The 72,089-nt window shown below is 40.0% G+C and overlaps 1 long non-coding RNA gene across 2 annotated transcripts; it reads left to right on the forward strand.

The window, feature by feature from the left end:
• The first annotated feature begins 14,825 nt into the window (after positions 1 to 14,825).
• On the forward strand, positions 14,826 to 46,926 carry LOC136012535 (uncharacterized). 2 transcript variants are annotated; one of them, XR_010611796.1, is made up of 6 exons: positions 14,826 to 14,969; positions 15,488 to 15,633; positions 39,342 to 39,514; positions 40,252 to 40,399; positions 41,166 to 41,238; positions 42,444 to 42,527. It is a non-coding gene; the product is annotated as an uncharacterized LOC136012535 (long non-coding RNA). The 2 variants fall into 2 exon arrangements; XR_010611797.1 differs by lacking the exons at positions 41,166 to 41,238; positions 42,444 to 42,527 and adding an exon at positions 45,458 to 46,926.
• The last annotated feature ends 25,163 nt before the right edge of the window (positions 46,927 to 72,089 follow it).

Below are 72,089 nucleotides of genomic sequence, written 5' to 3' on the forward strand. Positions count from 1 at the left end.
GGATACAAACATGACAGCTCAATCTCAGTGTTCAACTTTCTGTTCTATTTTTTAATAACTTTTGAACAGTTCCACAGCAACCACTGAGCATCAATAAAGCATCTTTCCCATTTGCTTCTTTTCCTACTCATACTAATGAGGGATAAGTATAAAAACACTGATAGTAATGAAAGCATCCCTTTTCAAGAACACTGAATTCCAAATTCCCTTTTTGTGTGTGTGTGTGTTAGGATCAAGCGAGAGGAGATCTGACAAATATTTTTGTTCTAATCTGGTCTCTAACAGCAATGCAATGCCTGATGGCCAAGAATTTCCAGTTTGGGATTTGAGGATTAGAGATGCTATTGAACAATTCGTAGGAAAAAAAGAAAAAGAGAGGGGGCATTGGGAGAGAGAAAGTAAAACATGAGAGTAGCACGGCTGTGAGAAACAGATGGTAGATGCCTTTTTCTTTAAGGGAAGTAAAGTTAGAAAGATGCTCTTGCTCCCTCTTTGCTTGGCATCATTAAATGCACTAGTCATTTTGTTAAGGAGATAATTTAAGCAAAAGGTAATAGCTGCAGTGCTGTTTGTCGTTAACTTGTACCTGCCAATAAACAAGGAAATCCATCTGTTATGTAGTCACTTTCCTCATGGACCCTCAAAGACATGTTCCACATGTCAGTGTTCACAGGGAAAATAAGGAAGGAGACTGCCAGGCCACCCAGGTGCTTTAGGTAGATTTGTGTGAAGAAACCTAGAGCATGTCCAAGACAGCAGTCCCTTGCACAGCAGTACTTCTCAATTTTTCCCTTTTGTATTATTACTTCACTAGCAAAACTTCTCTTCTGTTGTTTTTGTTCTCACCCTCTCCTGATACTTCTTGGTATCCTTGTGGAAATTCCATTTCTGCTCAGTCCTCAGCTCTTCCACCTCTTGTTTTTCCACTGTTTATTTTTCTTTTCACTGTTGTATTTCCTACTGGCACCAGTGATGCAAATTAGTGGCTGTGTGGAGCAGGACAATTTGGATGCTTATGGGCATGGGAACATTTGTCTTCAAGCAGAAGGGCAGGCTCCTTAATTTGGTACATTGTTGAGACTTTAGCTATTTTTCAAACCCTTCATTGTTGAGACTTCAGTTATTTTTCAAATCCTTTTTTTTTTTCCATTTTTATATTGCATTTGATCTTCAACAGATTCAGCAGATGTTGCAAAGCAAATAAACCATATGCAGTGGTTGTTAGACATTACTCATGGTGTAATCCCTTTATCCAAATGTAAAAGTTAAACATATGAAACCATATCCTCAGATAACTGGAGGACTTCAGTACATACTCAGAAAGCCACCACGACTAATCCCCTTCATTATGTGGTGCAGCCCATCCTCCCTTAAGGAAGGTAGGCAGACAGAGGGAAGATGGATTCATGACAATGCTTTTAAATAAATGTAAACTAGCCACAAAGGGTCAAATTCACTGCTGATGTAACACTGCTGACTTCAGTGGATTTACACTAGGGGTTAATGTAGATCTTTAACATATATTTTCAGGAGGGAGGGAGATGGTTTTCATAGAGATTCAGCACAAGATCTGCTGGCATATAAACAAACCAAACAAAGAGTTGTTCCCTTCTCAAACATCTGTTAGCATCAATGTCCAAGTGCTGTGTATCTGCCACAGGTTGTTATAATATAGCTGCATTACATTAACAAAAAATACAATCACCATTTGGTTTCTTCTTTAAACAAGAACTTAGGAAAATGACTTTCAGGTGGAGGGAGTGGTGATTTGGCAAGGTTCTCTTGGCAGGGCTGTGGATTACACATGAGGGAAAGTTGTTTGGTGCTGGAGCAGACAAATTGCTTAACAATTAATAAAAACAGTGCCTTGTGTTGCTGCACGACAAGGTGCTGTGTGGGAATTATCCTCTCCCCAGCTGCTCTACTCCAATAAAACATAGTCAGTTCTGTAGGTTTTCAAATTACATGCAGTAAAGTGGAGCAGTGCTTTGAGAAGGGGTGACACCTTGCTGGTTTGCACAACTAAAACTGTAGTTCCATGCGTTACAGAATTCGACCGGTTTATCTAGACTGTGCAGCCCTGCTTTTAAAAGCCTTGCAGTCTTTGGAGCCCGACAACAGCAAGCAGTGTAGTATTCTGTTTTCTTCCATTTTATCAGAGACCTTCTAAGCATTTTCTCACAAGTATTAGCCCAGTAGAACACAGGATGTAGAAAACTATTGTGAGATCAGCTGCATTTGTTTGGGACTTGCATGGGCTAATTTTCATCAGAATAGGAGCAGATTTAGGATCTTAATCCTTATTTTGCAAGGCAACTGAAACACTACAAACCAAGGTGCGATGTAAAATGATAAAAGGGTCTCGAGTAATTTCATAAAATCACAAAGGTATATTTGAAAATGTCCTTATTCTGATGGTGGATATAGGAGGCGGTCTGAATTCTGGAGCTTGCTGCTGCTTTAAGATGAGCTGTTTGTCAGCCAAACTGTAGATCTATCCAACGGGGGAAAGTTTGCTTTGTTTTCTGTAAAGCAGTGTATGGGTTTATTCAGCTGACAGTCCTGCAACCAAATCTCCTTCTGTGAGAATGCCACATCGTCTGCTCCAGGGCTGTTTACTCTTCGTGTTACTTGCTACATCGCGCCTCTGTAATGTCCTTTCCTTTCTGAAGTACAACCAACCCGTTTTGCTCTCTCACCAAGAATGCTTTCTACGTCTCATTGAGTTCTGCATCTTTTCCTTCCTGAAAGCACTTTTTCTAGTGAGTTTTGACAGCAGAGATTGTTTCCCTTGGAGGGAGGGGGTAGAATTTCTTGGAGGTGCTGTCAGCAGATGTCAACTTTCCTGAGAAATAAAAATCCAGGCTCCTGGATGTATTTTACTTTCTTATGTAGTCTGTGTGATTCTCATGGAATTGACAATGTTTGGTCATTGATAATTAGAAACAAGCTACTGTGAGGATTTCCTCTGTTTGGGAGATACAATTGAATATATGTAGTATACAGCCAGCATGTTCTGTGAATTGATCCCCAGTGTTTCACATTTAAGATCATGTTGTTCCCCTGTTAATAGCTACTTTCAACTTTAGGTTTGGTGCAAGATAATACTGTGTTGCTCAGGGTGCTAAAGCTATTCAAACTAAAGCTCTAGAAACATAGTGGAAATCTTTGAGATTGGGCATGATGTACAGCAGAAGCCGGTGTGACATTTGTTTCAGGCAAGGATTTTGTGTTCCTCTGTAGCACTTGAAATCAATACGAGTGGAATAAATTCTTCTATTGTTTCATTAGTATAAAATATTTCTGATTCTACCTTCCCCATATACTCAAGAGTTGTCTTATTCAAAAGGATTTTGTTGGGTTTGGTAAATTAATTGTTTTCATTCATTATATTAAAAGCTGCTTTATCTATACCTATATCAGCAAAGACTGAATACCTGTATTTGGAGGTTACAGAACCTCCTAACTGCAGCATTTTGGCTCACTCTATAGAAAAATGATGCGGTAGATCTTATCTAGTGAATCTTACAGAAGTGATTGCTGAGAAAGTTGGAGAGGAAAAGAAATGATAAAAATCACTTTTACGATGTGGATCAATGCAAAAACTGGTATGTCTCCATTTAGTTAACACATTTGTATCTGGAAGTGGTGGCTTGTGTCATGTTGCAGTGGTTCACTGCATTGATTTCAGACAAGTTTTTATGTTGGCAGTATGGATCCATAGGAAGCCATGAGACAGTGCAGCCCCAGAGTTCCCTGGCTCCGGCTATGCAAGAGCGTGCCTCAGTTTTATGAAGGTCTGGGACTCACCAACCGATGCCACCTCCTGTATGAAGACAGGCTGAGGAAGTTGGGGCTTTTCAGCCTGGAGAAGAGAAGGCTGCGTGGAGACCTCATAGCAGCCTTACAGTACCTGAAGGGGGCCTATAGGGATGCTGGGGTGGGACTCTTCGTCAGGGACTGTAGTGACAGGACAAGGGGTAACGGATTCAAACTTAAACAGGGGAAGTTTAGATTGGATCTAAGGAGGAAATCCTTTCCTGTTAGGGTGGTGAGGCACTGGAATGGGTTGCCCAGGGAGGTTGTGAGTGCTCCATCCCTGGCAGTGTTCAAGGCCAGGTTGGATGAAGCCTTGTGTGGGATGGTTTAGTGTGAGGTGTCCCTGTCCATGGCAGGGAGGCTGGAACTAGATGATCTTGAGGTCCTTTCCAACCCTAACTATTCTATGATTCTATGATTCTATGCCATCCCCACTCTTCCAGGCTGTGTCCCTGGATTGAGGGTCTGTGCTGGTGTCTTGCCAGCGTGTTCAGGCTGTTTGCAATCACAGCCTTCAAACAGGACCCCAGAGAAGGTTTTGCTGTTCAACGGAACAGTTGTTAAGCGGTTGAGGGCTTGTCTGTAGCCAGTTGCTGTCCTTGACCGCAGCAAGGATGTCAACACAGTTTGCTTTATTTTACGTGAACTTGTTTTTGCCTTTCTAAGAAGGGCTTGATTTTTCTAATGAGCCTAAGGTAACCCAGATTATTTAGAGATAAAAAGAAATAAAGAGGTTAGGCAAATTACAGCAAATTGTGTTGATTTTCACAAAATATTGATACTTCAACTGCAGACCTAAGCAGGTGGGAAGGTAAGATTCTTCATTAGGACTTAGGATGTTTTCTGGGCCTTTGAATCCAGGTGCTTACGGTCATCATATTTTTGTGAGAGAAAGCATCAAGCTTGAGTGGATGATGCAACCAGAAGCAGGAGAGGAGAAGCCTCTTCCTGAGTTTACTGGGTGCAAAAGCATTTCAGCTCTGAGAGACTCCAGGCAGCTGTGAATCAGAGTTCCAGAGGCAGCTTCTGCCCTGCAAGGGTTGCTGGGGTGAGTGTTTCCTCATCCACAACCTCCTCTTGTCCTAGAATTTAGAGAGTTATCTTGTTTTATGTTGATGGCCATCCCAAGAGTCTTCTTCCTCTAGGAGTTAGCTTATGGCTGCTTGTTTTGTCACCAGGAAAGAAGCTAAACGTAAGAGGTAGCTGAGTATCAAGGTGCAATTGAAGACTTTTAACTATCAAAAAGCAATTGTCTCTAGGCATTTCTATTTTAATGTTGGAAGCACTGCCTTGCTAATCTGAGGTATTGTAAATGAGTCTGGCTGCTTTCTGCTTCTACCTTTACACTGTGACAGTGTTGTGGTTTTGCTGTTCCGAAGTGTTGTGTTAATTAAGATTGCTTAAAGAAGGATTTTGTACATTTGATGGCTCTATTTGGTAGCACAGAAGGCTTTTGATATCCTAATCAGCAAAATGTAATCCTTACTCTTCTTATGCCACTTCTTTCTGCAGGCTTCTCTTGATTTAAGAATAATTTCTAACAAGCTTCTCTTGATTTAAGAAACTCTGAACTGAAAAACTTATTCAACAAGGATGGAGTTTTCCATTTCTTTCTCCCAGGGGTATTCTCAAAAGGTGCTTCCTGTGCAGTCAATACATATTCTTTTTGGACTCTGTATCCTCAGACGTATTTTAATGGTGATGTATTAGCTCTGACTTCTCGAGGGGACCTGAGTTTCCTTTGCCTGGGAGCTTTTATTACAGGTGCCTTTGAAAGGGTGATGGCTGGAGATAGAAATCAAAAATAAAGGTGGAAAAGAATTACTACTTGTCAGATACCCTTATCTTTCCTGCCACTCTACGGGGGTCTGTGAAATGGCCTAGATTACAGATCGATAATGGAGTGCTTGCACTCTGCTAAGACCAAAACCCCATAAACCTTAAAACACAATGTTGGTACTTGATTGGTTGCTTGCTGAGAGCTGAGCTTTACTGCTCTGCTCCTCCAGCTGAGATCTGGGGAATATTTATCTTTATAGGTGATACCAGTACTGTTATTGGTAATTATATAGATGGTGAGGTAGCTGGTCTGTTAGTCTTGCCAAACTTCTTCAAAGACCTCTGTTAAAATGCTCTAAAAGACTGTGCAAATGCATTACCTTCCCAATGTATTTTTCTAGTGATGCTAATTACTGGAGATGCTAAAGGGTTGCCACATGGGAATGTGTAAACAGCGTCTTCCAAGGGAATACTAGCACCTCAGAAAGCGTCCTTCTCTAGTAATGCTTGACTTGCCATTTCGAAGATGGACAGAGGACACTTTGTTTCATTATTGAGATTAGCATGGCATTTGGACAACAGTGATTATCTGTATTTTTAATTCTGCTTTTACTGAATTGAGTGGCCATCAGTGCGGTGGGCATTTCAGGTTCTGATACATAGCGGAACATACAGGTTCAGAGGAGTTCACATATAATACTTCTGCTAAAGGTGGCATGTTAGTCTCCTTACTGTTCTGCCTTTGAGCTGTTTTAGATAATCTTGCAAAGAGCTTTATATACAAAGTTACTCAGGGTGGAAAATACACATTGGTCGAATTATACGAGTATGTTGGATGCTTACACTTGCATTTCTTTACTGGCCCATTTCTAAACAGAAAGAGATGATTATTACCTATTAGATGATTATTACCTATTACACAAGTTAGGTAAATGTTAACTGATCTGTACCGAAAACGTAGCCTCTTCTGCTTACTGTGCAATGGTGTTAAGAGCTTTCCAATTATTATCCTTGACAATTACTGCAGGAAAATCTAAGGCAGTCAAGCGCTAGCTCTGTGCACACTGTGCTAGATGCTTTTAAGCTGTCAGTCTTGACGCTGAGAGGGATGTACTGGTCGCACCTTTAATTTACATTGTGGCTGGAAAATCATAATGGAAAGTACAGGTGGTTAGACTTCAGATAAAACCAGAAGATTTAGGAAATCTGGCTCCCAAATTCCGTGCCAGGGTACAGCAGGATTGGGCTGCCCCATGAGAGGGCACAAGCAAGAAACTGGAGTGACCTAGAACAACCTGTGCCCTCCCTAGGCAGGATGAGTGCTGGGAAGGGCAGAGCAGGGTGTTGGTGCTGAGGTCCAGCAGCAGCTCCCAGCACAGTGAGGGGTTGAACCGTGGCCAAGCTCCCTCAGGGAGCTGGAGATGAAGCTGCAATGCAGCGTAGTCTGAGCAGAAATGGGCTTAGGGATGGGGGTCCTGGTGCAGCTTGTTTAGGTATATATAAACCTATTTAGAGCTTACAGGTGCCCCAGAGGCCCAGAATGCTATATCACAAAGAAAATATGTCCTGAGCACCCCCTTCTGCAATATTTATTCTTTTTATCATAGCTATTCATGGTACTGTGGCTGCTGTAATTTCTGTGCTTTTATTAAGCATGACTGAACATTATTATGTGAAGACTTACTTTTTTCTTATCTCATTTTAGTGCTCGCTTGTTCTTTCATTTGATTATCCCTGCAGGAATATTAACGCTGAATTTGTACCTTGATACTTTATCACTGCAAGGTGTATGTGAAACTCTCACAAGATAGCTGATGATCTCTTTTGCATTGCTAAGTGGTGACAGCAGGACTTCAGGATCATAGGAGAACCAGCAAGAGTCTGCTATAATATTTATAATGCTCTTTTGAAAGGTCTGTGAAGCTTGGGAGAGTCATGGGAGAAACACTTGTGGGGCAAACCGTGAATCTTCATAGGATTATAGGGCATCTGAGTTTGAAAGAGCACTTGCGAAGCCTCCTGTCTAACCTGCTTAGAGTAGGGCCAGCAGTGGGATCAGACCAGGTTACTCAGAGCTCCATCCAGTTGGGTCTTAAAACCCTTCAAGGCTGGAGACTGCAGTGGGTGGTAACTGCTCCACTATCTCACTGTCCTCATGGAGAAAGGGTTTTTCCTCATACCCAGCCTGAACTACTCTTGTTTCAGTTTCTGCTTGTTGTCTGCCATCATTCCAAACTGCACAACTGTGAAGAGCCTGGCCCTGCCTCTTGATGACCTCCCCATAGACAATAGGGACAGCTATTCAGACCCATCAAAGCCACCCGTTCTCCAGCATGAACAAGCCCCAGGCCCATAGCCTTTATTCCCAGGACATGTGCTCCAGACCATCATTATCCTGGTGCCCCTCTTCTGAAGTTGCTCCAGTTTATCAAAGTCTTCCTTATCCGGGGTGGGGATTGGTTGCAGTATCCTAGATACAACCTCCTGAGTGCTGAATTGAGGAGATCGCTTGACCTCCTGCCTGTGCTTTTGTTCATACATGTCAGGGTGCTGTTACCCCTTTCACATTTCACACCTTTCCTTTCAAGTTGCAAATGCCTTTGAATGAGCGTTAGGGTCTTCTTGAGGACATTTCCACTCACAAGAGATTAAAAACTATCTGAGGGTTTTGTTAACTTTCACTAATTACTCCTGGCATTATAGTGTCTGGAGCATCCCAGACCATTTGCAGCACAGCTCCAGATGAGGTGGATGAAGTTGAAGAAAGGATTAAAACTAAGACTAAAAGTAAAAGTTCAGGATTATGAACATAAGATTTATGAAGTCTTTCTTGAATTACGTAGAACAGAAAAGGATTTATTCTGTCAAAACAGGTGAAGAATCAGTAGATAAAGCCCTAATTTTCTGAAAATGTGTATCATTTCTGCTCTGAAGAAGATTGCTAGAATGAAGTCCTTTGATAGAGTAACTGTTTCCAGCTTTGGTGTTTTAATGAAAGTTTATTCTTGCGGGGAGGGAAAGAACAGGACACCAAAATCACTGTTTTCAAACTAAATATTAGGCAGCCACAAATCCATAAAAATGGCTAAGTCTGCATGAGTCACCTGAGCTGTCTGGTTCATTTTGGTGTAGAATCAGACTTTAAGAGGGCCTTTTTAGCATGAACACAAAATGGTTAAGGTTTATTTACGAAGAGATTAAGTGCTAATCCTTCTAAACTGATAACAGCAATGCATTTAGGGCCAAGTAATACTTTGGCATTACTGGTTTATGTACAGAGGATTTTTGAAAATGGAAATAACTGGAAACAGCTACTTCAGGTCTCCCAAGTGAAAACTAAAGCTGCAGGTGATGTTCCAAGGGTTATGAATTAGATAGTTTCAGTTCATTCATTTAAAGTCCTGATGAACTTGTAGCCTTCGGTAAGAAGACTTAAGCCGGCCAGAAAGATTGAATTACTGCTTTTCTCATGGGAGGCTCTTCTCTTTCGATGGAGACTTCAGGCACTTGGGGGTCAGTGCGGAGCAGCTTACACAATGTCCTCTTGGCAGTGCCCCAAACTATCAAGCCCTTTTCACTGTTTTTCATTGCCAGCACTTGCTTAACCTTCACCAGCCCTGAGATGAGCAAAGACAAATAAAAAAGTAAAACAAAAGGAGTCCAGATGGAAAAAGGTAACCAGATGTTTTGGTGAGGCTGGGATGATCCATTAACGAGAATTTTGTTTTGTTTCCATAAACATAAAAACTATTCTTGTGCATTGAAATATACTGGTTTTCATTATCCTTGGCCTTAGTTCTTCCGTTTCAGACGCATATATACTTCTGAAACTTCACTCTAGCTTTCTTTGCATCACAGTAGGGTGGAAAAGAAATGGCTTCCTCCCCTGATTGCAGCAATTGTTTCCGGAGCATTGTTTCCTAAAGAGAAGCAAGCTTTATGAGTTACTGATACAGTCTTTCTGAAAGGACGTAGCCACTTTACAGCGTTCCCAAATGATCAGAGCTGCTGGTCTTACAGAACTCCTGACCTGAACAGCATGTTCATAGGTTCTTAGCAAGGATTTGTGTTATAGTTTTTGTTTATTTAAACAAACCCTGAAAATTAGTTGGGAGATCCTCAACTCTTGAACATTGGTGTTTTTAACTCTGTTAATGGGAAGTTTAGCTGTGGTCGCTAGTGAGAATGAGAGCATCTCAAACTACACAAATGTGCGTATAGAAACTCCTGAAAGAAGCGTTTCTTTAGGCGTCATAACGTTCAATTTCCTTCCTGCTGATGAATGAAAATTCAGTCTCAGATCAGAAACAAAGCATGCAATTTGAACAGACTCTTACTCCTAACTGGCAAGCCTTCAAAGTAAGAAGTTAGGAATATAACAACTAAAGATCAACAGGCAGGATACGTTTGCATCCAGAATACATTTACTTGAAGAGCAAACTTAACACAAACAAAGCTTCAGTTAATTCATAGAATCAGAGAGTTGTTAGGGTTGGAAAGGACCTTAAGATCATCTAATTCCAACCCCCCTGCTGCGGGCAGGGACACCTCACACTAAACCATGTCACCCAAGGCTTTGTCCAGTTCATAATTAGCTAAAGGTAACGAGACCAGCTTGTAAAAGAAAGCAATTTGTCTTCCCCAGGGCTGCTTTCAGACTCCACTGCCATGGTTCAATATCTTTCCTGATTTTGCAGAGATTGCAAACATTTAAGGACAATGTGAGAAAAAACAGGTTCTTGAAATAAATGACTGACTGCGATCGTACCTTGACACTCTCAGCTTGGTTTCTCATCCCACACAGCGCGTGTTAAAGAACCTGTATGTGGTGTATGTGAGATGTGGTTTTTTGGACAGTCAGTTGGCAGTGCATCTTTTCTTTTGGTAGGATTAGGTACTGGAATTGGAGAAATGTCAGGTTCTTGAGAGCCAAGTGCCAAATTGCAGCGTGTGATAACAGCACCTTGCTGAAATTAAAAAGCACAGAAATAAGTGCTCAAGAGAGACAATTGTGCTGGACTGAAAAGGGGGTAATACTGCAGGTGGTCACATATGTGCGAAAAGAAAGTTGAGTTTTTATCTCTGAAATATGTCCTTTGAGCTTATTCAACACAGGAGGAGACAGAATGACTGTAAGGGCACCACCTCCTCCAAGGCAAAGCAGATTGTCCCTGACCGTATTTTAGATTATCTTCCATCCTTTCAGATCCAGATTTCATCCTCCTGTAGCTTGCACTTGCTGCTGCATCTCTGTGTTGCTATCCCACCATCATTGCTGTATTGCTCCAAGTTCCTTCAAAGACAAATGTGCAAATGGAAGAGGTCCAAGCTGCATGTCAGGGTATGGAGGGCAAATATATAGAAGTCTCCCAGGATGCTGTTTATATTCCAGCCTCTTCAGTTGATAAGCAACAGCAGTTTGTTATCACATGCATTTTGGTGCTTAGCATTATCTCTTTCTTGAAATTAGTACCTTAAAATAATAGTTGTGTAAGCAAATTGGGATTTGCTTCTTTTTGATTCACTTTGAAATCTTAAATGTAATGTTGAGTCTTTCTTGTATTAACAAAAGATTTGCCTATCTGTCTTCAGAACCTTATTTCCATGAATTTGTGACTATTTCCATATGTAGTAATGTATTCTAATAACGGCTCCACTGCCAGAGCAGCATGAAGCACTCCAAGCTCACATCACCGGGGCTTCACAGCATACTGAACGCATTCCAGTTCCTAAACATTTACAAGACCAGGAGTCTGAAAAGGTTCACGCTCACAGTAAACTGCTCTTCTCGTGATTGAAACTTGCTGTGAAATTCCAGCAGAATTGTAAGTTGCATTGAGTAAGATTGCATCGCTTTGCGCAGGTTCACTGGCAAGGGGGGCAAAGAGCAGGGTAGTTCCTGAGAAACAAAATAACTTGACTGCTTCTAAGTGACAGATGTTGGAGGAATGCGAACAGATAATATGGGCAGGCGCAAAATATTTGCTGGTTATAAACAGCTCTGGGCAGATGAATAATTAGTTGAGCATGAGTGAGAGGATATAAAGGAAAAACAAGTCTTTTACGATGCGAGTTTAACAAAAGAAAGAGAAATCATCTCTATCCAGCTTGCTCGTACTTAAAGTTAGTGTAAACCTAGTGGTTTATTGATACATCCATGTATAACGCCAGTAAATAGATAAATAAATCCATCATTTAGAGCAAGTGTGCTGATGATGTGCTCAATCTCTTACATTCAAGGATTATTCTTTGAATGCTTATAGTAGTTAATCTCAAATTGAAGAGCTCAGTTGCTTACTGAAATAACTAATTACTCAGATGAATGTGCCTACTAAGTTAGCAGTACAGAGGTCTATAAGCAGGGTGCCGGTGGAAACGTTAATGTGCAAGTTGTTCGCAATCCTTACAAATCTGATATTTGAAAGTCAAGATTGGTTCCACGAGAGAACATCTTTGTTCATTATCAAGGCTGGTAAAAATATAAACAGCAAATTCAACAGATAAAATGCTTTCCCCTTCTCTGGGGGTATTTTATTTATTTCCTTTAAAGTAACCAGATTTTCAAAACTGAGTGAAATTCTGGTCCATAACAAGCTTGCAATAGTTCATTTTAAAGTCTAATTTAAACAAAGAATTGGCTGACGAAGAATCTTAGGCTGCATGTGTTTTGAAGGCCACTAAGACACCATTATCGCAGTGTGATAAGATAAAGCACCAGATGCGTGAGGGAAAATGTTCCTTGTTCCGTCTTGGAATTAATTTAAATTTATCTTTGTCTGAAGAAGTTTTTGAATAATTATATGTTATCTTTTGAATGGAGTGAGGTTTTCCCCTCTTATGCAGATAGGAATGTTTGAGTTACACAGGTGCAATTCCCATTCTTTTTTTTTTTTTCCAATGGCAGAGTTTGGCCCCATGTATGCTTTCAAGCAGTCCAACTGCTGTATTTCCCTCCTGGTTTAAGAACGTGAATAAAGTTATATATTTTCCATTTCTTGACTGTTCTGGCATTCCTCCCTGAAAGGGAGGAAAAAACCTCACAAAGTTTCCTTTGGCCCCCAAAAAGCAGAAACATCTGTTGCAGCTGGGAGAGGTGGGCTGCCTGGGTGAATCTGCAGCTCATCACTGCAGATGCCCGCAGTGGGGTGGCCACCAGCCTGCATAGCCCTTTGCAGGAAGAGGTACCTACAGATGGGAGAGGGGACAAAGAGAGCAGTGGTACCCAGGGTAAGCTGGCCAGAGGAGTGCATCACACCCTGGCAGAGGAGGAGCACTAGTGCTCAAATGCTCTCAGAGGTTTTTAACAGGGAAAAAAGCCCCAGTCCTCACATTCAGTAAATACAGCTGCTTGGCAAGGAGGGCGAGTGGGAGCGATGGGCTGCGTGCTCCCCTCCTCTCCCCCCAGGAAGGAGCTGCAGTTGTTTCAGGTGATGCTGGGGAGAAAGCCACGTGTGCCATACCACTGTTTTCATGCCAAGTAGCTTGCTCCCTCTCAACAGAGCTGGCAAGAGGCAGTTCATCCTGGCTGATGCTATTGGAGAATGCTAGTCTCTGCTAGGGATGAGCAGGTGCAGGGCTGGCTCCAGGGAGTGCCTCAAAGAGGACCATTTGCTTTCCTTGCAGTGCAGCCCCTGAGCTCTGGTACCTGTGGCAGCCCTGGGTCTTGGGGGGAAGGATGTCAGGAGCAGCATGAGGCTACCAGGTGATAGACAGGCTTAAAAGACAGAAGCAGCATGACCTCTGAGTCTGCAATCTCCTCATGCCTATTCAGTCTTATTCGGGTATTTTTTTCTGTAAAAGTAAATAGAAAGTAGCCCGTTGAGAAATCTAAAAGGCCACAAAATTACTTTAAGGCTTGTGGGAACGTATGAGAGAGCTAATCTTCCAAAAAGCAAATAATTGCATTACTGTATTCATATTATGCTGAAAACTGCCATCAAAAGTTTGTGCTCAATCTTTCTCAAGGTTCTGACTCCCAAAGGAATTATAGCAGCTCCACAAATTACAGTGTTTCAGTGGTCCCACCAATTGTCCATGTGCATGCTTTCATCTTATGGCTGATTCAAAGCAACGCATTTCCTTTTAAACGTAAAAGGAAAAGGACTAAGCTAACCAGCATTAGATTATGTTTGCTGAGAGACTGCACACTGACACTGGGGTTTCAATTGACTTGCGGTGATTTGTTAAACTACAAGCGAATCGTACTTAATTGAGAACTTCAGTCACACACAAAGAGTACCATTTCCCTGCTACTTTGGAGCTAATGAAATGATATCCACAAAGAGAGAAGACAGTCTGAAAGCACCAGACTGTTTCAAGGTTGGTAGGTTTAGTCCCCTCCTTTGCTACAGTGTTTCGTGGCAGAAGGCATATCACTAGTTGTCTTTGTCTCTGTTTCACATCACATAAAAACGAGGATGATAAATGACAGTTTTGTATTTCCCTTGGAGTGTTTGGGGGGTAAATGCACTGAGGGCTGGAAATGCCAAGACAACTATAAACAGCAAAAATAAGCTGCCAAAGCCATGTAACTTAAAAAACAATGTAAGCTTAGTCAAGTCCCCACTAACGAATGTGAAACCCCGTGTAGATATATCACTTTGCATTTTGGGGCAAGAAAAGGACAAAACAAACCCTCCGATTTCACAGGATGACAAAACCTGGATGTTGTTCCCTGTTCTTCCACACACAGTATCATCTTATGTATTCCTCACTCACAGATGACGTGAGTATTAAGAAGGAAAAATGAGCCTTGTGTATCTAACATGTGAATTCTGCCAATACGCGATGCACTAAGCTTCATCAAAGTGTTTGAGGTCCAAGAGAGCATACTGATATGGAAGCCACATTAGACTTGATTATTAAATGACTTGAAAGATAGATGTGGGTATTAATGTAGCACACCTGCAGTTCTTCCCTGTGCACTTTGATCTAGCAGATGATAATATGTAATGGCATTGCCTCAACCCCTGGTCCACCTGCAGTTTGTTAGGATGGCAGCCAATGTGCATTACAGGTCAGTTACTGGTACCCAAGATGTCTGTCAACCAAAACAGTAAAATAAATCAATTGTCATTTCTCAGCAACCATTAACCCACTAAGTGCTGCTTGTGAGGTGCTGCACACTTGCTTCTACATCTGCTTCATAGATGTCTGTGATGCTCTTTTCCCTGTCCCCCTCCCTAGGAATTCCCATATATTTGGCTTTTCACACGCCGGTATTTGCACACGCCGGTATTTGGAAGCATCGCTAATGACAGCGGATGTGAGAATGGCTTCTCGTCGGCATGGGCTGGGTGCCTGCTGTTCAGGAGTGGTACTCCACCGGGCTGCAGCTGACAAAAGAAGGCGCTTAGCGCGGGGTGGGAAAGGTAAGAGGGCCACTTCCGAGTCCTGTCATCTGGCAGCTTGGCAGGAGGAGCAATCAGATTCATGTCAGCAAGAGAAGAATTTTAATTGACAATGAAGCCACTCAAGCTCATTAAGTTGGTCTTAATTCATAGCTTAAAGGTAGCTAGTTTCCATTAAAACCTGATATAAATATATGCACACAGTTTGACCTGCTGGGTGCCTTGGGTTTTGCTTTCCATCACAAAGCTTCCTGGGGGCTAACTGCCCTCCCAAGGGAGCAGATAAGCGGGCAGGAAAAAGATGAAATTCCCACTGCAGAGGTTTCGGTAGAGCTCTTGGTGTGGGTAAAGATTGTCCTTTCCTTCCAAGGGAAGAGACAAAGCTCTGATGCCCCAGAGCCCTTCAGCCTGGGCAGAAGCATGTGCACACCTTCAGTGAAAGAATAGTTTTGGTGAGCCCCAGGTCTCCTCCTTGTTCTCCTGTCCTCCTCCTGTTGTGACAGTGTTGTTTTGGTAATATTTTTACTTCTCTCCTACAGCCTCAGGAAACTGATGAGAAAACATTTCTGTTACCACAGTGAGAGAAACCAGAGCTTTCCTTCTAAGTATCTGTGCTGCGAGGAAAACTTTTGACTTGTCTGCATCTAGCCACCAACTTACCTGAATTAAAACAGAGGACACGGAGGTGAGCACTGTGCTACCAGGTGTTTCACAGGGTGTGCTCCTTACTGTGGCCTAGGTTTGACTGGCAACTTTGTTTTCCTTTTAACATCTTCATCCTCAGTTTCTTGCCAAGAGGCAGAGCAAACACACTATTTCCAAATGACTGTGTTACCGTTTTCTCTTTTACTGAAGGGCAGTATTGATGTTTCTTTTCCTTTGCCACTGACAGCGGTTGTTCAGGTGTGTTATTCAAATGTCAAACACAATCACTGGATCTTTCAGACAGAGTCAGGGACATGCTATATGCTTACACAGCAGGAAAATACGGTCCTTCAGTCTGCTGTTTAGTTCATGTGCTGTTTAGTTCATGTGTGGTGCACCTAAAGTATATGGTAGAAAAGAGTTGTGTGTGTTTTAGGAATATGTTTTATTGCAGCCATTATGCAGTACCCATCTTTGGACATCCCTGTCATCCCCACCTTTCTTTCTCCTTCCTCCTGTCTGCCCCCAGAGATAATCTCTGGGCAAGAAACATGTGCAACCAGGTTACAGACATCCTTAGAAGGTAAAATAGGGATGCAGCTGAAGGATAGGCTTGCTAAGGTCACTAAAGCAATTGTAACATCAAGAGACAGATTTTATGGAAAGTCATGCATACATAGCCTATATGTATGCCTACAGTGAGGAATGAATGCAAGAATGATAGTTATAAATGCTAAGTGTTGGTCACTTGTAAGATTTGGCCAGACACAGTGCTGGGATATCTAGTCTAGGTCATGCTTTGCCTAGAAAGTTTGGACCAGATGATGCTTGAAGTCCTTTCCAACCTGATATTCTATGAGTCTAAGCCCATTTTGAAGCTGTAACTAGATCCATAATGTAGGATGGTCAGATCTGAAAGTTCAGCCTTTCTAACTTTTTTCTTTTCTTTCCTCACCTTGTTAGGACATGGTCATGTTTCAAATCTAAGAATAAGAACAAAACCTCTTCTTTTTAGATGTATGCCTATGTAATGTTAATATTATGTGTAGCTACTGTTAGTAGTTCCTCTTCTGAGCGCACTTGTTGAGTTAGAAAATTAAATACTTGTTCACTGAAGGAGACTACTGTCCCCCAGCAAAACAGAGTGAAAGAAATACGCTTGCATCACTTTTTCTTGCTATGTTCAAAGAGTTCTTTACAGGGTTGTCCAAACTGACAGTTGCAAACATTTCTCAGTACGCTACTTTTTCAACCTGCTAAAGTTTGGTTTGTGCAGTTAGGTGCATGATTTTGTAGTTTGCTGCTTGTGTCAGAGATTAGTGTTCAGGGGAAAAGGAATAATAATAGTTGTTCAATTACATTAATTAATAGTCAAAAAGAGAAACAGTGTAAGGGCCACTGGATTTGTAATTTCATCGATTTTGGAACTGTGTAAGTAAATGGCAAGAGGCGGAGAGTCTAAAATATCCATAGACATGCAGGCAGGGAAGCTATAGCCAAATATGATGAGGATGTCACTGTCCTTCAGTCAGCATGTGTTAAATTAAGAATAACAGTTGATAACGTCCTTCATGAAGGACATCTTTTCATTCCCTGAAGCTATAAGATATATGACACCACCAGTGATGAATTCCTGGGGCCTCAGGAGAACAGAATGCCCTGTTCTCCAGCATTGTCAGGAGTGGTCTCCCCACCTGTGTCATTGTCAAGGCAAATTGGAGGATGCCTCTTGGTTTTCTTTAAGACTTTAAATGACAAAAAAGAATGTAAAGCTATTCCTTAGCTCCAGACATGGATCCATATTTCACACAGCAGAAGGCAATGAATGTACTCATGTAGGGCTTCATCCAGAAAGGCAGAGCTCCACAGAAAAGTGGTACCCATTTACCAAGTAAAGCTCTTCAATCAAATAAAGATCCCATCTGATTCTGACAGCCACCTGGTGATGTGTGTGCCATTGCCAAAACTAACAACGAGTCAGGAGAAAGAGCTGATCACGGCTACAGGCTAAAGCCTGCACGGGATTATGAGTTGTCCAATCATGTCCCATTTTAAAGGGGATGTTTTGCTATTTACTTCTAAATAGCCATATTCCAGACCTTACACTATAGTTACAGCTGCACTGGCATTGCCCACCTGCTTTCCTATTTAGGGCAATCATGGACATTTTCTATACATGAAACCTGTCAGATAACCTGTCAAAATAGAAGTATTCCCACAGCTTTGGTGTGAATGAAGGAGTCTGTGTCTGTCTGTGAAGACATTTGTTTTAGAAGAAGATATAGGCTACATTTTACGACGTACTTGTGCCCCAGTTTGAGGCAAATACAGTGGATGGGCTAGGAGTCCCTTAAGAGCCTCATATATCTGGGGTCCCATCAATACGAATGCCAAGAGTAGTAATAAAACAAGCCCGTAATGTTCAATGATTTTGCTCATGGAATGCATCTGGAAGTGGTGAGCCTCATCCAAATTTCTCTGCTCTAAGAAGTGAAATATAGGTTAAAAAAGGGGGGGGGGGCAGGTTTCTTTGGGTATTTCCAGCAATTAGTAAGCTATGCTAAAGGAGTGAAAACATTCAAATTGTAAGGCAGGATTTTAACCGGTTCAGAGAGATTCAGTTCAGATTCTTTGTGTTTTATTCTGTGGATTGGCTACATTCTTTTGTTTGAAATGGGTTATCTGCCTGTAAGTGATTTAATTGTAGCTTTTCATTTCAAACTTATTTTTCTTTATTTGCCTTGTATGGAAATTTTAAGTGCCTTCAGCAGAAATGCACAAAGCCTCTCTTAGATTCAGTATATGATTGTGCATACAACACATTTATTTCATGTAGGACACTAATTCAGAATGTGAATTTATTTTTAAGCGAGCATTTATGACCTGCTCTATATGAGTAACATGATTTGTCAGGAGTGTGTGAGGAATAGATATCATAAGCAGTTGTCTGACATCCCGTCTTTCAAAGACATAAAGCAAGAGCAAGTCCCATCTTGGATCTTGAAGACTACCAAATTTTGACTTCTAAAAAGGCCTAAAATGAGAATTCATCATTCAGTATATAACCAGTTTCATCTAATACTTGGTGAACCCAGTGTAACTTATTGAGTGTTTGAAGAAATGTCTGGGCTGAGGCCTGGATGTCCAAGTCTTTCCGAATAACTCACCTGTCTTCTCTCATGCTTTAACTCTGTCACCCACGCAACCATCACCCCCCTCCCTGAATCGTGTCCACAGGGTTGTGATATAATATGGAAGATTTAGGCATCTAGGTGAGAGGTCTTCTGGAAATTAAACAGTAGCTACCTCTGCTAGCCTAGGGTGAAGTGCTGGGCTGCTTTTTCCTCTCTGTAGGCACTCAGCTGGCCAGAAGCAGAAGCCTCCTCTTTCTGTTCTCTCTCCTTTTCACAGGGAAATATGGGGAAGAAAAGGTGGAGAGCAACAGTGGCAGTGCAACAGGGGTATGTGTCCAGCCTTGCTATGAGGCAGAAAGACCATCTCTGCTTTCTGTATGCATCTAACTGAATTTTTAACTTTGGCTGTGAAATGTACTGGCACTGAAAGCATCTTGTGTCTGACTCACCTCTGCAGAGGCTAACTGGCCAGTACAGGCCAGTTTGGTTTAAGAATGTCAGTGGGTCTCAGCACAGAAATCCCCCGTGGTCCTGCATTTCACTAATTCACATTTACCACTTCCAGAAACAAGAAAACTGTTACTTCAGTTTCTGAAAGCTGTTTGAAGAGTATAGTGGAGCAGTCTACACGATCTTCAACTTCCACAGGCTGACAAAGGACACTGGGGAGTACGGATGGGAGCTGTGTCACTGGATTTGGCTGTCAGCAAAAAAAACCAACAAAAGATCCAACTACTAGCAATTTTAAAAATAGTTACATTTAAGGTTGTCCTGGGTTCAGCAGCAGCAGTCATTTTTCTCCTTCTTAGTAGCTGGTGCAGCGCTGTGGTTTTGACTTTCAGCCTGCGAACAGTGCCGATAACACCAATCTTTTTAGTTGTTGTTCAGTAACGCTTACTCTGACCAAGGACTTTCTGAATCTCATGCTCTGCCAGGGAGGAGGGGACAGAACACCTGACCCAAACTAACCAAAGACATATTGCGTACCACAGCACGTCATGCCCACTATATAAACTGGGGGCTGTTATCTGGAAGGCCGAGATCACTGCTCAGGTCGGGCTGGGTATCGGTCGGCAGGTGGTAAGCGGTTGTATTCTCTTTCCTTGTTATTTCCCTTATCATTATTATCATTGGTGGTAGCAGCAGTGGTTTGTGTTATACCTTAGTTACTGGACTGCTCATATCTCAACCCATGGGAGTTAAATTCTTTTGATTCTCCTCCCCAGCCCTCCAGGAGCAGGGGGTAAAAAAAGCGGCGGGGGGGCAGTGGACTGCGTGGCTGACTTGCCAACAGGGTTTAAACCATGACAAAAGTGAAACAAAATATAAAGAAGGTGACCCTAAACAGGGATCTTCTCTTGAAAACTAAACCACATCTAGATCTCAATGAGCATTTTTGAACTGACATGACAGGACTTTGGTGGTGTTATAAAAAGCATCATTTTTCTTAGTTTCTGTGTGAATCATGTGAGCTTGTTATCACCTCTAACCCCGAGGTATAGGCGTGTGGGGTCAGGCAGCTCTTTGACCCCAAAGCAATGTGGAAACTCAACACTTCACGAAATATTCCTCCAATTTACAGAACTGTTGTAGAAGACACTGCTGCAAACAGCTACGTTTTGTGGGTTTCTTCTTAAGTACCTGTAAATATTCTCAATAATCTAGGAGGTTTAAGATGCAATGTCACTGGAGGTATTTCTGCTTAATAGTAGAAATATCTTCATGAAAGAGGGAAGAATATTGGGACGAGGGGAGAATGTTACTTGAGAAAGGAAAAACATTCTGGATTTTCCTCCATCTGTGGATTGCAAAATGTAGTGGTTGCTTTCACATCGTGCTGTTTTGGTTGCTCACGGTGTGGCTCTGTACAAAGGCTGAAATACGCACTGTGAAATAGTGAAAGTGAGATCATAACTTGAACACTCTGTGCTAGCACAATCTATGTCATAAGTATGCAGGTTTACATTTGAAGGGAAAAGGTATTCTAACCAGGAGGAAAAATGTCCTGAACAGCAAGGCATACTAGACCAGCAGTCATCGCATCGTGGCTTGAGGTAACATATCACATGTAGGTAGCTGCCATTGACCAAGTTTGCAGAAAAGGCTAAGTATGGTGATGCTCACAGGGTGTTGTGAGTAACTGTTGTAACTGCCAGGGGCACGGCTCTGTGTGATTCTTGTTGGTTGTGTCATTTCAGAATAAGTTGGATAAAATTCCCGAAAATGCACTGTCAAGAACCCTTTTGAGCAGGAGTGGGGGAAACCATTAAGCAGTAAGAATCTCAGCCAGATCCTTCTATCTCATTTTATCTGATAGTTTTAATGATTTACCATTTCCTTGACTGACTTTTATGACAACTGTGTCTTGGATACTAAAGTTCTTTTTAATTTAGTCTTTAAAATGATTTTTACACGTGCCACTATCTCCCTTGCAAATGGGATCTGAATAAGGGTGGCTTTTCCCAGTGTTCGCTTCATCAAATCAGCAGAGACAATTGAACTGGACGTTTCCTTTGATAATTTATGATCATAGGATAATCTTCTTCCCAAGCAAGCCAATAAAAGAAAGCGTTATTTGATTCATTTCAGCTCATTGGCATTTCTGAAAATCATGGAGGTGGCAAAGGGTCGTCATGTTTTTAATGTCCCAAAGCTGAGAGCTGGGCTTTCTGGCTGGCCTTCTTTATAGTCCTTCCCAGAATTCTCAAGAGGCCTCACTATTCACTTACCTAATTCTCTATTTTTTAACATTAATATTTTGGTAGCTAACCTATATTAGAATCTCTCTGTATATGCTAGGAGAGGTTAACTTTTGTATTTGCTTCTAGCCCAGTTCAGTTCAAACTGGAGCCTGTCTTCAGAGTATTGTGACTTGATCTTTTCTTATATGCTTATCTATGAAATGAGAATTATTTTCTTATTCATAGTAATGAAAGCCTACGGCTATATATAAAGTTCAGCCTGGAGAAGAGAAGGCTGCGTGGAGACCTCATAGCAGCCTTCCAGTATCTGAAGGGGGGCTATAGGGATGCTGGGGAGGGACTCTTCATCAGGGACTGTAGTAACAGGACAAGGGGTAATGGGCTCAAGCTTAAAGAAGGGAAGTTTAGGTTAGATATAAGGAAGAAGTTCTTTACTGTGGGGGTGGTGAGGCACTGGAATGGGCTGCCCAAAGAAGCGGTAAATGCTCTGTCCCTGACGGTGTTCAAGGCCAGGTTGGACAGAGCCTTGGGTGACATGGTTTAGTGTGAGATGTCCCTGCCCATGGCAGGGGGGTTGGAACTGGATGATCTTAAGGTCCTTTCCAACCCTAACCATTCTATGATTCTATGTACAATTGCAAAAGACTCATCAGTTCAGAGAGTTGCAGGCTGCAGATGAAAGAAGATTTAATACTACAAAAACTGAAACAGGGATTTGGAAAATAATTTTATTAAATATGAGATTAAAATTTCTTTTTTTGTTTCATCCAACATTGATCTTGGAAACTACAGAGACCACTGGTCTTTCTTTTAATTGATTTTGTTTTTGTGAATGTTTTGAGTGCCTGATCTAGGACAAAAAGGAAGTGCTTTTCTCCTCACAGGTGAGGAGTCAATACTTTAAAAAACAGAAATTCCTCAAGATCAGCAACCCGAATCGATTGTTTCAAGCAGCACTTACAATTTTTGTTTATAAATCCTACACCAAATAATTCAGGGAAGCAATAGATAGATAGATATAGATATAGAGATATTTAAAAATTAAAATAAAGAGAAAAAAGAGAGAATTAGGCTTTCTCCTATCACAGAAGGGGACTACTGGTCACACTAAAGGTGTGTAAAGGGTAGGTGATGTGTCCAGCAGACAGTCAGGAGCAGGAGTTCACAGCAGAGTATTTTGAATGTGAGGAGTGAACAAGCAGCAAAACATACTCTTTGAAAAATAAAAGCAATAATAGAAGAAAGACAGAGGACCTTGAACAGCAATGAGAAAGGCTTGCAGTTTTTCCTATGTACAGGAAAGCACTGAGGGCAGCTTAGGAGCAGAGGCTGGAAAGAAGCAGGTACAAAACTCAGTTTAACTGGCATAGGTGCCCTTGTCAAGACTGCTTGGTCCCATTTTGCATTTGTGACCTTCCTGGCATGAAAAGCCATTCAGAGTTTGCCTTGCTAATGCAGTATCAGTGCCGCAATGGGGTTGGACCATGTGTCCAGTTCGTATCACCGTCCATTTTGTGTGTTGACAGGTTACCATATGCCTCGAGGCTTTTCCTCCCATCTCTTCTCTTCTGCCCCAGTTGAAGAATTTTCTCTCTCTACCCCTGGGTGAGGAATTACTTTTGCTTTCCAAAACAAATCCTATCTCAGTGAATTGAAGAAAATGGATTACAAGTTTCCAAAGAGGAGATCTTTCACTTTCTTGTGTTGCATTAAATATTAAGATCTTTTCTGCCTGTAATGAATGTAGTCTTTTTGTCTTCATTCCTGCATCCCATCTGATCAGTTATTCACACGTTGAAGCCTTGGTGGTGTTTGTGTATTTGCTTTATAGCAATAGCTTACACATAACAAATATTTCTGTGTGTCTAGTGCATTAGCATAATGTTGCCTTTTAATCTGGTGCCTCAGTAGACGTCAGTCTAGTTCACTTCAAAGGGAAGAATGAAAATGAGGGCACAGAACAGAGATGGATAAGCAAAAGGATATTAGTGAAAAACTAGAGAAAAATCTACAGGTTTTAAGCCACAACAGTAGCAGATTTCGTTCCAACCTGTAAGGAGGCAAATGCAGAAACCAGTGCCCCTGCTGAGATTGTAAACCAAAGAATATGTGGGGAAGAAATTGGTTATTCCACTCAGCAGGATTATTTGGATGTTAATTTGTCCACTGAGTAATTGGAAGGTAACCATGAAGGTAAGGTATATGCTCTTCCCTGGGAAGATGTGGACTGACCAAGACCCACAGTGTCTTACAGCAGAAAATCCAAATATCCCCTAAAAAGACATCACCCATAGAAAGATAATAGATATACTAGAACTATAAGAATTTCTAGCAACAAAAGTCTTTATTAACTAGTTGAATTACGGATCTACAGTAATTTGAGTGTCCTGAAGAACGTGGTTTCTTTTTTGCAACTAAGTTTGTAAGTACAAACCCCCAAATTCTACATCAGAATTTATTTCTTTGGAAAGCAAAAGACATTTTTATTGCTTCTTCCTTTTCAAAATTTAACACTTCAGAAAGAAGTCAGGAAATTATTTTCTCTGAGTCTTAAAAAATTACCCATTTTATTACTCTGATCTCTCTGCAACCCAGCCCAAGCTAAAGTTGATCCTAAATCACATAAACTACAGTGACTGATGTTGCTACATGAAAAAAATTACATGGAAAACTGTATTATTTGTGAAATTATTATCAGCATAATGGACCTGAGATGATTTGAATACCTTGTCCGGAACTTATTCATCAATGTACATGAATGCCAAAGAAATTATTTATCATCCTTCCTCAAAAGTCAGTCAGGAACTACACTGGAAGACAAAACTTAAAGTTACTGCTGCAATGCATTTGAGAGTATGGTGCTTAAAGATATGCTTTTAGAGATGGTTTTGAAGTCTGAAATAAGGGATTTCCTGCAGTCCCAGCTGGGTGTGGGTGCAGCTTTAAGGCAACTGTCAGGATGCTTGGAGCTGGATTGTATCAGACACAGGGTTCCTGAGCATATTGCCTTTAGCAGGCAAAAGTGTGTGCGACTACACGTGGCTTTGACTCTGCAATCAAGTGACTGCTACGGGTCCCTAAGTGGCTTCAGCAAAGTAATTGGTACCAAATTATACAATAGGACATTTAGCTGACGGGGTGGGGGGGGGAAGTTGTCTCATTTTTCTTTTGTTTTTTTGGTTTTGCATCTATTTCTGAACACCTGGATTTATTTTCTTTTTTCTTTTTCCTGCACTCTTCTCTGAAGCCTTGTATTATTTTGGATCAGACCAGGATGAATGATGCTTGTTTACCATATAAGGTCACATCCTTTCCTTGCAAAACCAGTCATTTTTAAATCCAAGAGCAATTTACACAAAATTTTACGGTTTTATTGGTCTCCAATGGCAAGATATAATTTCGGAAACAGACAAATCCTCAAGAAAACATGAATTTTCTTATGCCTCTCTCTCTAGTACTAAGTAGTCAATTGGGGAAGGGGGTAGAAAAGGAGGAAGTAAGCAGTTGATATTAATTTAAGTAGATGGTTTTGCCAAAACTACCCATGAGACATCTCAACTTTTTCTTGAGAGCTGAAGCAATCTTTTTCTGTGATGTTTCAACAACTTTATCTTTTTTGCAAGGAAATGCTTTTCAAACTCTACAGTACTTCATAGCTTTGAAAACGATGCATTCCGATTCCTAAAAAATAGGAAATAGGGTGCAGAGATTGGGGGGGGGAAAAATCAATGTTTGTGTCACTTCTTTTTAAGCAAAAATTATGGGCCATTAATTAAAAAATATTCAAGATTTAAAACCATTCAACTTTATTTAAAGTTGATTTTTAAAAGTTCAACATTAAACCCAAAGAAACCAAGCATCGTACGCACCATCCTCTGCTGATGGAGAATCTTACTGGAGAGCTATGCTGGAGAGCAAGTGTTAAAACCATGTTGTCTGCCCAGACATAGTAAGTGATCTGTATTTCATTATGCCTTATGTTGTTGAAAGACACCTTTATCAAAAATAAGCAAAGAGAGTTTCTGTTTAGCATGAACTGGGGTAACCCCCCGAGCATTGGAAAAAGGAAGATCATTTGTTAAGGTAGGAAAACAAAACCAGGAATGAAATATTTTATTGTCCTCACAGAGAGGGGATCTTTGGGTTTATTCAGAGGGGTGAATTAGATGAATCCAAGAGGAAAGAGAAGAAAAGACTTCGTACTGTATGTTAGTGACTCAGTGACTGGTGCTGCAGCCCTTTTTTTTGCAGCAACAGAAGGGCGAGAGTGGACAACTTCAGCCTTTTTGAAAGGAAGATAAGGTACAGGAAAGAGGAAAAAAGTAGTCAAGCTGTTCTGAAATCATCACAGCAAAAAAAGGCCTCAGCAGTAAGATCCAGTCACTTTAAGTCATGTAAACAGCAGGGGGACTAACAGAAAATATGGGAACCTTCACTGCTCGAGGATGAAGAAATGGGAAAACAGCAAAATGCATCATGTAAGGTTGTACCAAGGGGAAAATAAACATGATTCAGGAATAGGGTCTGCTGAGATTCTTTTGACAGGATCATTTTAAAGCTCATGTTTTTAATGCAACCTGTCAGTATGGACTAACTACTATAGGAAAAGTGTCCTTTTGGTCAAAATTAGAGAATCCCCAGAGACCAGTCCCAAAATATCTTACATCATTCCAGAGGAAATGCTGACTTAAGACATGGGAGGGTAGCGGAACAGCAAACCAGTATGATATTAGCTGTTTCAATATGTGTAAGCCTCAACTTTACTGTGACAACTTGAATAAAATTGCCCAGCGAGTAGCTCTGACAGCATAAAAATGTTTGAGACAAGAATACTTCTGTCTCATGCACCCCTGTTTGGTGCTTGAGAGTAAGAAGGGTATTTGAGTCCTTGTGAAGTGATTTTTGTTTCATTTCTGCAAGTGTATTCACAGAGATCTGCGTAGCATTACTAGCTGTTTCAGGTTTGGTTTCTTGCTCACCTTCCTAAAGAAATCAACTTTCGAATGTCCTATTTTTAACCACAAATATAAATGTGCAGCCGAGCACAGCAAACTGAAGCTGAAATTGCTGTTGGAACAGAGATATTTGTTAGCACCCTCAGGGTAAAAAACAACCAACCAACCAAAACAACCCAACAACAGAACAAAACCAACCAACCAAGTAAAAGTAAAAAAACATGGAATGCAAAACCTTGATTATTAACTTTAGTCTTTGGAATGAACATTTAATAGTTTTTAGGTTTTGTAATATCTACCAAACAATCTTTCTGACCCAATTTATCATTCCAAATATCCACTATGTTAAGAATGATGGTTGAAGCAGATAGCATTTTTAAGTTTGGGTTTTTTTAACTTCTTAACGTGTCGTACTGTCCCTACACTAATATATCTGTGCTGCCTGTGTATAGATGCTGATACTGCTGAAAGAATTTATTACTATTGTAAGAGAGGCATATTTTTGACATCAGAAAATCTCACCTGAATCCACCTCAGCCTCACTATCCAAATTTAACAGATGTAACTGAAAGGTGGAGGATATTCCACCAGGTGCTCTAACAAAAGAGCTGGAGTGCGTAATCTCACTAAAATGCTCTTAAGGTTTAGTAGGTATAAACCCACAATGTATTATTTTCATATACTTTATTGTGAAACCTTGACAAACTGAGGTGGCTACACATTAAGAATATTAATTTGGTCAGTTATGTCGTTGTCTTTCTAAATTTTCTCTACATCTTGATGTTTAATGTAACTTCAAAATCTTGCTCAGATACGTGTAATTAAGGCAAAGTCTATGATGAATGCAGCTGTTATTCTTTCCTTTTCACTCCCATAATGGTTTGGCGTTCTTACTTAAACTCAGTTTCGGGGTGGGGAGCTAAGTGAAGTACTTATATATGTTCATCCTCACCTTTAATTGATAGCGAGCAGTGATCTTTGCTATGGGTCACTCAAGAAGATTTGATACTTAAGCCATCTCTTCTTTTTTCCCTTTTGATATGTTTAAATTTAATTTATTTGATGGCCAGTTTAGTGACAAGGATGCCATGCAGGATGGTTGCTTGCACAAGTCCTGGTAGATTACATCAGTTGCTCTTCCCTTATCCAGCAGCACCATGGCCCCATCATAGAAAGCCACCAAATTAGTCAGGCATGATTTGCCCTTAGCGAAGATGTGTTGGCTGTCAAAAATCACCCTGTTATTGTCCAGGTGCCTTATTGTAATTTCCAGAAGGATATGCTCCATGATCTTGCCTGGCACCGAGGTGAGACTGATTGGCTTGTAGTTCCCTGGGTCTTCCCTTTTTCCCCTTTTAAAAACGGGGGTTATATATCTCCTTTTCCAGGCAGCAGCCTAAGAAAAGCCTGAACAAAACTGTTCATGACTCTCAACTAGTTCTGTGAATAACTTGTTTAGAGTGTAAAATAATTAGAATAAACAAGCTGTTTGAAATAATGGAGCTACCTTTGGAAACACAAGCTTGAAAAACTGAACTTTCCTACCCTTTCTCTTGCCTCCTCCTTGCACCCAAATATTAAAACCAACCCCACTGCAGTAGCTTTAGCTGTGTCCAGCGTATTGGACAACTTTAATCCAAGATGTTAAAGGCTGCTTTTTCTTTCAGTATAATATACATTTGAAGAAAAAACTAAATTTCAGTTCATTTTTTGTATCAATTTCACCTTTGTTGCATGAAGTGTAATTATTCTGGTGAAATCAGCATTTACGCTCAATTTTATAGCAAGGTACAAAAAAACCTGTGCTGGGTTCTTTCAGTGATGTACTTACATATTTTCATCCTCTCTCCTTTAATTGATAGTGAGCAGTAGTCTTTGCTATGGGTCACTCAAGAAGATTTGATGCGTATGCCATCTCTTTTTCTTTTCCCCTTTTAGGTATGTTTCAATCTCATTTATTTGATTGCCGGTTACAACTGCTTCAATGATCTCACCGTCCCTTAGGTGATCTCCCTTTTTTCCCCCCTCTGAAGTAAATTTCAGTACCTGGAATGACAGGAAACAATGGACTGGAACAAGTGAATTAGCCTGAGATTATTCTACTGGTCATACATTTGATTTGTCCTACTTCAGTGAGCTGTGCAGCAGCATTTCCTGAAGTGTGAGCCTAAATTTCTGCTCTGTAAGGATTCTTCAAGATAAATTTACCTTACTCTGTTAAATATTTTAGCAAGATCGGTACCCGCACTCTTTCTCTATCATTCTGCCTAACCTACCTCCCTTTTCACTTTATTCAGCTCCTGGGTTTCCCAGGTTGCTTCATGCCAGTTTGCTCAGTAGCTGGATTTTACAGTGCCCTATGCTTCTTTGTTGCCTCTGGAATTGGTGAGATTTTATGGCCCTACTTCCTGAAACTGTGTTCATGGTTTCATTTTCCTGTGCTCACAGCTGTAGCACAGTTAACTCTTCCAGAGGTAAAGAGCAAAAGGAAGAAAGACAAGAGCTGGTACCAGTAAATATGTATTGCTGAACTAACAATGTGAACTCATGAAATAGATTAGTCTCGTCCATTGTCAGGCCTTTAATGTTATGGAAGCAGTCGATTATTAGCTTAGCTTCAGCAAGGTAGATAGTAACCATCAGAATGAAATTCTCCTAACTTCTCAAAGACTGAAAAAATGAAACCCTTAACATACTTTTATCACACTAAATATCCATGTTTACTGCCTGCCCCATAGATGAAATGGGCATTCTAATTCATAGATAGAAAGAACATAGGCGTTAATGGGGAGGGGGGGGGGGGAAGTATTTAGAGATAGCTGTAGTGCCTTCATGAGCTTCCTTGAATGCAAAGAGTTTGAATTACATTGTTCCTATTTCATCCAAAACCAATTTGCAGTAGGAGATAATTGTTTGTTGATACAATAACCAATTTGAAGCAGAATTTAGCACAGCAGTACTCTTAAATTGTAGACTTAATTCTTCCCTTTGCTCCTTTCAAACAGGGAATGAACATCAAATCATTGGTATCACATTAGGCACCTGACACTGTTTGGTTTCAGTTCTCTGGGATCACAGTTACATTGCATGCACTGCTGACATTTAAATATCAGCCAGATGTTGTTGTGATTTTATTTTCAACTCCACTAGCCAAATTGTATGAGTCACCCCTTGCTGATCAGGATCATGCAACTTGCTGGAAAAACCTTTCAGGCAAAAATTATCATCCTATTATGATCTTCTTCCTACCTCTCCCCAGTGATTCCATTTAGATGTATTCTGCTTTACAGAAGAAATCAAAGTTGCTAACTCTGTTTATTTGCAGTCACAAATTCTGCAATAAAATGCAATAAGTTTAGATATACTGAAACAAGAATTAATTTTCCAGCCTTGTAAATGCAAAAGACCTTATAATGGAGCCTATCCCCATTTATTCTGAACTTTTTCCCATAGCATTCAGCATCCCTGCTCTGAGGGTATCTTGTGATAGTGAGTGCTGCCTATCTCTTTCCTTTCATCTGTGTGTTGTTTGACACAAGGCCTATGTAATAGTTCTGCCTTGTAAATTCTAGAATAAAATTGCATTCCCAGTTAGCAGGGTCAGAAAAAAAGAGGAAAATATTTTGCAATCACTGAAATTGGAGTTGAAAACAGCTGCATTACAGCTGTGAGGCACTGGAATGGGTTGCCCAGGGAGGTTGTGAGTGCTCCATCCCTGGCGGTGTTCAAGGCCAGGTTGGATGAAGTCTTGGGTGGGATGGTTTAGTGTGAGGTGTTGGAACTGGATGATCTTAAGGTCCTTTCCAACCCAAACTATTCTATGATTCTATGATTCTATTTAAGAACGGGAAACTATTCAAACAGTATATGTCGGTCTTATTTCTTAGGTTTATATGTCCATACATATATATGTATCTCCCTAATGACAGGCTCATGCTCTATTTTATTCTTTGAGCTTATCCATTATTCAGGTTACAGAGGAAAGATGGAGACTTTTGGTCCCTTTTTCAATTTAGCTCCATGACACTGAGACAACACTTAAAAGTGTTAGAAAGTGTGTGCAAACCCATTTCTTCAATGGAAAAAAAAGGAGTAGTGCCTTCTGGGGCTCTTCTGTAGTGCTTCTTCTAGACCCACATCCTGCTTCCTTCTCCTACCTCTGTAGGATGCAGAAGCTCATTCTGGGAGTTTCTTCCCTCTTTTTTTCTCTTTCTCCTTTTTTGTTAGAAGTGATTAAAATGCTGTGGAGGGGAATGATTCTTTCCAAAGGAAAGTCCCAGTGCCCTTTTCAAAACCCCTTGCTCTACTAGGAAACCCCTAAGATGCGGTTAATTCCACTAGCCCATTTCCACTAGCCCACACTGGGCTTCCAGAGCTGCCCCCAGACCTCCTTCTGTTTCTGTGCTGAGTCCAGCTGAGCCAGTCACCCATTTACCCATTATAAAATCTGTCTTATTTCCCACCTGCCTGAGTATCCTCAGTTTTGGCACTGCAAAGCACCTGATGAAGTGCTGAACAGCAGCATGCTGACCCCAATGAGATTGATGTCAGAATGCAAAATAGCTTATGCAGTGCCACGGTTTTACCCCTGGTGTGAAATGAATTAGGATTTGGAGATCAGGTAAATGAGAAAGGGAAATCTCTTAGTTTTCTCCATTACTCATAAATGCATTCACACAACATGTAAGTCTTTGAATGAAATGGCTTTTCATCAATTTTCAGGCTGATATAAGTGCTTGAAGGTTACTATTTTTTTTTAAGTGGGATAAGTAGTCTTTTGCAAACTAGGCCATACCTCTATCAAATAAAAAAAACAAACTCCAAAACCAAAATAACAAAAACAAAACCCCCAAAAACCCCAAACAAGCCCAAATTCTACTGTGATTTCTATTTTATAAAAACTTCTAATTTCACTGTCATATGATTTCAGGAAATTTCATTCATATATTGTGTATACAGCTTAAAAATGTGTTTCAGAGTGATGAACAGTATGTATTTAGGTTTTCATATAGTAGTAAACTTGGCCTTTATGCAGAGCAGGTGAAATATTGTAACTGAGTAGGGTGACAGTAACTCCTGTCTGCATTGGACCGGTCAAAACCTCTGAACCTTTGCCTCATAGCACTGAGTTAACTGAGGTGCTTTGTTGCATTCCTCCTCTCCTGCTGCAGATGAATGAGGAATTTGTACGTATGTTTCCGGAGAAAGAAGATTTCCTCCATTTAATACCGGATTGGGGTTTTTTGCTTGTTTATTGTTGGCTTTGGGTTTTTTTAGGGTGGTTTTTTCAATTCATGATCAGCCAAAAAGAGTTAAAAACCTTCAACCTTAACGAATCGCATATATTTTTTGGTCATTACTGGGGAACTTCCTGAAGTGGCAGTGTCTAGGCAAAAAAGAAGAATAGCAGTACCTTGGTATACCTTAATCCTCAAGACCTAATAATACTTACCTTAAAGCTTTATGCTGTGTGAGAGAAGGAGGCTCTGGCCAAATGAGTCTTCTCCTGTACCTACTACCATATGGAAGTGCTTTTCAAGAAACTGTTCCTTGAGGGTTTGGAAAGCAGAGGAAATGATTTTCATGATTGTTTTAGGACTTCATAAGGATGGGGATAAATTCTTCGCCTCACCCACAAGTGACAGCTGGTGCGAGAGACCATGCCGACAGGAAATTCAAATTTTCTGCTGGATATCAACGTCATCCCTACTTAACTCTGGAAAGTGGGGTTAAAGGACGGGCTGTGGTTAAAGTCTATGGCAACTAAAAGCGTTATTGCCTGAGATGCTATGGGGAAGAACTGAGGGTTTCTAGGCACAAAGCCAGCATTTCTTCCCCCTTATTTAACAAACTGGACTCCAGAGATGTTAGTAATTTCAAGTGGCAGATTATAGTATGCACTGGTGGTGAGGATATTAGGTGGGTTTATTTTAAGTAGTTGTGGAGGGTGTTTTTTTCTTTCTAACATTTTTCAGGCCCAGATTTAAATTCCTGGAGTTTTAATCCAAAAGGGACTATTACATCAATTTGATTGAACTCCTGTTTTCCACAGGCCATTACACTTAACACAGTTAACTGTGTGTTGAGCCTAGTAACTTGTGTTGGTATAATGCATAATTTCTAGAAAGGTACAAACTTGTGGCTTGTGTCCTTCAGTGGTGTATTCTAGTCGTTGAATTGATGTACTTTCCAGTATGTTGATCTCATTATTATTTTACCTGAAACTGGCTTAGTGGCCAGCTGCTGTCTCTATTGTGTCTTTGTTAACTGGATTAAACAATCCTTAATGTTAATTTTCTTTACTCATGTCATTTTCAGTTTTTGCAGAGATGTAAAGCTGACATCTCTAAGTGCCTCGCTGTATGGTTTGGCCAACAGCTCTCAAGTAATTTTGTAGAACTCCTAATTTTTATTCTAAGACTTCAATATTTTTTAAGCCCTTAGTTTTATTTCAAAGAACCCTATCAATAATCCAGGTCATCACTTCTTGTATCAACTACAACAGCGTTGTCAATTTAAACTGGTCACATTTAAACTAGTCCATTGATAGAATAATTGAATAGATAGTTTCCCAGAACTGATCCCTAAAAATTCCCAATGAAACAAAGTGGGAATGATTCATTGCTGACCTTTGTTTTGAGATTTGAGAAGCAGACAGGCCTGAAGCCATTTAACATTTGTTTTGTCATTATGCACTATTAATTGGGAGGTCTGTAGGAAAAGGTCAAAAATCTCACAAAAGTCTTATTTTACCAGATCAGTTACTTTTATTGACCAATCTTATTCCCTTATTAAAGATAACATTACAATTACAGGACACCACTTGCCTTTCCTAGGATTGTATTACTCAAAAGCATGACTTGTTCCACAGTTAAAATCCCTGCTCAATTACTCATTGTTTTTTCTCAGATTGCTATATCTGCCTTACTATTATCTGTGTTACCTTATGAACCTTTCTTATGAGATTATAAACCCTCACTTTCCTTTCCTTTGAAATATCCCTGGGTTTGCAATTTTTGGAAGTAATAGCAAGCCAGAGATCTCTTCAAGCAAATCTTCTAGGATTTTGAGTGAAAGTTATCATTGCTCCTGGAGTTAAACTTCTTTTAATGCCTAATTCCCCTGTGGATATTGTCTAATGACATCGTTCTCCATTAGTAACGGACTGAAAAGTACTTCATCGCCTTCAAAGGATATGATTATGTCATTCTGTTCCTTCTAAATAGAGAACTGTAATATCTGTTAAATGTCTCTGCCCTAATACATATTGAAACTAAATAGATGTGCAAGATGGAGCTGATCTGCCAGTTTTGAGTTAATTCTGCACTTTACTAATTTTAGGTGCCTCGCAGTCTAGGATTCCCATTAATGAGTGGTTTTACAGGAGTCATTTGACCTGCATTGCATTTGCTCATTTTAAGCATGTATTTTTTCCATTACCTTCTATGTTTTATAAGCAAACTGGCTATTTCCCTGACACAAAATTATAGAAAATTTCTTTTTACAGTTTTTTTTTTTTTTTTTTTGCCAAAGGGTTTTCAGTATTGCTCAGGCACTGTGAAAAAGAGGTAAATTCTTAGAAGTTTTGTTTGGTCACTGAAAGAGTGAAATAATTTCTTTACTGACTTCTCTGCATTCCCTCAGCACTGTCTCCCTGCTTGCGCATGACTGCATAAGTGGAAGAGCCATATGCAGATGAACAGTGTTTCTGTCTCAGAGGAATAATTTGTTAGCTTATGAGATGAGTCTGCACTTTATATAAGTACCACATGGGGAATAATTCTAACATTGCAACGTCAAGGAGCCCCGTTTGCCTCTTATTTTTAGTCTATAGCAGAGAGCTGAGGTTGTACAATAATTATCTAAGATGATTTATTACCCACTTGTTTCAAAAGCAAAATGGCAGGGGAAATTCAGGGCATGTAGCTCTGTTTTTATTGAAGTGTCCCTGGAGCGGAATCAGTTTGGGGTCTGCCACCACTGGCACTCAATCCACGCAGAACGCCTGTGAGTGGTTGAGTGTGGTGGCACCTGCATGGCCATATCCACATCCATAGGCAGAAGTGCCAGGGAGAGCCTTGCAGTTACTGCATTTCTGAAAATGAGCTGGGCACTCTCTGTCCCCGAAACATCTGCTTTGACTGATCCTACAGCAGCTGTGACAATCTAATAGCAAACGAAGCACTTCAGAATTCAATTGTACAAAAGGGCCTTTGAGGAGATTGATAAATGACCTAAATTAAGCCACAATTTTTAAGTACCTAATTTGAGCCCTGCCCATAATGAATACTTTCCTCAAGAATTCTTGCACCTGTCACTGCTGGAAATCAACTAACATTCACCTGTCTGTTGTTTAAGGTTGTGTTCTTAACACTTTGTTTGTCAAATGGCATCTGGAGTATTGGCATGAGAAATAGGCGTGCTGGTTTTTTGGTTCCCTTTTGGCATTGCCACTTCCTTGCGTGCACCTGGCAGTAACTCAGAGAATAACTTGTGTCTGTGGGAGAAAACAACTACCGTGGTCCAGGCTTCCTTTGATAAAAATTGGTTTTCATATTAATGTCATCTAATATTACTTTGGTTCTCCATATCTCAAAATAGCAAGGGACAGTTTAACACCTTTCAAGATGAGGGAACTGGAAGATAGTAGACTTCTTAAAATAAGTTACATAGAGGTATTTTCCTGTAATTTTAGCGCTTTTAACTGATGGATTGGTCTAGCATGTTCTGTGCACAAGAAAGGAATAGGAGTCTGGGATAGTACACTGCACCATGTCATCTTACATGTACATGTGCTTTTTAGAGGAATGGGGATCTGTAGTGTATGCTTCTGTGTCCTGCATAAAAATTCTCTCCCCCCCAAAAAAAAAACCAAGTTCTTTGTGCACTATGGAAAAGCATCTATAGTGTGGTGCTTAGCGGTTTAGGAAGGTAGATAGCAGCAACGGTATAGTCTGGGAACTCTTGGATGGCTTTTGCGAGATCATTCAAAGGATTTCTATCATTGTTGTTAGTTTGGCCAAAGAGATTTTTCCAAAGGGCTAGTACAGTGGTAACGAATCATAAGACACAGATGAGAACTTCCTTAGTTTGTAACTCTGTTTATTTGCTTCACGTTTTGCATGCGCCTGATTTTGTTAGTAAACACTGTACAAGGCTACAAGCCTGGTTTATGAGGCACCTTGGTGTATGTTTGAGAGATCGTTACCCTGTAAAACAAAGGGCAGTATTTCTGCTGAAGTCTTTCTGATGAGAAAATCCTAAACGTTGTTTCTCAGAGAAAAATAATCTTGGGTTGAAATAACTTTTAGGATATTCTAACATTTTCTGTTCCACCGATAAGAGAAGTCTCAGTTTATAAACACACTTACCTGTGTGTCCGAGTCCTGTGGAAGCTAACTAGGGCATATGCTCTGAGATGAGGCTGCACTTCAGTGCCTGTCTCAGTTGTTGGGAGTTGGTGATTTCCATTTGTGAGGGTTTCAGGATAAGATTATCCCATTTACAGATAAGGACAGCAGGATTCAGTCTGCTCCTTGATGATGTTAAGTCTTGTTTATTCAGCTTACAGAGGCAGGTTATTAAACTCTTAGATTTGAGTGCTCACAGCAACACTGATGTCTGACTTGCACCATGTTTTCCACCTAAAAATCTCAAGGCATTTTCAGTAGGGCCTCTTGTGACCTATCACCCACCTACAAAAGCAAAATGAGCAGAGAGAAGGTGAAATGACTTGCCCACAGTCACCCAGAAGTAAGTGGCAAAGAAAGTATGTAGGAAGTGGGCTTATGCTTGTCCTTAACCTCACAGTTTAAGAGGTACTCACTGAGAGTAATTGCATGCAGTTTTCCTGGCTGGTTTGGCTTCTCTGTGAGGTCTTGTTCAGTGCAGTGGGGCAATTACTACATTGTGTTTGTAGGATAGTCATTTACACGTTTTTGGCAACCTGAAAATAGAATTGCCTGTTTCCCCGCTGCCATCACAACCGAGTACCTTTGGCATGATCTTTGAAGGGGGATTTTTGCTGTCACCCACCCCCTGCCTGGTGAATGCCAGGGGATTTTGGCACTCAGGGCAGGATGCTTTATCCCCTCTCTTAAGGATGCAGCTGTCTGGGCAGTGCTTTCTGCTTCATTAGGTCAGGGTAAGGTAGAGCTCAAGAGAATGGCTCTCACATCCCAGAGAAGTGTTTAGTCTCGTCTTTAACAAATAAATCCTTTTTAAGTTGTAAGTTGCAGCTTTCATGAGGCTTAGAGGAAATGAGCAAGCTAGAGCAGACTGGGAAACAGTACTGGGATTAAAACTGACCTGGCAGAGAATAAGACATCTTTAAACTACATCAGATGATCAGTCCATTCTTCTGAGTCCTGCAGAAAGGTGTCACCAAAGAGGAGGCTGCACTGGTTGCAAATATAAGCGAGAGGAGATGGGACATGACACACAGTACTTTTGTCAGGTGCTGTGCTGGGTCTAAACTAAAGCATATGTGAAAGTGTCATTTGCCCCATCGCTCTGTACTTCCCACTCTTTTCCTTGGTAAACTCTGTTGTTGTCTCTTCCACTACTTAAATCCTTTCAGGCCTTGAATAGATATGGTTTGTAGACATCAAGTTTGAAGACTGGCAGTCCTCTGGACTCTGGGGCTGTGTTATTAACTGGTAATCTACTTTTGGGGGTTGCTTCTTTCATTTTGGTTGAGTGGAGGTTAGTAAAGCACTAGTCCATAGTTTGTGCTTGAGTTGAGCTTGAAAACATGGCTACTAAAAACGTGAGCCCAAGCAAAAGTGAGCAGCCAGAAGAATAATGTTGAAAATCAGAAATATTTCTAAGTAATGTCTTCCATTACCTCATTAATATCTCCATCTTCCCCTCCTCTTTTCCTCGCATACCATTTCGGTGAAGTAAAATACTATGGTTGTGGGCAATAAAGGAAAAATATGGGGTTATGAAATGAATTTCATTTTTCAGGCTCTCTCTTTACCGAGTGACATTTAGAGGGCCCACTGGTGTGCTGCACAGAGTACACTGTTCTCCCCAGGCACCAGGGCTGCTTGCAGACTTCCAGCAGCTGAGATAACTACAACGTTGGGTCTACAAAAATGACTAAAAGGTGAAGTTTAAAATCAAGCACTGGGCTCCTTTTTATTTTCTCCTGAGGCTCTAAAGCTCATAGAAGTGTTCAGTGCCTCCTAAGACCCATCTTGAAACAGGTGAAAGAAAAGGTAAACCAAAATCTCCCTTTGTCATTTTGATTCCAGGAGGTAAAATGTCAAATGTCGTAAGCTCACAGCACTGACTTTGATTCTTGCCAGAGGTCCAACAAAATCGTGCCATTTTGAAAACCGAAGTGATTGGGAGCATAATGTGTGTTTGTGCAAAGCAAATGCCAAATTTGTATGCTGGAGTATTCATGATCCACATTTCTGGATTCATAAACAAGCCTTTGAGCCAAAAGTCCGTAAGTATCAGCCTGATGGAGAGCAGAAACACTGCTATTTACTTATCTAGCTAATGTGAACCAATCAATACTCCTCCAAGAGTGAGTTATTGAAGAAAGTAGTTCACGCTTCATCTGCGAAGTTGAAGGAATTAATTGAGCAATTTTTGGTAATGAAAACATTATAGGAAATTACATTCTGATTACAGAGCAGGAAAAGAAGCAAAATGTCCTGGTTACATTTTCTTTCATGAATCAGTTTCTCTGTTCCAATAAATTCTATTGCAAGAGATCAGGTACATGTAGCATATAACACAGAATTGTCATTGACCCTCACACACAGCATCCTTCTGCTGTGGAGAGGTACTTAAGAGAATGAATCAGTTGCCGATAGTTAAAATTCTTTAATTAATTTGCCAAATGCTTTCTTTAACACTATAAATGTGCCATTTCCAAAATTAATTCTGAAAAACTCAAGATTCTGGGGCTTTGATTTGTATACAGGCATAATCTCACTGTTTTTCTCCCTTCCTTTATCTCCTCCTGCCTTCTCTTTTGTAATCTCTGTTAACCCCTGTAAGCAGAGACAAGTCCACACAAAGCACTGTAGCTGCTTGAAGAGTTTTCTTAAGACCTTCTAGCAGGGCAGGCGGAACTGAACCTTGTGATAACAAGGACAAAGACAAAACAATTTCTTGGGGAAGGCTGCCAGCATGGGAGCCTCTTACACCTTCAACAGCTCTCTCTCCATAGAAATCATCACCAACTCTACTCTTTTCTCCATTTCTATAAGTCCTCTTCATTTTCTTTGCTTCCCAAAAGAAGATGGAGGTATAGGCTAAGTGCTCAGTGCAATTGTGTGTTTGCATTGGTATTCAGTCCTACTCATGGAATGGTCTGCTAGATTTCTAACCAGTTCCTATTGTTTTTAAAAGAAAGAGCTAAAAGCATCAATGTAGACATGCACTTTCATAGCCTGGAAAAAATACCTGAATAGCTCCGTGTAATAGGTTTGATTTTGCATGGGGCTTGTTCTCTTTGCTAAGGTTGTAGAGGTTTATTTGCACAGTACATTGTTTGTTACAGACAAATTGGTACAATCCATTTTTTAGTTCACAGAAATAATGCCTTTGACACTTCTTGCGTGGTAAAACCTCCCAGAAATTACTTCCTTTGGGAGACAATTGAAACCACATAATCACTTGTCCCACAAGTTTCCTCTTTGCAGTGTCCATCGCAAGCTGCTCTCATTCACTGCCACGAGGATTCCTAAAGGAATCTCTGTAGTTTCCCTGGTTCCCATCTAAGAACTTGTTATCACTTGTTAAGGTGGAAGCTGTCCCAGGAGAAGGGGTTGGAAAAGTACATGCAGGTTGCATTATGTGTAACACTGCTAATTATAAGCTGTCAAAGCTCATAAGTCAACTTTAGCAGTCAATAGTTTTTAAATGGGAGTTTGATTTTACTTCTTATGTGGATTGGAATAGCTTACTTTAACTTCTTTTTTTCTTCGATAACAGCAGAACTGGAGACTACCAGTAAGAATTGGTGCCAGTGACACCCCTGTGAGCTCCAGTCTTGTGAAAGTCTCTTCCATGCCTAGAGGAGCTGGAGGTCTTGTGAGCTATCCTGGGTTCTGCGTTTCAAATCAGAGCACTGGAAACTATAAATTAACCAGAACATCTCTACAGAGGCAAGCATTTTCTATTCTCAGCCTGGAACCCAGGCACAGCTTCCATTATTATATGGTTTTCTTCCATTATTATGTTTTTCTCAGAACTTTTTAGAGGTGATACTAAAAAAGAAAGAAAAGGGGATGTCATGAATGTATCTATGTGTTCCTTCTTACAATACAGCTGAGAGCCCTTCCAGATGAAGACTATATCCAGATCCCCATAGCACACATAATTACATCTCTGAAAGTTTATTTCATACGGTTAATTTCAATAGTAAATGACCAAAGTGATCACATTACTGTTACAGGCCTTACTGGACAGGCAGCAAACACTGCATCTTTGTCTTACTACTGTAGGTGACTGCAGATGGCAGAATCCAGTAGTGCTGCTGCTATTTCTTTTTTGTGAAATCTACGTGTCCTCTGAGGTTGTTAATGCTGTTGTTAAAGTAATAAATTAAACACAGTTTATGCAGAAATAGGATTCCTCTATCATTTGTACAATATGAAATTTTAGTAGTTTACATTATAAGAGTAATGTGACTTCCATTGTCTCAGTTTTGTGTATTTTTGTTTCATTCATCATCTAAATGTATTATTTCTGTATAGAACTCCCATTAGAAGAATAACTCTAATGATGTTAATTCCCTTCAATTTTATTTATGTATGCTGTTTGTTTCGCTCATTAAAGTGAAGATTAACAAAACAAAATAAAAGAGTTGCAGATACTAATTTTCTGGCTTTTTATTTTGCAGTAGTTGTTCAAAATGTACCAGAAACTGAAATGTGGGAGAAACCTGACTCCAATCCAGCACTACAGAACTTGGTGAAATTTTGCTGTTTCTGTAAAGGAAACGTCCTCACGTTTTGAAGTAAATGTAATGTCCTCAGCTTTAAGGCAAGGTAACTTTTCTGTTCTTATTCTAACTAATTGCAGTACATGGGTAGAAAATATATGCAACCATTTCATAGCCCTAAAAGTCTGTGTAGTGCCACTTGCCTATTTGCACACCCCATAAGGTCAATACTTTATGCTTATCCTAGCTTTCCTATCTGCATTGCCAGTTGGAGTCATTTGTGAACTGTGTATTAAACTGCTGAACCACTCACATACTGGCAGCAGCTGTACAGGCTCCGTGATTTTGATGTGTACAGACAGCGTTGTTTGGCTCTTAAGATGAGCACACAATATTTGCATGATTATTTTCTAACACTTCTGGGTAAACAGTAGTAGGCTATATAGAAGTATCCTGGAGGTCATATTCTGGTTTTGCTTGTTTGTTATATGTGTTAAGATAGATAAGATATAATGTTATATTAGAAAGAAAGTGGAAAAATCAGCTTAATGTCATGCCACGTTTCTTGTGCCAGCTGAGTGGGGTCAGAATCATAGAATCATGAAATTGGCTGGGTGGGAAGGGACCTTGAAGGTCACCTAGTTACAACCCTCTGTCATGGGCAGGGATACCTTCCATTAGACCAGGTTGCTCCAAGCCCCATCCAACCTGACCTTGAACACTGCCAGGGATGGGGCATTCACAGCTTCTCTGGGCAACATATGCCAGTGCCTCATCAGCCTTGTATCTTATCTAGATCTATCCTCTTTCAGTTTAAAGCCATTCCCCCTTTGTCCTGTCTCTACAGGTCCTTGTAAAATGTTTCTCTCCAGGTTTCTTGTAGGTCCCCTTTAGTACTGGAGTGCATAGGATGCACAAAGAGTAACACCGGAGAGTTGAGCACAGGTAGGTTTTGCAACCAAAGAAAAGTAGTCTCGCTTTTCAGAGGAACTCAAACTACTTTTACTTCCTCAGATTTATGGGAGGGGGAGAGGGAGAAGCAAACCAACCCAAACCCTGTAAACTCTAGGCACTTGTGAGTGAGGTCTTCTGCAGACCAGTGTGTGTGGTACAACCAGTGATACCTCTCTGATGCGTTTTAACCTGTTGCTAATACATGTCACTGCCAGATGAATGATGTGCAATGTTAATTCTTATAAATCTGTATAAAAGAAGTCTTGTATAAAAAAGTATTTCACTGTAACTACTTCCCATAAGAATATGCTTAACCCAGGATAATTTGTTCATGCCAAATATCGAAGTTTAAAAGGTTACCACCAATTAAGTGCTTTTACTCAGAACACATCTGCTTCCTACAATTCTGCAGATGAGGGTGCTGGCCTATATTAAAAGGGATTTACTCTTGGTAGCTTTCCCAAGCAGACTCGGAGTTTGAAAAAACAATTAAAAAGAAAAAAGGAAACCAAAAGGCCAGAAATGCTTTACTTCAGTGTTTATTTCCAGTGAATTTATACGCAGGAGATTAAGGGAGGCTCTCCTGCAATAGGCTGGTTGGAAGGTGTAGGAGCATCAGAATAGTGTTCTAGTGAGGAAAACACTTTCCCCCACAGATGCTCACCCAGAAATTGACTGGTATTCAGCAAATCGGAAGTTCACCTCTAGTGTTTTGTGGTGAGCTCTGATTCATTTGGCCTGTGTAGCAACTGGAAGTAAACACTGAATAATGCCTTTGAATTTCAGGCCAAATTGCCATTAACTCCAATTGTCTTGTGTTCCTGTAGCGCCATCTCTCTACGGGGGAAAAAATCAGTGCGAAATCACCTCCCCTGTGTGCTCACAGGGCTCTAGAGGTGAGCGACTGTATTCACATAGCTACAAAGTGTACGGCTGGGGATGTCAACTGGCCATTTCTTCTGACGCCTGCGCATGTTAGGTGGTCTGGCTTGGCCTAGGATAAAGAGATAAGGGACCTAAAGCACCAAGCTAGCTCTGGTAGGCAGTTTAGTCACACGTTAGTGGATTTCGATAGAGGACAAAGAGTATCTGAGTATCCTAATTAAGGGAAAATGGCACCTTGAGCCCATAGGGAAAAGTAACTGTTAATGACAGGAAAGACATGAGCTGAAACCTTACTTTTTTGGATATTGCAGCCAGATGACCACTAATCCCAAACCTGGATGCATGCAGCCTTCCTGGGGTCATTCCCAGATCTTTGGTGTGGAAAACCTGCATATGTGGGTAAAGGTTCCTTCCAAGTGGCTTTCCTACTTTCCTACATCAACATCACCCCCCCTTCCCCCCCCCCCAAAAAAAAAAACCCGACCTGCTACTTCCACTCCTTTTAGAAGGAGGTGGCAGCTGTTTGTCACATCATATATCAGGCCATAAAGGGGATCCTAGGTGACATAGGAGTATGCAAGAAATGTAACATAAACACGTTTCTACTGACTGGGTGTACTACCTAGCACCACTATGTCAAGCCATCAAAAGGAGAGTCAAGTGTGACATGCCCTCTGAAGCTTGTCTTTCTTCACTTGCATGAGTCTTGCTCTGCGCTAGATAAGTGAGGCTGTTTTTGACTTGCTAAAGATTCCAACAGAAGTTATTCAGAGTATAAAATATTCAAGGAAAGGGATTTAAAATATCATCTATTTCATTAAATTAAATTAAAATTAAATTTAAAGCTAGTGACTTCTAACAAAATTATTAAGATAGTTAGATTACCAGGAAAGGAATTCAGCACTCTTTCAGCACACTGAAGCTACAAAGTAGTTCTCTCTGGCTCTGTTAAGAGGTTCAAGAATTGTAACAGGGATCTCTAGATTTCTATTAGAATAGCATATGCAATATAATTACATTATATTTCTATATAATATTTATTCATTTTCCCCCTATTCTTTTGAACTTCTTGATCCTTTGGTCAATTATTTTCAGAGAAGGAAATTGAAACTTCTTGCATGGCAACTTTGACAAATGGGCAGTACATATATTGTACAGCATTCTCATGGGAGAGCTTCAGAAATGAAATTAGTTCCATCAACATGCCAGGAATTCATCAGCTTGGGCCTTCCTGAACCCTTTGTCATGGCAAATATGCAAAGGACTCTCATTCTTATCCCTGCTTAGAAACATTGTCTAAGATCACCGTTATTACTCTTCCTAATTACGTTTCCCATCACCTACCCTTCCTCTCTGAATATGAGTTTAATAAAAAGGTATAATTTCCCCATGGAAAAATAATTGAGGAAATACGTGTGTGTGTAACTGTATGTAAGTGTGTGTATATACACACATATATACATAATTTAGAGAAAGAATTACTATCTCAGCAGGCAATATATGTCTTCCATTTAGCAGCAGGCCAAAGATGATGTTAAAATCATTAATTCTGTCAATATAAATGCTAAATAGAAATGGGAAATTGGATCTCTGCCTTGTGTCACATTTTCTCTTGGTAGGAAATTACAGCAGAGAAATTGAATCTGATGAGCCTTCTATGTCTATAACTCCTCATCAAAGGTAAAACACGTGATATACAATAAATAGCATGACACCTCTTAATTAAATGGTGCTATTGTTTAGGCCAGAATAAATGCATTTTGTTGCTTGGCCAACGAGCAAACTACAAGCTCCCACAGGGATCATAATATAAAGAGGCCATAAAGCTAGCCAAAATCAAATTGACAAGCCTGCACTAATTATCTTTGGTATTATAGCCCCTGCAAAGGTGGCTATAGGTTGACAGATAATAGAAGTGAGCTCATTAGTAGAGCACTGAATGTTTCAATGTTTGTAAAGGAAGCATTTTTTACCTTTAGTGTAGGTAATGTACGCATTGTACAGTTTTCTAAATTGCCGTCTTAGATATATTTGGAAGTTAAATTTATAAAAGCATCATTTCTGGTAGAAAACGGCTACATCACAGTTAGAGAAGCCTATTTTAGACAGATATAAGCTGTTTGACTTTCACACTGGATGATTGCAGGGGCTTGCAGAAAGTGTGGTGAAGAGAAAGAAAGGGAAAGAGCGCACGTGAAATAGATGAGTCTGATATTACAGTGTGAGTTCAGACACAACAAGGAGGATATTCAAAACATTCCTTGTATATCTGTGATTTAAAAGTACTGCTTTTCCAAACAGACTGGGTACTTGTTAGTCACGGCAGTGATTCAGCTTTGACCAAAGATTGCACAAGTAAAACAATCTTCAGCCTGGAGAAGAGAAGGCTGCGTGGAGACCTCATAGCAGCCTTCCAGTATCTGAAGGGGGCCTACAAGGATGCTGGAGAGGGACTCTTCATTATGGACCGTAGTGACAGGACAAGGGGTAACGGGTTAAAACTGAAACAGGGGAAGTTTAGACTGGATATAAGGAGGAAGTTCTTTCCTGTGACGGTGGTGAGGCACTGGAATGGGTTGCCCAAGGAAGCTGTGAATGCTCCATCCCTGGCAGTGTTCAAGGCCAGGTTGGACAGAGCCTTGGGTGGGATGGTTTAGCGTGAGGTGTCCCAGGGGCGTTGGAACTGGATGATCTTAAGGTCCTTTCCAACCCTGACTATTCTATGATTCTATAAAACATCATTTCCGATTCTCCTCCTGTGTTCTCTTTAATTAGTTCAATGGATTTATCTTCCTAGTAGAAAGGAAAAGATTAAAACACCCACCTCACAGTAGGCTGCAGTGTTAATACGCATTTCTAAATGCAATCAGTTGCTTTATTTAAACTTAAAAAAACAAAGTTTTCTGACAAACTGACCTCTTTTGTCCATGTTCTATTTCTAAATTATTTTTCTGAAAACTCAGTTAAGAATTGCAAGAAAGAGAAGTGCTGCTCTTTGATGTAGTATAGTTGACCCATGAGGCACTTCTGGTTTTTTTAGACCTAATCGCTGTATTTTACAGTGAACTTAGTAATGTGAATAACTCTTTCCGCTCTCACCTGTGCAGTGAGTAAATAAAATCAAAACTCAGTGCAGGGGGAGGGAACCTCATAGAACCTCATTTTTGGGTTGGGGAAACAAAAAACAGGTACTTCCACAGTTGCAAAGAAAGAAGAAAATAGAAACATTAGTCTTGTCTAGCAGCAGAGAGCCCCCACCATAAGACAGTGAGCTCCCCTTGGTTTTTCTCTAGGTTCTTCTTGGTGTGTTTTGTTTGCATTTCAGGTCCTGTGGCCTGGGCATGCACACGTGGAAGTCTCCAGTGTGTAACCTCCTCTTCTGCACAGCTGAAGTCCTACAGCCCCCTTCCCCGTTAGAGCTGCAACAGCCACTCGCTGCTCCAAGGAGCTGGAGTGCCTCTGGCTAACCCGTGTTGGCCTCATCGTCCTAGCCCACATGAACAAGCTTGGTACAGAAAAAGAAATGCCACAGGGACAAGTAGATGTTTGTGACCTCTTGATGGCATCCAGGCCAGGAGTCATCTTTGCCGGTGCAGCCAGAGTCGTACTTCTTCAACTTATACAGCGGAGGAAACAGGGATTTAGTATTCCTTTTCCACACAATTCAAGCACTGGAGAGAGTCCATATTGAAGATGTCAGAAGATCTTTGAACAGATATATGTACATTTACTTCATGTCCAAGTTGCCTTCCACGTCTTCATATAAAAAGATAGACAGTACTCAAAAATTGGCTTTACAAGCAAGTAGTCTGGATTAAAAATCATCCTAAAAGTAGCTGTTTCTTGTAACTCCTAAGTAACACTAAAAGGTATTGTTGAGCTCCCAAATGCATAGAGGCATTTTAAATGATGTATGTTTCTTTGACTAGCTAACCTTTACCAATCTTTCAAGTCATGTTGTCTTTAGGAATCAATAATCTACCAGAAAAACTAAAAAAACATGGAAATTGCTCAAAGACCTGTCTGTGACTTTGAGTACAAATGATGGAAAACTCTCAAATTGCTGTTTGAAATATCATTATTCATAAGCGCAAAGAACCCCTTTGCTGTACCCATTAACCTGAATATAGACATTAAAAAGCACCACAGCTGAACTATTGGGCCCATTGAAGACAAGGTGTTTGTTATAGCTGTCTTCATACGCAGTATTCTTGAGTGCACTGTAGCTATGTGGCTGCAATACAGAGCAAGCCTGATTGCTATCAGAACAGATTTAGCAACCAACCTAGTATAAAAGATGTATTTTACTGTGCTTTCAAAACTGAGGGATTGTTCCAAAACCCAGTGTGCTCCATGGAATGTAGATGTGATGCTCTTATATTTGACTAAGGTTTTGAATGGGTAATGCTTTTTACCACGTGTAGCATCATCAAACTTGTATAGAGCAGTAAAATAGCATACACATGGTAAGTTTAGATGTGAAGTTAAGAGGCTTTGGGGAGAGAAGGAAAAGCAATGAGAGAGCAAAACTCTTTTCAAAGGCTGTGGCAAATTCTCCCTCTCACCAAATCTTTAGTCCAAGTTTGGTCTTTTTGAAGGACATGTAAAATCCAAACTAGTGTGAAGAAGCGTGGTTTCTAAAGTCAGCAGTGGGAAAACTTGACAAATTTCCAGTTTTACCTTTCCTTCACAAGTTCACAATGGGGGGATAGTCCCAGCCTTCAGCCCACCACAGTTTTCTCAAGGCTCTCTATGAGCACTGTAGGCTCAGCCCTTCCTGGAAGCCTGACATTATCAATCCACAGATTTTATTGGTTCTAGATTTGTGCTTTTATTTGTATCAATAAATTCTATTATAACCTTTAAAAAACATTGTTTTCTTCATATCAGTATTTTTCCCAGCAGGTTCTCTGAGATAATTCCACAGGCGTTTCCCAACCAGCTCCACTTTGAGTGTAGTAAGCTAAAAATAAGTCTGACAAGTCTGTACATCAGGAAAAAAGCTTGGGGTTACTATACCTCACCATACATCATATTAATTTTTATATCATTTTTAACCTATTGACTTCAGTATTTTTGTCTGTCTCTAGAATTTGAAAAAGTGGCTCTCTGTTATATAGCTGCTGTTGTGCTTTGAGTTTTCCTTCAGGGGCTGGGACTGAGCTCCAGGCATTTATGAAACCTTCAGGAAACTTTTAGTGTGCTTGCCCTAAGGGCGGTATCAGGATAGGAGAGGCTCATGTGGCTCTTTTGTGCTTTTATGCATGCAGAGGATTATCAGTCTTTATTACATACACTAAAATGTGTGTGATCCAAATCCCTGGATTCTAACTCCCTGTACACATTCCTAATCTTGGAAACCTTGGGATTTCTTGTAATCTTTTTGGGAAGATGTTCAGAAAACACGTGAGCAAAAACTTGTACCTTTCTGTGGTGGGGGAGAAGTAAACCTTTTGAATTTCTCATTAAAGGTAGGTGGGAATATTCACATGTTATTTTCTTTTTCTTTCTACTAAACTCTTAGATAAGAATGTTAGCCTGTACTTTCTCTAGTGTGGTTTCACTGAGCTGAATATCCTAAATCAAAGGGCCTCTGGGCTTCTAGATACCATTTTCAGAGGTTTTGACTGTGGCAAGTTATTGGCTCTAAAAACTAAGTGTACGTGGGACACCAAGACCTATAGATTCTATGTCTACCAGCTTGAGTTTCAGCAGGTGGCCTCAGTCCAAGGGTGTGGGGCACAGAATATCTCCGCAGTGATGAGCTACCCTACAGTAAGAAAGGTGCCCTGACTTACATTATATCTCAAGTCATAATTTCCATTTATTTTCAGTGGTTGATAAATTCAAAGTAAATCAATAGAAATCTAATGTTTTGATAATTGATACCAAATGCATAGGTTAATATAGAATAAAAAGGCCATGCCAAATAATGTCAGATACTGGGAACTGGCATTATGAAGGAAGAATGTTTTCTTTCTTTGGAGCTATCTATTATGTTATTTATGAAAATGGAAATTTTTGCATTTCGGCCAAATAGAAGGACGTGTGCATACTGATAATGTTTTCCTTCTGCATTCCTATTCATAAAACCTATAAATTCTTCCTCCCTGCTTCATTTTTATTTTTTTTTTTCTGCCTCTTGGTATTTTAGCATCTGGCAATATGCATGGCCAGGATTTTTCCTGCAAAATATAAGATATAGAAATGGAGCTAAGTTTTCTTAAAGAAGTAGGACTTAAGGAAAAAGCCAGTTATTGCCACTATTTCCATTGCTCTTTTTTTTTTCTTCTGAAACGTCTGAAATTATTCTGCTGCTTGTTGAAATTTAAAATGAAAAACACTGTTTGTAAAGTGAGCAGTGTTATAAATATAAAGCAAGTCTGGAGCCTCACTAGAAGAGTACCCAGTATGAGTGTCATCTTGTGCGGGAGGCATATTGCCCAGGCACTTTCTTTTAGTGTGTTAAAAATACCTTTAGATTCTGCACACTGGTGCCAAATATGAAGTGCAAAGAAATTCAGGCCCACTAGGAGACCACCTCTAGACTGAGAGGAAACATATGCTACAGAAGCAGTGCTCTTTTTCATTCGTTCAGCCTGGCATAATCCTCACATTCCCAGACTGACTCTTGTCAGGATCTGAAAAATGTATGTGAGGGCAGCTGGAGTAGTTTCCGTTCCACTTTATTTAAGCTGTGCCTCTTAGCCTGCCACAGACTTGGCAGACAAATGCCAACCTTCTTCAACTCCGGGTAGAGATGACTACACCAAAGCACTTGTATTGATTTGAGGATGATTTAGTGCTCTTGTGTCAGGAAGATGTCCGTGGATTCCTTTATTCATGCTGTTAGAGTAAGCGTTTCAGTTGGCAAGGATTCACAGTTCAGACTTCATCTCTAATCCATATTAATAGAAGAGTATTGCTTTTCATTAGCTTTATAGCCGTTAACGAATGATTTGGTATGGGGTATGTGCTTTCTTGGTGGCCTCAGGCCATCAGATCCTGTATTAATGGCATAATTTTTTTCTCTGTAGGTGAGAGTTTCTTATTTTCTCTGAAGCAAGTTTAACACACCATTCATTGAGTTTCTTTATGAACAGTATTGTATACGAAACAATATCATTTTATTCCAAGGCATTCTCTCCAGGAACAATTTTCCACAGACCGCTAGGAATAGGCCTGCAGCTGCCTGGAGGAAAAGGAAACACCAAGCACCAGGCAGACGGGGCAATACTGAGATCTACATGCAAATAAGAGCCAGCAGTTGAAATCAGACTTAATGCAGGTAATCTGTGCATAATATTTTGGGGTTTCTTTTTACATTCTTTGGAGATTTATCTATGCAAAGAAGGCAGGACAAGATACACTCATCAGACTCTTAACATACATATGAGAACACTGTAGTTTATCTGAAGTGAATGCTACAAGAAAATAACCGACATAAATACCCATGTAGTATCAGGACTCAGAAATTACATTGCTACGTATGATTGTTGGGCAATATGAAACAGATATGTTTATGAAAGGAAATGTATCCTTACGCTCGAGCCAGGCTTGAAAGGCAAGGAACAAGACAAATATAAAACCAAATTTCATATTCATTTGATCGTATTTGTGTTTGTGAACTGTAAGCACCTCTAAAATCACACGTGGAGTTGCATGCCCATCAGTCATCAAACCCAAAACTAAGTAATATTACACAGAGTGAAAAACTGTGATAACAAAATGGCAAGTTGAAATAGACTCTTAGAATGTTGTGATTCCAACAACAGCATAAACCTACCCTGGATACCCAAGGCATGTAGATATTAATTTGCTGGTAGAGACAAATCCTCCAATGTGTGTGGAGTCAAAGGGTTATCCTACTGTGAGAACTTATGCATGCCAAATCTTCTGACCCGACTACAAACCTTAAAGTAGTAAACGTGTTTCCTTATTTGTTTGTTTCTGGAAAGAAGAAATGACTTAGATTTCTTTATTCATGTTTCTTTATTCTCCTTTCCCCCAGTTTTCTAATAGTCAAGACAGAGGAGAAAATTGTCTCTTTATAGGTTCAGAAATCAATTTCTTTGACCAATATTTCATGTTTTAGGGAACTGCCATACTGATTTTGACTGTTCAGAGCTTACCCTTCTGAAAGCTTGACTCTTTACTCCCTTTAACTTTTGTGCTATATTTTTACACATAGGTCATGTTTTCAGATCAAAGGTGGTGCACAGTGCTGAATGTAGTCTTTTCCTTTGAAAACAAACTCAAGAGTAAGAAATTAAATAAAGGGGATGGAAGTGCAGCTAAAGGAGCTACCCATTTTAGTATTCAAGGTGGTGTCTTTACATACGCAATCTAAATACATGTAGCTCCTAGCACTCACCTTTAGGAACTTTGGAAGACAAATTTAGTTTGGGAGGATATAGAACACATGCAGAGATTATGTTGGAGTTTAGGACAGAGAGAACGGGAATGTCTTCCAGTTTTTGAAAGATAGTTCTGTGTGTTTCATTTCTGTATCATTACTGATAATAATCAATGCCCATGAAACTCAGTTTAAACAAACGTAATATCAGTAAAAGACAAATAACCCCCCCAAAAAGGTTGGTCAAACGTTAATCAATTTTTATATCAGGCCAAACATTTGAGAAGGAAACTGAATTGGCCAACAATTCTTTACGTTTTTTACTGCCCGTTCCCTGTGTTCTTTTTTCATGTGGTATCTGTTGAATTGCTATGCAACATGATAATGACTTTTCTCATCTTTGCACCTAATGATTAAACTACTCAGACAGCACTAGGAAACTAGTCAGTGAAAATAAAAAGCCTATTCAACCTTTCGTCTTCGCTCCTGTGAAAGACACCAGTCTTACACAGCCCTGGTTGAGGATGCGTGATGAGCAAATCACAGGTACCTTATTTATCCCACATCTTTTTTGTGGTGGAAAGTATACATTCAGAGCAAAATAGATTTTCGAACCAGTCGGACTGCAAAGTCAGCAGTTTGTCTCCCTTACCTTTTAGGAATCTTTAAATGTATTTCTGTGTTTGTTTCCCCTCACAAGGCTGACACACAGCAATGTTTATACTGGCTGGTGAGCCAGAAGGATTTTAGGGGCCATAACTTGGGCTGAGAGTTTTGTGTTTCTCCTGAAAAATTAGACCACATCAGCACTAACACTAAAAGCAGAGCTAGGAGAGGCTTTCCTTATCGAGTTGCAGGTGCTCGCAGTGTTATTAACTGTTGCAAGAGAAACACAACACTTGAACTTTTCCCAGGCATGGTAAAAGAGGAAATTACATTCACAGTTAAGCCAGAGAAGGTGTTTGCTGGTGCTGTGTGTTTGATACTTACCGTGTAAAGATTGCTCAGCTCTCTCAGTGAGCAGTGGGCTGTGCACCCAGGAAAACAGCCCTTGAGAAATGCTGCTGTTTGGGATTGTGCATGTATATAGGGCCGAGGTTTTGTCTGCCAGGCCTGCCCCAGTGAATGCTGCAACGAGGAAAGGAGAGCCAACCTTGTGTTAGCCCTAGCTCAGCTGGATGGTTTTCTTCCCATGGGGGAAAAAGCTGACCAGGCTGTGCTTCTGTGAATTATAGCCGTACTCTTGTCTTGTACAAGGGTGGGCTTTCTATGTATTTCCTCCCTACACGCCCCACTCCAGCTTGCCAATTTAGACAAAATTCTTATATTTCTTTGGATACTGACTCTTCAACAGTATTTCAATAATGGGAAAAAAATTAATATGACATATTGCCAGCAAAAATATATTAATCAATCTAAGAGTAATAAAAAGTCATTAAATTCATGGAGAGTACTAGTCAGGAAAACTGATGGGGTGCACTTTTCCCAGCCCCACTTCCCTTCTGGGTGCTGGTAGTGAGTCACAGGAGTATTTGACTGATCCAGAGAAGTTACTGGTCTGGGTTTCAAAACTAACTGGTGGGTGCAGTCATCTTGATCACACACACACAGGAAAAACAAAACCAAAATAACAAAAACCTGAGGCCCGTTTGTGGTAATACAAGTACAGCTGGACAAGTTTTGGGGGCCTCTTTTGGTTCTTGGTCAAAACAAAGTAATGAGGGTAAATTGATGAGTTCTTGTAGAACCTAACCAGAAATTATTTAGGGTGATGAGGGAAGGAGCAAGTTTTAAGAAGCAAAATCCATAGTTTTGTTTTTGTTTAGCCTAAAGCTTTTCCATTAACTCCAAAGAAATCTGCTTTTTCATTCTGTGCTTCTTATTAAGGTTGCCTTCTAAATGAGAATTGATGCTTCAAAATGCTTTTGATACTACCCCTCTCCCCCAGAAGTTCAAAGGAAATAGTTTAGCTTTTCCAAAATGTTTCTCACTCATTTCTTTCAACCGATGCTATTTGCTGAATCCACCTTCACTTTCTCAACAATTTTGGCTTTGGCACGGTTCAATTTTCCACTGATTTCTCCAATCTGCTCAAAGAAGTACCCAACTTTAATCATGTGTTCCCTCATAAGGAATAGGTGTGTCTGTCTGGGAACAGCTAATAGAAAAATGAGAGATGTGTTACTGTAAGTGGTTAAAAGAAATTCTGAAGGAATGGGGATGCTCAGGAGGGAATAGGGATGTTGAGCTCAGGCTTAGTCTCAAATTGTATGTCCCTGCGATTTCTGAAGTTATCTAGAGATGTGATCTTGACAGAGTATATCACAGTTAGTAATACCTTCTATGATACATACAGTGGAGAAGCTTATATTGTTATGAATATCGAACTGTTCTTTTTTTCTCCATGTATGCTGGCTGCAGATAGCATATAGAGAGTCTTACAGTCTTTTTTTCTGTAGTAGAGCTTTGTAGGCTTTAAAGGTCTTTAAAGTAAGATTTTCCAGAGTGACTTGCAAAGCTAAGTGCAATCTGCGACACCTCCAGGGGTTTAGTATCTGCCTTCAGAAAAAATCCGCAATTCCTCATTTTTAATTCCTGGATTCAGTCCTCGGCAGTGTTAACCATGAACATCTTGCAGTAAGAAAAAAATGTGAATGAACATTCAATATAATAGAAATCCTCGGCATAATAGAAAGGCACGGAGAAGTAAGTGAGGGGAAATCTAAATAGCTGTTATACTGGCCATTATTAACTCACAACATCACGTTTTATTTCAAATGGTGACTTAACATAGAAGTAGTATTACTGTGCGTTTTAGTTCATTACTTCTGAAGATGCTTTCTTGTAAAGTGAGAATCAGATTGGCCATATTAATGCATAAGGAAAAATGTTATTTCATTTAGGCCTACAGAGTGCTTTTCATAAACAGGCCCAGCAGTGAGGAGCGTAGTTTTAATGTTATAGTACCATGATAGGATAATCAGACCTAAAAATCCTGCTATGAGGTGGTGTTTTGATGAATGAATTTGTTATGTAGGCAGATGAGGGCAATTGTCTTTCTGTATATTTGAATGGATATTGATCTTCCAGTTGTGTTATGGATGCAGCACTCTTAATTGTGCAATTTCGGTTTTAGTTTTGTCTTATTTTTGGTTGTTCCATATATTTTAGCAAGAAAGGTTCCCATTTATTGAAGCTTCTGTAGCAGTAATGAGATTGTCATTTAACCTAATTCTGGTTGTTGCACTGACAAAAACGTTGTAATACTGCCGCATTGATTTTACTTGTAATAAAATGCTTCTTATAACGTCTGTGGCAGCTGCAAGAATGGGAATTCATTTTCAGCCGAAGAAAAAGTACTTACAAACGTACCATTTTTCAGATCCAAAGTGGTAGAACAAAAACAAAGGAAGGAAGGAGAGCGCTTCTTTGTTTTAAGGGTGAACGACTGGAGAAAAAGGAATGGGGTTGAAATGGAGGGGGGCATAGGGGAAATGTGTTTGATATCTGAGTGTTTCATGACATTTCTTTCTAAAAGTTTCCTTACCGTAGCTGAAGCCCAGTGGGAGGATAGCAAACTCCGGGTCTCTAGACTAAAAACTCAGCTAAGGTGATAGCTGACTGACTATTCTTTGATGACAGCTGCCTCTGTAGCCTCCTTGGCAATCCCTCCTTGGAAGCCTTCCACCAGAGACCGTGAGCGCTCCCCGATGAACAGCCAGATAGCTTTCATGTTTTGTGAACTGCGAAACTTGAACTTTCTTCAAGTGTCTCTAAGAACAGAGCCTCTGCCCCAGAACATTATTTCAAATGCTTTGTCCTTGTTAGCCATCAGATACATTTTTATTAAGCCAAGCCAAGTTTATTTGCCCTATGGAATAACTTAGTCTCTGGCATCTAAGATAACGTTAATGAATATGGGACTGCTATTAAAATAATATCCAGGCCCAGGATCGTCTGTACAATCTAGTTAGTCTTAATATTACTTGACATCAGAGACGAATGTGTTACAGATAAGGAATGTCACCTGAGGTACCTATAAAAGGGAAGGAAACGAGACTCAATAAGTTACACTGACATAAGAGCAGTCTAACAGAAAGTTTGCTGCAATACAGTGTGCTCAGAGAGAGCTGTCTTTGGTGTATTACCCAAGGGTGTGTGCTTTCTACTGTGAGAGCCCCTCTTCTCCTTCAGGGCCTTACTGTTTTCTCAAGTATTGACATATGTTCTTCTCCGACAGCCAGGGTGAAAACAGTGATGTAGTACAGGCAGTACTTGAATTTCCATACAAAGGTCTTTCAGCCTGAATTACTCATACAGGACATACAAGCCGGAACTCTGTTGGCTTTCTCTGCTCGATTTGCAGCTGTTTGTCCCAGGGAATGGACTACATCAGCCAAGGCTGATCTTTCTTCTTGAGTGCAAGAGGAGAAATACTTCTCTCGCTACGTCCAAGCAGATGTCTTCTGGAGAGAGATAGGGAAAGGTCATTATAGATGTGTGCTGTGCCTGAAAAGCTTGGGACAGACTTTTGTCCTTGATTAATAAAAGGAAATTAAGTTAGTTAAAACAAATGATACTGGAAATTAACTTGGATTTGACCAACTTCACAGGAGCTGATACTTGAAAATATGACAGTTGAAAACTCCTCCAATCACTTTGTGATTGTGAAGCAGCTATTGCTGCCCTGCTGTCATGCATGGTTTGCATGGCCAGCTCCTGTTGGAACCAGATACTTCTTGGTCCCAGCCAGGGCCCCAGAAAACCAGGAGGCTCTTCCACCCCTTCTACTCCCATAGGAGCTGGGCTACCTCTGCTTGAGGCTAGCTCTCACAGAGATAGTATATGCCTATGTGCAGCCATGAATGTTGCTGCAGTGGACCTTGTCTTACTGACTTGATATCCTGGCATAATGCAAACATAGTGATCACTGCCGGCAGCCCCTGGGTGCTGTTGCCAAAGCTGCCCTACTTGCCTAGCTGAGGTGTTGCAGGACATAGTCATGGCTGGTGAGGGCCTTGCTCATCTCCCTTCCCTGGATGAGCAGCTGGCCCTCACTGGGCCCTGACGTTTTAACTGTAGGTTAGGTAGCTTGCTGAAAGCTCTTGGAGCACCACTGAGCTTGGGAAGTTGAAGCGTTCTGTTAACCTAAATCTTTAATTAACACTGTGAAGGCAAGGACTTTAGCAACAGTATTCTCACTAAACAATCACATGTTTTGGTGTGTGTGTGCAAGCACACATACAATAGGTTCTATAACCAAGAAAAGGAATATAGCGTTACATAAGTATGTGATACACTCTAGACCTCATGAAAGAGCTGAACAGGATCAGGTAGTTTAGGTGGCATACACAGTGATAAAGAGATAGGAATTGAAACCACCAGGGAAAATAAATGGTTAGAAAGTACATCCAGGAAATCTGGATACTTTCAAGTTGCCTAGGCCTGAGTAGTATAATCCTTAGACTGAAGCAATTGTGGAAACATTAGTAGTAATCTTTGTGAAAGGTAAAGGAAGCTCTTAAATGCTAAAAGCAGACAAGCATTGGGACCAGCTATGAAAAACAGAAAAAGTGAAGGAATCTGCTCTTCGTAAGTCAACCAGCTTTATTTCAAACCCTGGAAAAATTATGAAATTTATAATTTTAGGTACCTGGAAGGCAACAAGAAAAAATATGTAACAGTCAAGCTGGGTTTTTCTCTTTGTAATAACAAATCAATTTTCTGCTAGAACATAGGACAGAGAGATATATTTAATGAAATCCTTTAAATTGTAACATAGCCTGTAGGAAAGCTAGGAAAATGCAGACCAGCTGGAACTCAAATTAAAGTAAATGTGACAAAAACAGTTCTCAGCTCCCATTTCATCCCTTCAGTGGTGGGCCTAGACCAACTGAACAACCACAGTGTCTAGGACATCTTTTCTTTCTCCAGGAACAGAAAAAAAGTCTTCAGCAATTAGGATTACTGGGCATCATTCTCCCCTTCAGTGCTCAAGGATCAATTCCTTACATACCATAAGCTGGTTTAAACTGAAATTGTGGTCAAATCATCAGAAAAAGATAGCCACATATTTACTTTTGCCGTCTGACCCTCCTTTCTTCTCTTTTTATCTGTCCTCTCAGGCAATACAAAAAGGTTGAATTTAACCTGGATCATCAGCTCCCAAATTAGGTGGACTGGTTGCAAAAAATGCTTGTACCAGCATGACAGTAGTGGCGAAAGGTCAAAGATATAGCATTGTGTTCTGTTACAGCTTATGTGAAACTTTGCCGTAGCATAACATTGTCAGCTAAGCAAAACTAAATGAACCAATGCTACAATCGACTTCCTTATTGTCACCTATGTTCCTTCCCCACTCCCTATATTGGATAAAATTAGCTTAAGCTTTCCATGCTTCTAATCATTTTTTCCTGTTCTATGTTTAACCACAATATCCTATTTCTGCAGGTGCACATCCTTCTTTGCAAACAGGGTTTCATGGATCCTGGGAAATATTCTCCAGAAGCTTGTAGATGTGCTCACTGTAGGTTTTCTCCCATGTGTACAATAACTACTTACAACTCAATGCTGTTGCATGCATTTCTTTTCCATCTCTATCTAGGCTCTTTCCAGGACACTAGGACTAAAATTTTCTTCCTGTCATAATGACTGGTGCCTACTCTGTTAGAGTACTTCTTCCTGAGCAGTTCTGCAGATCGGTGCTTTTATCACATCACCATACTCTTGTATATGCTAAACAGAATCAAAACAGGTGAAATCAAAAGCAGTGAAGTATGGAACAACAGAGCAAGCTGACACTTTGCAAAGAATTTCTTTCATATGTAAAATTTTAATGTTTGAGTTTTCAGCTCTTACGGGTTTTGCCATTTCTATAAGGTAATATTAAAAGTTAAAAAGCTGAGTCATAAAGGAAGTCAAGTCCTTCTGTTTCAGTGTTTTAAAAATCAGTGGGTTGATGAACCTTCCAGGCACGTATTTAGACTTTTGGTATGCAGAAAGTTGTAATTTTTTCATACTGAATCTTTCATTTGAATATATGATTGATTTGGACTGTTGGTTTAGGGGTTTTCAAAACTTGTTTGAGAAACATTTACTGTGCTGCTTGCTTTTTGCCACAGTCCTGCCAAAATAATAGTCAAAACCAATTGTGTTTTCCAGCTACATCAGAGAAATCACTCCCTTCTGGAAGGGATAAACAGGTTTTGAATCAGACTTCATATATCTAACTTTCAGCTAAAACAGGCATGGCAGGCAGAAGGCCAGAAGAAATGTAGAAGATTTTATGTAAGGTCAAGAAGACCCATAAAGCAAAAGAATAAGAGATTAAAGGTGCCTGATGACCAGTAGCCAAGGCAAAACACTTCAGAGAAATAAAGTTTCTGCTGGAAGCTTTCTGCAGTACTTATGCCAGTGTGGACATCATACTGCTTTGGGCACGTATTGGAATGAATGAGAATTATTGTGGGAATGAAAATTCAATACCAGAATCAGAACAACAATACAGCCAGCAACAATACTCAGCCATGGTATTTTTCTTTACTGTACATTTTGAGGTTTATTTTTAAATTTCATCATATTAAATTGATTATATTATAAATGATTTATATCTACAGTATCTATAATTATATATTTTAACAGAAATATTCTATTTAATATAAAATATTAAATTAATATTATATTTATAATATTAAATTTTATTATTAAGTTATTACATTTACAAAGGTAAACCAAGTTATTTAGCTTTTATATGGAGGAAATATTCAATTTTGAATTCATATTTTCAGAAAAAAGTTTTACTGAAAGCACTAACAAAAGAAGTAACTTAGCGTCTGTCTCAGGTAGCAGTTGATTATTTTACCCATCTAGAGTCTGATTAAATCATACCTTCCTTATTTAATCCACTGTATTCAGATGAAATATTTTCTTCCTTGGGGAGAGAAGTCTCTGTCTCAAAGTTGTGTGTGTTTGTAAAACAAAGGCATTGTGTATAGTAAAGAGAATTGTCTCTGCAACAATGAGCTTAAATACAAATGAGCAAGAAAGCCACACTGTGTTTATAGTCAAATGGAAAGGGCGCAGGCAACATAATAGAGAAACTTTAATTACTAGCGCAGGATATGGCTTACTAGGAATAACAGAATCTCAGTGATGACTGATGGGCAACTGTTACTAAGGTGTGTACTGCTACAATCACATGGACAAAAGCAGATTTATCATCAGAAAAGCCAAGCAGGGAGCAACATTCTACCCTACTGATAGTAAAACACTAGAAGAAAGGGGAACTAAGAGTCAAATGGAAAACTTTGGGTTGAAGGTGCTTTACTGAGGGTAACAAAAATGTTCTACTGTAATAAAACATGGGACTTTTAAGAAGCATGTTTCATTTTGGCTAAAATCATAAGCAGTATTACTGTGAATGTCATTATCGATATAGAACCGCTAGCAGGGTTTGTTACCACAGGAAGTGTAACTTTGTGTTTCAGAAGTATAATACAAATATTCCAAAACTGATAAGATTGAGTTATTCCTAGATATTATAGCTGACCAACTATTTCACCAGATAATTCCTGTATCAATTTGACCTAATGTTACTTTATACTTGGCCTTATAAACAATAAGTATAGTGTAGGAGAGTTAGTCATTGCAGGTAACATTTGATCGAGCAATTCAACCTAATAAAAGCATAAATAAAGGAAAGGCTGTGATACAGGCTTCAGATTCAAACAGGAAAAAAATGTCAGCTAATGTCAGATTTTGCAGAATGATAGGAAGTCTCTTACTACACACTGTAAGTATGTGATCTAATACCATCTCCACTTTCACAGTAGCATTACTTTTATCACTTCACTAGGTCTGAGTAAGAATTAAAGCACAATAGATATTTTACAGGGACAGATCATTGATGATTGAGTTCAAATAACACTTTAAACGTTACTGGGTCGATATATTGTATTTTTCTTCCCTTTTACTACCAAATCTGCAAGTTTATGGAGTTAACTGGTACTGATCCTGACCACCGTTATGGAAATTATTAACTCAGCTGTGTACTGCATATCTTGCAACATTCAGTTTCATCACCTTGTAAAAGAGATGCATGAGGGCAGCTTGGATTATTGTATTACTGGTTTCTGGGGGAGATTATGCACTGTCTTCTTGTCCTGTGAATCAGGTATTCCTTGGAGAGCAGACTGCTATTCCTTGATTTGGCCACTGTGTTTTCTTAATCACTGTATTACAGTTCTTGCTGATTTAGTTTGGTAATGTTCTCATAGAGGTTTAATTTGCCTAAAACTGTCTCTTTTTTAAAAAGACAAATAGGATTTTCTTTCTTGAAAGCCATTTTCCAGGCAATAGAAGTATGTTTTATTTCACATCGTAGTAGCTGTGCTGTCTCTAAATGGCGCTCTCAGTTGGCAAACAGATGTTGGATTGATGAGCAGAAGTGCAGTAAGAAGAAAACACCAGGATGCACATTATTAGGCTGCAGCCCATTTCAATATTTAGTTAATTCATCTAATAGAGGTAGTTTATGTTTGGAAACAAGTGCCTGCCTATGTGGGGCTAACAGGTCAGTAAGGGAGAGACCAGTAAACCAGTGGTAAGACTGCATCATGTAAGCAGACAAATTGGAAAAGAAGAGCAATGACAAGGTCAACATGATGTCTTGACCAGATTATTTTAATGATTCCTAAAGACCCATCTTCCCTGGGGATTGCCTTGGTATTGGTCGAACCTAAAAATCCAACCTCTTTTGGAGCATGTTTATCACTTCAGAAACCGGGGGAAACTTGTGATTGCTCTGGTGCCCTTAGTCATTTCTCACCGAGTGATAGACCAAGCCCTCTAGAAATGAATTCCTACAGCAGCATTACTCAACATGGAACTAAGTTGTAAGAGATTTCCCTGAGGCTCGGAATAGGTATTATGCTTCCTGCCCACGTATTCCTTGAAAAATGTAGAGGCAGGCCATATTTTTTAACCTTATTTAAAAGCAGTTTGATACACTTTAAAGAAAAAAAGAAAGAAACAAAACCAGGTTGACATTACGTTACTAGAGTTGCCCATTTCTGATGGTGTGGAGGGCAAAACGGTTATCATATGATGTTAACTACAGTAGAGCCCACACTGTACCCTTTCAAAGCTTGGGTGCATGTAAAGGTGTGACTGTGGCAGGAGTTTCAAGCACTAAGGTGTGAGAGGTGATGAAGGGTTTTTTTGTGTATTTTTCTGTCCAACCCTTACCCCAGGACAAGCCAAAAGGAGTCTTGCTGGCTTGTAGCTGGGCTGCCGTGTGCTCCAGCGTAGTCTGGGTTTTGTTTCCTCCGAGTAGGCTGTAGATATAGATAGAGATATAACAGCATATCGATATACCTGTGTGTTTTTGCAGGCCTGTTCTGAGCTCAGGGAGGGTTTTCTTCTCAGGAAGGCAGAACTCAGTGAAATCTTGTTTGTTGGGGGGTTTTGTTGGTGGGGTTTTTTTTGTTTGTTTGTTTGGTTGGTTTTTGTGTTAATCTGTAGTGTCATTTGGCTTATTTCTGGTCTTCTGTCACCATACCCACAAAGGCACAGTTGAGATAGTGCAAAAGAGAGAAACAAGAGCTAGCAGTCAAGTATTCAGATAACCACCAGTTTGGATGTAACTGGGAGGACAAAAGCTTGCCTTTTAGGCAAACAAGGACAGATGTTTCTTCTGACAAACCCTGCAAAGGCATGTCTGAACACTGTCCCCCAGAAGGGTCACTCCAGATCAGGCCCTGAATTTTATAGTTTTTGGTATTGCTGCTTTAGGATACAAACCCACATCTGACACAGGACTTGGTGTTAGCATAGAAGAGGTTTCAGATTCTTCCAGTTCCCTATTGCTGATTTTTAAACTTGTACAACTGGGGTATAATTCGTTTGGTACTAGTAGTACTTCTGCCCTGAACTCGATGTTGCTGATAAAGGATAGGAACTTGCTAATCTTCGCTACAGTTGTTTAATTAAAAAGGAAACCCTTGAAAATGAATGTTGTCATGACTGCCATTTGCTCTTGGCTGCTATTTGCTCATTTGTTTCCTGTGTGGAAAAAGCACCTAACCATCTTCCTAATGAATGTAACTCGTTCTGTAAGAGTGACAGAGCACTGGAACAGGTTGCCCAGGGGGGTTGTGGAGTCTCCTACACTGGAGATATTCAAGGCCCGCCTGGACAAGTTCCTGTGTGATGTACTGTAGGTTACCCTGCTCTTGCAGGGGGGTTGGACTAGATGATCTTTTTAGGTCCCTTCCAACCCTTGGGATTCTGTGATTCTGTGATTCTGTTCTTTGTGTTCTACGGGAGCTATTCATTAGAAGGTACCTGCTGCAATTATAGAGAGGCACCTAGCAGACTTTTTATGTATGTGGGCAAATTATTTCATTGCCTTTTAGGTTCTTTTTTTAGGTCTTAAGGAGGGGCTCTTTTTTAAAAGAAGTCTGTAGTTGCTTGAATAGCGTCTCCCTGCTGCCTACTCAGTTTCTCACAAGTAGGTTAACATGCAGTTACCTCGGTGTTAGAACAATCCAACCACTTGTTAACATGACTGAATATTTAAAGTTCATATAGCAGACTAATGTAAGCAAGTTTTCAAAACAGTTACAGTCCAGAAGTACATGGAAATACTGCATCAATCAAAACTAATGAAAGTTGCCATAAATATAAATGGACCGGTGCTTAAGATGACCTAATGTTAAACGTGCACGTGCTTTCTAGTATAGACTTCAAATGATTTTAGCCATTTTGAAAGGTGAATTAAAGTTTTAAGTTAATTTGACAGATGAATAATAATATTTTTCTGAGGTTAAATTAGCATAGGGAACATGATTATGTTGGGTTTTTTTTACTGTAAAAAGCAGTATTTATCTGTAAAGAAGCAGAAAAACAGTTTAAAAAACAGATCTCAGCTCTATTAATTTCTATTTACATAATGATTGTTCTTGCTTTGGATTAATTGAAAAGGAGTAATATTTAAGAAAAGAAAGTAGAATATTGTCTCATATAAGGTAAGAACTTAGGTATGCTTAAGGCCAAATCTTCACTTGTGGTGGTCACTCATCGCTCTGTGAAGAAGTCCTGTACAGGACTCCTTGTGTCTCATTTTCTTTCAGATGCAGAAATACATTCTTACGCACAGATTTCAAAGTAGAGGAAATAAATGATAGCTGGTGAATGTGAAGAATATGACTTGAAGCACCACAGGAAAAGCAAAACTGTAGGATTATCAAACACAGCATCACATCTAAATACCTCTGTGATGATGTGATAGTTGGAAAAGAGTTTTTACGGTTAACGATGTCCAAAATGAAGATATTCTTTGGATCTGTGATAGCGAATGCTTAGACATTCACAGAGTCCACCTTAATTACTGATGATGCTCTGTAGCCTTGGTCCCCTATCAGATTCTCCTGACATGTTAAGGTCTGATCAGGGTCTCTGGTGAGACGCCTGGGACTATTGATCATTCAGCTAATGATACTGGGAGATGAAGAAATGATCTAGATAACTTTGCCTTGTGTAAGCAAAAATACAGGGTGTTTTTGACATGCAGTGTTCAAAATAGTGCCTTGGCTCTGAAAGCATAAGGGTTTGTGAAGAGCATCGGCAAGGTTATTGTTTCACTGAGGTAGAAGCTAATGTCAGGGTTGTGCAGGAAAAAAAAGAATGCAGATTTCTCTTAGGACCTTCTGATATTGGAAAGGCTGTGCAGAGCCTTCGTTGTCCTTGATTCACTGGTGTAAACTGAAGACAAGAAAGAAACTGTCTTCAAGAACAGGACCTGGAAATGTAAAGATACAGATTACATTGATTGGTAAGGTCCTTCCCCCTAACTCTCCACTCTTCTGCATCCCCCCATTGTAGTGCTCACGATATTTAGCATAGTAAAGTGCCTGAACCCTCAATTTTTACATTGTGGCTACAGCAGTAATGCCAGCTATTTAGCAGAAGTTAGAAACTCTTGGGAAGTCGCAGAGCAACGAAGTGAAACACCTCAACAGCGTAAAAGAAATCTGAATGTTTTAGTCATTTCACAAGCGGCTGCTTCTACAACAGGATGTTATATGCAATTAAATGAATTTAATAATTGCCTCCACTGAAGTTAATGGAATGATGTGAGTATAAACACAATGCAGGAACACCACCTAGTCAAGCAGTCTGCCTCACAGAGGGAATGATGTCATCTCCAAAGAGGATATCAGATGCTTCTCTAATTTACAGTGGGAACCTTGTTCTTTTAGTGCTTGCCGCACTTCCGAAAAATGCCTATACCCTACATTAGTTCCGTGCTGTTGCCACTGGGCTGTTACTACACTGTGCTACCTATTATAAGTGAGTTTTCCCTCCTGAAGACAAGCTCTGTCCCACTGAGCAACTGAAGGGGAACAGAGGCTGAAGCCAGGACTAGGCAGGGGACAAGTGCAAAGTTGTGGCTCAGTAATGATGACCATGTCATTAAAGAAGTGCAGGGTAGTAAATGCATGAAAAGACCCTTTCAAAGCAGCTATGCTAATTTCTTACTATTACTGAAAGTAGAACAAACAAAATGGATGCTCCAGTAAGTTATTTACATTAGTGTGCTTCAAAGCAGATGGAGGGCTTTATATCCCATTATGAAAGGCATGCAAGTTACAGTGACATGGGTCCTAATTATGAACAACTTAAACTACACCATCTGCATGTAACAAAGCTCCATATGTACAGTTATGATCTAGCTTGGCTGCCTGTATTTGTTAGTAACACGTGCAAAATAGATACCAACATGCAGAATCTAAAGATATTTTGGCAGGCTCTGTGGGAAGAACTGGAAATGTTTGTAGTGTCCCTTCTACCTTCACTGACCAAACAGAAAACCAGAGGCAACAACGATCCCAGGACAGAATTGTTGCCTCTTTTTGAGCGGGGCATTGATACATCCATTTATTTGCCACATTCAGCATATCGGTCACCCAGTCTTAGTCAATGCTTTCTTCTTTTTCTTTATTTATCCTTTTTTCCCTTCTTTTTTTTTTTTTTGGCAGAAAACTTCACATCTTCTTCCCCTAGGCAATCTGTGCAGACTGTATGTAATTTTAGTTGTCCATATTCAAAGCCCAATCCTATTGCCACTGACGGCACACTGCTATGCAAATTGCAGCATAAGGGATACGTAGACTTCAGTTTAATGAAGAATAAGAAAATTAATCCTTTGGAAAAAGAAGGTTCGTTGAGCCAAACAGCCCTGGTTACCCAGAAGACAAACCGACATCTGAATCTTTGACTCATAAGGGGGCTCTTTTATGCTCTGCAATAAGAATTGTTTTGCAGTTTCTTCAAAGAGCATTAAACACAGTCTGTAACTGAGAAGGGATTTAGCAGGGGAACACTTATTTTTGTCTGGTATTAGCAGTTAGTTCCGCTGAAGAAAACTCAAGGACCTGAGCTACACTTAGCTGGCTCTTCCCTGAATTGTGAGTACTTTAAATACTTGGGGTTTCTACACGGTGTTTGGAACTTCTTGGTTGAAAAAGGCAAAATTCCAGGGGAACCAAATACAATTTTTGATATTTACATGTGGAAAAAGGGTGTGCCTTTGGTTGTCACAGGTGATCTCCACTGAACTCTTCTGAATCCGACTGCATAGCTCTGGAAAAGCAACACAGGACTAAGTCTTCTAGACTTAGCCCTCTCATGGTTGTACCCTCACACATTCTTCCCCTATCCCACGCAGCAAGACTTTTATCTGAAGCAGAGTGAATTGCTGGTAAACTTAGAGAGTAACAGACATCTTGCTTTAGGAGGGTTTTGTTGGATCATCTTTTAACGAGAGATGGCAGCAGCTGAGGTAGCTATTCTACTGGATTCACTTCACTTTCAGGCTGGATTGTGTATCATTATGAGGCAAAAACAAAACACTGAATTATCAATGAGAAAAATACAAGTGAAGTCTTTCTAGGAAAAGTAAATGGAGAACATAGCATGGTTGAAAAGTGAGGGAGGGGATACAGAAGTCTGGATGTGAGAGAGAAGTCTGGATGTGAGAGATTGGGCTGAATCTAATAGATTCCCTCCACCCCTGTTTCTCCCCTTTCCATTCTGCTGCCTCTGATATGGAGATTTACGCTGACCTCTGGGCTTTTACATCTTGCAATTTGCCAGCTCTTTGATAGAACACGCATTCTCAGTGGCCACTTAATTCCTTTCTGATTAGCATTAGATGACACCAGCAATCAGAGGGCCTTTGATTCACTAGGACAAAAGGGAGAATGGAAATGTACTTTTTTCACCCTGCCACAGCATTGCCATAGTTCCATGAGCTGGCTGTAATCCTGGTTTATTTTTTCTCCTGTTCTTTAGTGATGTTAGAAACCTAGCTTTAAGGCCAAACAAGAACAAGATAAGTTCTTTTGCCATTTGAATACCAAGGGACTCAATCTTTTTATGTCTCTATAATTTCAGCTATGGGAAGTAAAAACCCTTTTCTGTACTGACAAGAAATAGGATGGGTCCATTCTACTTTTCCTGAAGCATTTTCATTTCTAAAATGACACACATTTAGCCACATAAAACAGTAAGAAGTGTATGGAGAAAATGTGACTATTTTCAGAAAGATGACACTAGAGAAGAGGAAGGAAACATGCTGAGCATTAGATGCTGATGCCTCTAACAGCCTCCTTTATCAAACCAAATCTTGGTTTGGGTGAGGGGGCAGAAGTCTCAGCATTCAGCCTTCTGCAGAGGAATTGAGTTGAAGACCCAGAGTTAGAGCAGATACAGGCAGTGAAACCACCCTTGATTAAAGCTGTGACTGGAAGATTCTGGAGAAGTTCCATTAATCATTAGTTCATCAATCTGGAGGCAATTTTGTCTTTAGCGGTGAAAGCAATACTAAATATTTAAATAATAAGGTTTTAAATAAGAAATAGAATTTAGGAGTATTGAGAAATTCTGCCTTTCAGTTTCCTGTGTTAACCTAGTTTCTGCTAGGGGCTCCTGAAGCATCAAAGACGTGTATGTGTATAGGGTATATATTCCTTTCCTGAGAATATCCCATGATGAAGCATTGACGTTTAATCAGTTTTTTGAGTATTGCTTGCACCTTGTTTAACAAACAATGGTGTAACTGCATATTCAAACAGAAAAGTCATCTTAATTTCTTATTCAAAGTATCACTGTGGATTGATTCATTTCGTTGTATATGGGATACATTAAAGTTTTTTTAAGCCTGAAATAGGCAACCTAAATATCCTGGGGTAGAGGGCTGAAATAACTGTGGAAACAGAGCCACCATCAACGCTCAAAGGTTTCTCAAGTAGAAGAATCTTCAGGCATTTTGACGTTACCAGTGTTGGAAAATTCCAGGCAGATTTAGAACACTATCAAAATAAACTGTCCTCATATTATGCGATTTAAACATATTAAAAAATGTTCTCACGTTGTGTGATCAAAGCTGCTGTCACCTTTGTAATTACCGGAGTGGAGGATTCTATCTGATTTTCACAGGAGAGACTTAAGCAGAATAAATAGGTAGAAAGGAACTGACAGAAAGCACAAGACTTTTAATCTGATAGAAGTTATTTCGACAGAATTCTACCTCAAGACAAGTTCTAGAACATTCTGGATTTGTACAGGACAAAACCAGGTCTCTAACCTCCTAATCTAAGTGCATCTACCAGGAGCGTGTAATTTCCATTTACATTACTGTTTTCATGAATTAACTTATGCAATAACCACAGTATCTCTGTCTACTACCCATATAAATCATCAGATCTAGAAAAAGTCTTGTCTAGCTGCAGTCATGGTGCTTCAGGTGTTAAACTGCTGAACTGTTTAGCAATGATCTATCTTCTCAAAGGAGCTACTGGGTCAGCTGTGACCCTGGCCAAACAAAGCTTGGGAAATTAAGGAATCATTACTTTTATAACAACTACACTTGCAACTGCTGTTGTAATTAGAGGTACTGGAGCATCTGCCTGCATATGTAGTGGGAGAAGAAATCCTTGGTGGTTTGGGGTAAATGAAGGAAATAATGTGGGAATAGATGCTAGAATTGTTTAGTTACGAAGTGCGGAGGAAATTGTCAAGATCATAGCAATGGAAGTTACATATAAAAAAGAATATAATTCATTGAACACTTAAAATGGTGTGAATTATTTGCTGAGCTCTTCTGGTTTATGTAAACATGCATCCTCCGTACGTGTCCTGCAACCTCAGCTCTGCCCCTGTGGAATGCAGTGCATCTGTACATGGCTGCCTGAAGAGTGTGTGGTCTCATGCCATAAATACTGACTCACACTTTAAAGTTCACATCTTGGATTGCCTGGGAACAGAGAGGAAAGTTCCACAAAATTATGTGAAAGGTTTTCTTGGAGCTTCTGCCTAAGTAACCAGACACGTTATTATTATGAGCCTAGGACCTGGCTTTAAAATTCTTGATATCCATCTTTAATTGCAAGGAATGAGAACAAGCCATGGCTAAAACCACTAAAATGTGGGGAGCTTTTTCTCTCTCGTTTTATGTGTTTTAAGACACTAAGCCATCCAGGATTTTGTTTTGCATTTTTATTCTTTTAACTGGAAAGAATGTGATCCCTGACAAGTTTGGGTTTCTTTCGGGGGGGGGGGGCACATTCTAAAATAGAGTAGAAAGACAATAAATTGTCAGATGGTGCTTGTTTGCTCCTACACTTCCTGAAGTGGCTGCTCGTTTTGAATAACTCCAGAGTTTTATGCCCAGGTTGAGAAGTTCTATTTTGGGTGTCCATAATTTGACAGCTAGCGCTGGTTTTAGGGAATTTTGCAGTGCAGGAATACTTTTCAAGGTTCCCCTCACCTCACTGAAGTGTTTTTTGGGAAGCTGACTGAACATTCCCTGGCAGGAGCATTTCCACAGAAAATGGGAAGATTATCCAAGCTACCAAGCATGCACTCTGACTTGGCCGTGCTTGTGAAGCTGCTTGACAGCTCCTTGTCGCAAGGAGAGGCAGAGATCAGCTGCCCGCTAGAATAAGCTTCCAGCCCTGCAGTGACTTCAGGGTGAGGGATTACAGGGTCTGTAAGTGTAATCCACCTGCCTGAGTTCCCACTGTGGAACCAAATCAAATCTATAGTTAATCCATGTGGAGTAATCATTGTTGTAAAGCCATGGCCAGGTGGAAGGATTACAGATAGACTGAGGAAGGTTAAATTCATTTTTAAGGTTACAATTGACTATTGTCCATAAATAAGCATTTAACGTAGAAACCTGCCAACAGTTTCAATCTGTATTTTTTCGTTCCCTTTCCATGGTAGTAAACAGAGAGAAAACCCATTTTAGCTTAGTTAATGGAATTCATTAAAAAGTATTAGCAAATTTAGTTTAGAAATATTTTAGATTTATGAATATAACTGCATGAATATGCACAACTGAGAGAAGAGCATATGGTTTAAGTTGCTAACAGAGGATTAAGAAGATGAGAGTCAAACTACTAGGAAAAGGGGATGCAGCTTGAATCACCTGTCTTGATTTTATTCATAGCAGACTGAGTGCTAAATCAGAATTCTGCACAACATTAGTGAGAGCAAAAAGCAGTTTTGGTTTTAAGATCGTGGTAGTTTATGAAAGGGATTCAATGAGACAGCTCTGCATAATCGGGATCTAGTTGCAATGACCCAGGAGACCACTTCCAGTTTTGTGCCCCTATAGCTAATACTTAAAAGGCAGAGCCATAACGGGGTTTTTCAGCTACTCGGAAGAAAAGTACCTCTACTTTGTAAACTGAATGCCCTTGCTAAATCTGCTGAGATATGTGTAGGAAGGTATCTACTGATAGCTGAAGATCTTTAACCTGGCAGTGAATCATCCGTCACTGAATGCGGGATATAATTAGCAAAGTCAGGATGGTTTTCTCAGTGTCCTCTAAGTAGGTAAGAAGCAAACATCCTGGCTGTGATATACAATCCTTGGCTACTTCTCTGACCTTGACTATGAACTTCTGGTCAATCAGGTCAAGTTCCTTGTGTTTTCTATGTGAGAAGTAGGGGAGAGAGATTGTTCTGCCATTTTTTGAACTGCTCATTTCTTCTTATTGTGTTGCAATTAAAAGAATCTTGAAGAAAAAATGAGTTCTTGAAGCACTGTGGAGATCACACTGTGTGGCCAGCGGGAAGAATAGCAATATATAGTTAAACAACTGAGAAAAGATAGGTGAGTCTGGATTTGTACATAAGATGATGAGTACATAAGATAATGTACTTATCGTGAGCAAAGAGATGAGGCAAACAGTCCAGCACACAAATGTCATTATTCTACAGGTGAGGACGATAGATTTACAGTGTGTTCAGTGTTCTTTTAATCCAGAAGTTTGAATATTTTTCAATATGACCTTATTGCTTTTTCATTTTGCTATTAAAGCACACACTTTATTTTGCTTATGAAAGTCTGGGTTTTGAAAACGGATCAACATTAGAAATTTTCACTTCCCAGGAAAGCGTTCAAAAATATTTGGGGGTAACTTGAATTACTGTACTCAAACAAAGCAAACATCTTGTCTTTCCATTTTTAATTGATATATATCAACATTTCAACAGAGTTGAAGAAGGAGCCAATTAGCTATAAACAAAAAATGTTTTACTTGAAATTAGCAGCTGCCACAGTGATTTTAACCATCTTAGAATTTTCTTAAAACTATACCCTGCTAGACAATATTTGACTGTTTCGGTTGTTATTAAGTAGAATAAAACCGTTTTGATGAATGGTTGGACATGGGTAGAGAAAGGTTTTGATTTCACTCCAGTGACTCACGTATCACGTAGCAAAGCAGTAGTAATGGAACCTGGGCTTCTGTGATGAATTGCAGTCTGTGTAAAAAGAAAACAGTCAGTTGTGGTTTTTACCTTTCTCTTTGTTTTTTTCTTCTTCTCTTCAATAATTTCATATGAAATCAGGTGATGAAAATGTGAAACATTCTCGAACACTTACTTGTAGCACAAAGATGCTGTGAAATACATAAACAAATTAAATACTATTTAGAAAATATTAATTTATATTGTTAACTATCCTTTGATTCATGAGTAGTTAATTTAATCATGGGCATAGTTTATAAAAGGAATCCAGCCTGAAGCTGTTGAACCTAGTTCATCTAAAAGCCAATTTTATGTACTGTTCTTTCTGTAATCAATTGCTGTGTGATTTTAAAAGTGCATATGGCAGAAACAACAATTATCACTTATGGAAGCAGGTCCCTGCTGCCTTCCAGCTTACCACACAGCCCCTCTACCCAGCAGCACACTTGAGCATCCTCACTGAAAGAAGCTGCTGAAGATTGTTATGTGCTCTGAGGGTGTGGGGTTTGGACCATATTCTACGCAGGAGCCTGATCTTTGGCATCATTCAGTATGCAGAAGCAAGCAGCCACAGACCCTGGCCGCCTGGAGACTTACAGCACAACCCAGCCTCATTGCTTTGCTTGGATGTGAGCCTAGGTGCAAACACCTTCTCTCCAGCTCAAAACTTCAGACAGTCCTCCCACATGGGTGCTACTGTGCTGAACCTCCCTCATAGAAATTAAATGGCTCCTGATATCGTTACTAGGGGGAAGGAGTGAGACTGGGAGAAGCAGAGGACCAGCTTTCTATTGAGAGCAGTGGTGGATTTCCCTATCCAGCTTAGGGGTTACAACATCCAATGGGGAAAGCCAACACAAGGAAGCACTACTCTGTTTTGGAAAGATAAGATCACCAAAATACCACATGAGGGCCAGAGATCTTCAGCTGATAGAAATCATCATCACTAAGCTGATGTCAAAGGAGCAGAAGCACTGATTTACACCAACTGAGGCCAGGGTGGGGGCAGAGACAATAGAAAGTACAAATGAGCTCATGGAAGACAAGCATTTATTTTCACTGATGTAGAGCTACATCTAATTTGCCAGCATGGATTGAGAGTAGATATCAAGTTTATTTATAACGGCGAGGATAGAAATTCATCAAGGAGAGCTTTCCTCATGGTCTCTGTTTTATATATATAGTAGAAGTGAAAAATAACCAGTGGAAGTGAAATAGGTTCCTTTATGTGGCATTGGGTGTTTTATGTTAGTGTATTATAAAATAGTAAACGCATAGATAGGCATTATTTGTCTGGGTTAATGGTATCATATGCCATTTATAAATTTATTATTTATTAATTACCAAAGAACAGCAAGCTCATTAGCATCTGTCAGTTAGCCTACATGAATCAAACAGCTCATCTGCTGGTGCACTTTGTCTCATGAAATTAGAAAACTGTGATCTAACTTTTGCTGAGATTCACCTCGCCTTTTCAGATTAACCACTACGCCTTGAGATGTTATATTCCCCACTACGGTGTGATTGATGTTGATTTCTAGATGGATTTCTCATGGAGGCCTCCTTGAAGCTGAGCCACATGCACTGCCCCAGGACCACCTTCCCAGACCTCAAATGCCCAATCCTAACCAGGCTGCCTGTTGTAAGTCCTTCAGAACTATGACTACTCTGTGCCTTCTATAGGGTATTGCTGCAGGGAATCTTTGGGCAAAAAACTCAGTGAATTGAGCAATTTCAGCAAAATATTTGGAGTTTTTGTTGGGAGGAGCAAGATGAATTT

This window comes from Lathamus discolor, chromosome 4, assembly GCF_037157495.1.
Source record: "Lathamus discolor isolate bLatDis1 chromosome 4, bLatDis1.hap1, whole genome shotgun sequence".
NCBI classification, from domain to species: Eukaryota; Metazoa; Chordata; class Aves; order Psittaciformes; family Psittacidae; genus Lathamus; species Lathamus discolor.